Consider the following 67,387-nt stretch of genomic DNA (forward strand, 5'->3'; position numbering starts at 1 on the left):
GTACCGTGGGTGGAGGGCCTGAGCTGACCCCCTTCTCTCTTCCAAACATACTGGCCTTCTCTATTTCTGGTTTCCTAAAACTGTGAGGATGACCCATCTCAAACACGTCAAGAGTGGAATTTGTTGGTCTTCGAAGATGAACTGGAGCCATTCAAAAATGTTGGCCAACACAAAACCAACTTCAGGTACCGCTCCCCCTCGAAAAATCTCTAAAATCCTTCAAGGACCCAAGATCCGCCTCCATGCCTTAGGTGCCTTCAAGAGAAGGGGGGTTGAGGTTAGAGGCCTTTCTGCAAAGGAGACTGTGAAGAAGGACATTGAGCAGCCTGTGCCATGCCCAGGAATCCAGTATTAACACGGACAATATGGAGTAGCCCGATTTGGGTTTGGAGTTGACTTGCATAATCTGTAATGTGGTTCACTACAGATTTGTAAAGCTGTGAGAGGCTGATTGGCCCCACCACTAGCTGTCTTTTCCCTTAAAGGGACTGTCATGTAAATACTAACATCATCTCCCTGTGGATACCATTATTTAGCAAGTTTTCTATAAAAAGCACTTTGTAAAACAGACTGGAAAAAAAAATGTTTTTAACCCATTACCAGTTGGAGGTGCCTGTGAATGGGACCCCTTCACCACTGCAGGGTTTTTTTTTCAAGCCAGGCTAGCGCTGCCAGAAAAAAATAAAAAAAAATGGCCGACGGCTGAGCTGAGGACTTGGTAAATCAGTTCTGATCCCCATCCTCCCTCCTACCCTTCGAGCAGTCCAGCATTTCAAGTCACACCAAAGATCCGACACCAGAAAATGTTCACAGGAAAACCATTTGCAGCTCGATTTTTAACACCACTATACTCATGCGTTTAACTCTTTACCTTTCAGCCTTGTACCTGCATTTCAATTGGTTCTTTGCCACTCTGGCTGCAAGTTAGAAGGTTAAATAATTTTGCATAAAACTGTACAGCCGTTTCACTCTGTATATATATATATATATATATTCACTAACATTTTTTATTTTTCTGTCAGTACAAAAAATGTAATTTGGGGCCAAATGATATTTTTAAGCCTTTATTTTCTGGCAGTGGCTGTGAAGTTGGTCAGACGCGTGAAAAGGCATTTTTTTTGTAGTGTAAAACTTTTTTTTTTTTACATGTTTTCTTTATAAATATTTATTGGTTGTAAATAGATGCTAGACTTATATTACATTTATTACACTGTCATCAGCCTATGTATTTGTTTTGATGCTTTGTTGCCTTCTGATTACTGTATATAAAATGTAAAGAGAACCCCACCCTCCCCCTTTTTAAATGACACTTTAACCTGTTCGGTGCCAGTGGGACATGACATAAGACATTTCAAGCAGTTTGGGCATTGATTCTTCTTTTTTTTTTTTTGTGGAGAGGTTTGATAGGCTTTTAAAGAGGTTGTGGTTGATACGAAGTTCAGCAGGGGATGTCGTTGGGCCTGTGTTTCAAAATGGCCACCAGAAAAACAACAATTGTTTACAGACGAGGCTCATACCTTTCATTGACCAGCATAAGTGGTTTCTGTTGCTGTACAATGCAGGTGCTTTGTATTAAGAGATGAGCCCTCTAGTCGTGTTTTCCTGTTGGACTGGTTCCTTGCGCATACATTCCCAGTGGTTTGAGTGCTTTTTCTGGTCTATTTTATGCATTTAGGTCAGATTACAACTTTTGTTTAAAGTATGCAGGACCTTTCAGGAGCAGATAGCCTGAAATATGAAGAAGATGACTCTATATATACACACGTACATATGCCAGTTCAAAATGGCGCCCATAGTCCGTTTTGATACGACCTAATACTAGAGGGCTCTGTAAGACCCCATTCACACTAGCGCGACTTGTCAGGCGACTTGGTCGCCTGACAAGTCGCGGTGGGTCGCCTGCCATTGATTAGCACAGGAGCCGTTCTAATAGGAGCGACACAAGTCTCTCCGACTTAGAAAAAGGGTCCTGTACTACTTTGGGGCGACTTGCATTGACTAGTCGCGTCGCCCCTGTCTGAACGGGGTCTAAAAGGACGACACTCTTCAACCAGCTTGAGTTGTTTTTTTCTTTCTCTAATATAAAAAAAATATTTAGTTACCAAAATGTGAAGGAAAAAAGCTCATATCTAAATGCTATAAGACTCCATTACCTTAACAAACTTTAGAAGCCATCGGTGGAGTTTTATGGTTTCCGTATGCATGGTAATGATGGAGTTTGGAGGCTCTTGAACTGGCAGTGACTCTGAAACTTGGTGACTGTTGACCACGAAAGAAAATGTTTTTCTCAATTTTGGATTTTGCAGTCTTCAACATTGACCCCATTGCTTGCAAAGCCTTTGGGTTTCATAAACCTGTCTATTGTGTGTGAAGGCCATAGGTCCACATTTAGATCTTACTAGGGATGCCAAACTTCTGTCTTCTACTGTTACTTTCAATGACCCAACATTCTTGACATAAGGCCTAAGTAAGCTTGTTTGACCATTAGTATGATTAATTTTACACCATTTAGCATTTAGATGCTAATCGGGAATGGTTACCGTAATGGATGACCATGTTAAACTGGTTTTTCAGACTGTGGAATTTTTTGGTTTTGAGTGGAAATTCCTTAAAAAGTAAAGCAAATATGCACTACTCCCGTGAAGACACGTAGCAGGGGCCTCAGATTTGGTCATTGTGGAACCATTTTGTGGGCCCACCCAATATTCACCACAGTGGGCACCTAGACTCTTCTGTTATGACTGAGGCTTATCACAAAGATTCCTGGGAGAAGCCAGGAATTGTGACATAATAGCCCACCACTAATTTGGAGTTGCTTACCCGCCATTATAAAGTAAACTCTGTTTCTCTTACGTCCTCCGACAGTCGCCGCCCCTCACATAGTCATCACTAATGGGTATTGACTTCCGCTCCGCAGGAGTAGCTAGGACTCTGTATTTAGATTTGTCATGGAGGCTCCACCTCAGAGCTAACCCCTCTCGTTCTTGTCTCATCTTATTTTGAAACTGGAAACACTATATATTTGATTTCTCAGACGTGTATAGAAATTTGCATTTATCTCACTAAAATGGCTTGGCTGTCTCTTTCAAACGATTTTACTTTGGTATTATTTTAAAAGTGGGGCTGTTATGGAGCAAGATACCAATCCTAGAATGCAAACCTCTCTGCGCCTTAATGCCTAATGATCTGATCTTTGATCTGTATGCTAATTTGAAGGCAGGTAAGGTATATTGTTTACACAGTCAATTACCAACCATTACCCTGCCATAACTGGAGGCCAGCTCCGTTCTCACAAGTGCCAATCACTCTGGCAGTGATGGGTTAGAATATAGTTATTTAACCCTAGGACCTGCCCTAACCAGTGCATTCTGGGATTTGTCTTCTTTTTTTTAATAAGCTAGCCAATTTTTAGTTGATCAGTAATAGTCAATTTTTGACCACCTGATAAGGGAACGTAACCACGCAACCTATAGAATATACCAATTCTTTATCGTTAATGTCATTTTCACACCTAGGTGCTTTAAATGGCTAAATTGGTGAAATGTATTTTTCTCCACGTGTTCTATTGTAGAACTGTGACAGAACATTGTCAGAAATGAAAGATTTATTGCAAACAAAACACTTAAAAAATCTACTAGGATGCCATGTTGGCTTTTTTTATTCACCCCCACCTAGTGGTAGAGTTCAGTAATGCACCACAAAAATGATTGTACACTCACAATGGTGAATTCTGACAGCCAGTCATATGATCAAATCTGGATCTCCAAACACTAATGAAATTCATCTTTGACTCTCCTTGTTTTTTTTTTTTTTTCTCTTCTTTGAAGTGCAATCTTCTTTTGGCCTGTGTGTGTCTGTATGTATGTATGCGACTTTGTGTATGTCTGTGGAATTGTACCGGCAAGGTGCAAATGTTTACACTTGTTACCCTGTCTATGACTGTACTTCATGTATTTTGTAACGTGGATTAATGAAGGAGACTGTTCTAAGTGCTCAGTGTACACAAGCAATGTAAACTAGTCTTTGCAATAAATGCCAACACTCCAGAAACAACTTGGTGGATTTTATTTTTTATATATAATATACACTGTCAATGGTTTTAATTTCTGGTCATCTAAGCAACTCTGCAAATATAACTTCTTACCTCTTCCTTCTCTTTACCTGTGCTGTAAGATCTGTCATCACAGGCCCAAGCCTAACTGTAACTACAAGCAAAGGCATCTGCTTTTTACATACCCGATTTGGTTTAATGAAATTGATTTAAAGCTAGGCTTTCCCAGCAGCCCTACTGGATATTCCATACTGATCATTACAGGTTGCCAAGCTGGCAAAGTCTAAATTTTGAAAATCTATTTCTCCTGGAGCTCTACTTTATAGAAAAACAGCCATATTGGAGCGCCAGTACTAAGAATGGTCTTTTTTATTTCCTATACAACCTAAATCCAGATTTCAGCTGTCATTTTCCAGGGCAGATTCTGATTGGTGGCTCAAGGAAAGTAATTATGGCTCTTAGCAGGCACTTTGATGCAAAACACTTTGTAAGGTAAGCCAGTTTTTTGCTTAGGCCATTCTCTGAGCTCACTAGCATAGCAAAAGATTTTAGAGTCATTTTGTATTCCAAAAGTTGACAAAGGAAATTAGGACATTAAAATATAGCCCCCAGGTTGAAGAAAATGGACACATTCCTTATTCATGGTTGCTTTACCCAAAAAAAAAAATTTGATTACCCGTATTTTCCGGCGTATAAGACGACTGGGCGTATAAGACGACTGGGCGTATAAGACGACCCCCCTAATTTTCATCTACCGGTAATACTTATACTTAGGTTACCTTGGAGATATTATACTCGGCGTATAAGACGACCCCCCATTTTTGGGCAATTTTTTTGCGGTTCAAAAGTAGTCTTATACGCCAGAAAATACAGTAGTTTAAAACTTTTATATTGTTTGCAAGCTTGTTAAAATAGATCAAAACCCAATCATTAAATCCTATATATACAGTAGGTTCTAACATGCTAATGTATATTTTTTTATGATTCAACATTTTTTAAGTCTTCGTTAAAGAAATACCTGGTGATTCTGCCATATAGGGCCTTGTTCATGAATTTCCTATTGTGGGGGTGAAAGCTGCGCTACTGTGTTGTCACCCTGTCACTAATGCACCTGATAGGCCGCTCTGGCACACATTGTGCGGACATAGCCAGCCAGTGTTACCATCAGGAAGCTGGTCCAGATCAATGATGTACAGTCCACACGGGAGAGGCCCAAAGGAAAGAACTTGCATGTATTGTGGCTGGAGGTCCTACTCTATTCTAAACATTTTAGCCTTCTCTGTTTCGAAGGTTGTAAACCATGGGGATGACATGCACTCAAGCATGTCAAGAGTGGATTTTTTTGGAAGTGACTGAGGGCTTATTCACACCAAGTGCACTAGGACTGCACTGGGTGGCTATTCACTACAGGCCCACCACAAGACAAGGAAAAATTGCCTTGTCTGCTACCTGGCCAGTTTACACCACCACATTATTTTCAGCTGGTGATGGGCTGTACTGTACAATTGATATGAGAGGCTCTCTACAGCCACCCAATCACTTCTACAGAGAGCTGGAGGGGTCCACCCCCCCCCCCCCCCGTGTGATGTAAGAAACCTTAAGTGACAAAAATCCTTCTCTAATGTCTGGTACACACTATGAGCGCTGGGCTGAATGAAAAAAGGCATTTGGGAGGAGGTAACTGTACTAAGTAAATTGATCTCCCTGCTGAATTACTGTGCTCTGACAGAGGGACTGCACACTCCCCCCCCCCCCCCCCCCCCCATGCCAGAACACACCGGTCAGCCATTTGCTGTGAGCACTGATCAGATGCCGTTTCTGTTGAACCGGACAATATTCGGTCCATGTGTATCGGGCATAACACTACTGCAGTGAAAGGTATTTAAAGGCTGATAACCAAAAAAGTTAAATACTCAGATTTCCCGCACAGTGAGACCAACTGATTTCAGATTAAGTATAAAAATGTGATAGTAGCGGGCTGCCGCCTATTGATAGATATTAAGAAATTACAGGGTGCAGCTGCTGCAATCACCAAATGTGTTCCCACATCCACAATAAATCAATACTAAAATGTGTGATTGCGCTGCCTCTAAATCAAGGTAAAAATAATAATTTGAAAGTGACAAAAAATTACTAAATAGGTAAGTGTTAGATATATGATATATAGATATATAGATAGATAGATATAGATATATATATATCTATATCGATCACATATTTTAGTATTGATTTCAGATTAAGGCACCTTTTAACATGGGCGCCTCAATGAAGCGGGACCTGCTTGCTCAGCGGGGGATCTCTTCACTGATCCCTGATAAGCAGGTGGATGACAGGTCTGTGTCCACTCTGCTATGCAGAGTGGGCACGGACATAGCCCACTCTTGCCTATAGGGCAATCAGATGGAAAGGACCGCCAGACGGATGGGCAATAGATCCAGATCGGATGTCCGCTGACATCCTCCGCACCATAGAAGAGACTGGAGGGTCTGATCAGGTCCGCCTGAAAAACGGACTGGCGGACCTAATCAGGTCGTCTGTGTGAAAGGGGCCTGGCAATAGACATGTGCATGATGAAAACATTTGTTTCATTTAGATTAGTTAATCTAGTTATTTCGTTTTGTTCAATTCGTATTTGGGATTCATATTCAGAATTCGTTTTATGTCTTTTCTTAATTCTCTTCAAATTTACTTATTTTTTTTTTTTTTTTTTCCAATAAATGTTGAATCGAAAAAAATTTTTTTTCAATTTGAATGTGGCAAAGTGGACAAACAAAAGAAAAACCTTCATGAAATGATTACAATGACTCTTTAAATCATCTTTGGCTTAACCAAAACCGCATTCTTTCGAAATGGCACTATAATAACACACGCAGTCTTTGATTTCAGAAATATGTTTATAGTTCGAATTCGAATGGAATTTGATTCTAATATCGGACTAATTTTTTTATTCGGAGCATTAGGTAAACTTAGTTTATACTGTAATTTGGGTATTCGGACATCCAGTATCTCACACAAAAGTGAGTACACTCCTCACATTTTTGTAAATATTTTATTATATCTTTTCATGTGACAACACTGAAGAAATTACACTTTGCTACAATGTAAAGTTGTGAGTGTACAGCTTGTATAACAGTGTAAATTTGTTGTCCCCTCAAAATAACTCGACACACAGCCATTAACGTCTAAACCGCTGGCAACAAAAGTGAGTACACCCCTAAGTGAACATGTCCAAATTGGGCCCAAATTGTCAATATTTTGTGTGGCCATGAATATTTTCAAGCATTGCCTTGACCCTCTTGAGCATGGAGTTCACCAGAGCTTCACAGGTTGCCACTGGAGTCCTCTTCCACTCCTTCATGACGACATCACGGAGCTGATGGATGTAAGAGACCTTGCGCTCCTCCACCTTCCCTTTGAGGATGCCCCACAAATGCTCAATTGGTTTACGTCTGGAGACATGCTTGGCCAGTCCATCATCTTTAACCTCCGAGGCTTCTTTAGCAAGGCAGTGGTCGGTTTGGGGTCGTTATGTTGGAATGCGGCCCAGTCCTCGAAGGGAGGGGATCATGCTCTGCCTCAGTATGTCACAGTACATGTTGGTATTCATGGTTCCCTCAATGAACTGTAGCTTCCCAGTGCTGGCAGCACTCATGCAGCCCTAGATCATGACACTCCCACCACCAAGCTTGACTGTAGGCAAGACACACTTGTTCTTGTACTCCTCACTTGGTTTGCGCCACACACGCTTGACACCATCTGAACCAAATAAGTTTATATTGATCTCATCAGACCAAAGGACATGGCTCCAGTAATCCATGTCCCTAGTCTGCTTGTCTTCAGCAAACTGTTTGTGGGCTTTCTTGTGCATCATCTTTAGAAGAGGCTTCCTTCTAGGACAACAGCCATGCAGACCAATTTGATGCAGTGTGCAGTGTATGGCCTGAGCACTGACAGGCTGACCCCCCCCCCCCACCCCTTCAACCTCTGCAGCAATGCTGGCAGCACTCATACGTCTATTTCCCAAAGACAACCTCTGGATATGACGATGAGCATGTGCACTCCACTACTTTGGTCGACCATGGCGAGGCCTGTTCTGAGAAGAACCTGTCCTGTTAAACCGCTGTATGGTCTTGGCCACTCTGCTAGTGCTCAGTTTCAGGGTCTTGGCAATCTTCTTATAGCCTAGGCCCTCTTTTTATTTAGGGCAACAATTCTTTTTTTTCAGATCCTCAGAGAGTTCTTTGCTATGAGGTGCCATGTTGAACTTCCAGTCACCAGTATGAGAGAGTGCGAGCGATGACACCAAATTTAGCACACCTGCTCCCCCCTCATACCTTGTAACAATACCGAGTCACATGACACCATCTAAATGGCTCATTGGGCCCAATTTGCACATTTTCACTTAAGGGTGTACTCACTTTTGTTGCCAGAGGTTTAAACATTAATGGCTCTGTGTTGAGTTGTTTTGAGGGGACAGCAAATTTACACTGTTATACAAGCTGTACACTCACTACTTTACATTGTAGTAAAGTGTAATTTCTTCCATGTTGTCACATGAAAAGATATAATAAAATATTTACAAAAATGTGATGGGTGTACTCACCTTTGTGAAATACTGTATCCGAATCTCCCAATGACGAAAAATGTGTCCAAATATTTATCCAGAACGAAACGACCTGCATAGGTCTACTTGACACTACTACACAGCAGTGAGAGATACTTTTGAAACTGATACAAAGATGGAGGACACAGCTGCAGCGGAGGCAAAGGTTCCCTTTGGCACTCACAAGGAGCGGCAAAGGTGTTTCCTTTCCCCGCCTATTTTGACAGAATTGTTGCTAAAGAGTGGAGACGACCAAAGTGTCCCCATGGGCTCCCTATGCGCTTTATTAGGCATGACCCCTATGAGGAGTCCCTTCTTGAGAAGTTGACTGTTCCACCGGTGGTGGGCGCTCCCATTTCCAGATTGAACAAGGCAACCATGATTCCAGTCCTGTAGGTGCAGAAGTTCAGAATGGAGTGCATTCGCACGGTGGTGGCATCCCTGCATCAGGGGATTTCCTCCCTCTATCGACATAAAGGATGCTTAGTACCTTCACATTTCAATATGTGCCAGTCACCAGTACTTCCTCTGCTTTGCTGTTGGAGAGGAGCATTATCAGTTTGTGGTGTTACCCTGTGGTCTCGCCTCTGCTCCTCGGGTCTTCACAAAAGTGTTAGCCCCAGAGCTAGCTTTTCTACGCCAACAGGGGATCACTGTACTGGGCTACTTGGACGATCTCCTTCTGCAAGCGGAGTCTCCTTCTGCTCTGGTGGAAAACCTGGGGATCACAATATAAACTCTGCGGGAGTTTGGCGGAATTCTGAATTCTCAGAAGTCTGTCCAGGTTCCGGCCCACAAAGCTGGACTATCTGGGCCTGACTCTGGACTCAGCCTTAGCCAGAGTGCTCCTTCCTCTTGACAAACTCCAGAAATTGCAGGCTACAATTCGTCTCCTGCTGTCCAACAGATGGTCATCCCTCCAGACTTGCATGCATTTGCTGGGCCTGATGGTGTCTACCTTTTTGAGGCGGTTCCATTTGCACAGTTCCATTTAAGCTCCCTGCAAAGGGAGGTTCTGACCAAATGGTACAAGACTCCGCAGTTTTTGGACAATCAGATCCTGCTGAGTCGGGGATCAAAGGTTATGGTGGCTTCATGCTGCAGCGCTTCGGCAGGAAAAATCCTTCCTCCCCTTGTATTGGACAGTGGTCACCATGGATGCTAGCCTGTCCGGCTTGGGAGGCGTCCTCGGCAAGCATTCTGCTCAGGGGATCTGGACGCTGGAAGAGTCACGTCTATTGATCAATGTCTTGGAACTCCGAGCGATTTGACTGTGTCTGGACCATTAGACGGACCGTCTACAGTGTTGTCCAGTGCGCATTCAATCCGACAATGCCATGGCTGTGGCTTATGTCAAATCACCAAGGGGTCACAAGAAGTCTCCTGATGGCTCTGGAGGTAGCCAACATTCTAAGGTGGGCAGAACAGTTTGTTCCAGCCCTCTCTGGTGTGCACATTCCCGGGGTGGAAATGGCGTCTCGGCTCAACGGAAAGATGCTGAGGTTTGTGGCTCGGTCAAGGGACCCTCTGGCAGACGGCAGACGTGCCTGTGGCGCCATGGGGTCAGTATCATCTGATTTACGACTTCCCTCCTTTCAAGCTTCTGCCAAGACTTCTACGCAGGATTGAGGCAGAAGGAATTCCGGTCATCTTAGTGGCTCTGGACTGGCCTCACCAGGCTTGGTTTGCCAATCTGGTGTAGCTGATTGCCAACGTTCCTTGGAAGCTTCCTCTCAGGGAGGATCTGCTGTCCCAAGGACCAGTCTTCCATCCTGCTTTACAGTCGTTTGCTTTGACGGCTTGGCTGTTGAATGCCAGGTGCTGAAGGATAGAGGTTAGAGGTTAGAGGATAGAGTCGGTGATTCCTACATTGTTAAAAGCTAGGAAATGTACTTCTAGGAGGATCTACCATCGTACGTGGAAGACGTATATTGCGTGGTGTGAGTCTCTTGGGGTTCATCCGCACTCCTTCTCGTGGCTTGGATCTTGACCTTAAGTACCATCAAGGGCCAGGTGTCAGCTTTGGCGGTCTTATTCCAACAACCTTTGGCCACTCACTCCCTGGTGCGTTCCTTTCTTCATGGTGTCCGGCATTTGGTTCCTCCAGTGTGGGCTCCGTTGCCGCCTTGGGACCTCAATTTGGTGCTTTCGGTCTTTCAGAAGCCTCCCTTTGAGAATCTTTGGGAGATTCCCCTGCTTGCGCGGTCCCACAAGGTGGCCTTTTTGGTTTGGCTATCACCTCTGCACACAGGGTGTCGGAACTGATGGCGTTATCCTGTCGTTCGCCTTATCTGGTGATTCACAGAGATAAGGTGGTTCTTCACCCATGTTTGTCGTTCCTTCCAAAGGTTGTCTCTGATTTTCATTTGAATGAAGACATTGTGCTGCCTTCCCTGTGTCCCAGGCCTAAACATCCGAAGGAATTTGCCTTGCATGCCGTGGATGTGGTCCGGGAAATAAGGGTGTACCTGGCAGCTATGAAGTCTTTTAAGAAGTCAGAAAGGGTTGCCTGCTTCCTCTGTGACCATTTCCAGATGGATCAGACAGTAATTCAGGCCTATTCCATCAAGGGTCAGGTTCCTCCTTTCCCTGTTAAGGCGCACTCTACTTGGGCACTTAGTGCCTCCTGGGCTTTCCCCCATCAGGCATCAGTGACGCAGGTTTGCAATTGTAATTACTGTATGTGCACCCACGGTAGTGTATAATAAACCTGAATTATACACTGCCGTGGGTGCACATACAGCAGTTACAATTGGTCCCGCCCCCTGCCACCTTCCTCCCCTGCCAGCAATGTATAAGCACCAATGCCAGCTGGAACACAGGGGCCCCGCATATCGGCCTGGCCGGTGCCCGACATCACTGCTTCAATTTGACAGCTCTAATCACTCTCATTGTGGCCGCCCCCGGCTTGCCCACCAATCCCTGGCTGTCTTGAATAGATGTTACACTGCTGCATGTCCTGCTCGGCTCCACTCATTTATGTTCCATCTGATGCCGCCATTCGTCCTTAGGCTCCTGAATGCTGCTAATCAAGATTTTAAGAGAATTGTGCAATGTTTAACTGTTTGGTGTCTTTGCAGTTTAACCAATTCCTGAACCTTGCACACCGTGCGACGCACTCCTGAACCTAGCATGCCGTGCGACGCACTCCTGGACCTTGCACCCCATACAATGCACTCCTGAATCCCATTGATGTACGTAACAATTAAATTTTTTCGAAATTTTTGGTTGGTGTGCCTCGAGATTCTGACAGATTTTAAAGGGTTGAAAAACATTGCTCTACAGGTTCAAGGCCGTGGCCCCTCTAAAACCAGTGTACCCAGTTCTTGAAGGTTGCCAAGACGGGCGAAGATTTGATTCCTGTTCCAAACAGAATCCTGCGGCAGGACTGGTAAGTCCAATTTAAAATATTTACGTATACAGCAAGCCTTTAGGCCCCATGCACACAGGATGTTTTTGCAGCTGCTGTTAGCAGCGTCAGACTTTTTTTTTTTTTTGCAGCTGCAGAACGCCCATCCATGTTATTCTATAGCCTCATGCACACATAGAGCTTTTAGGAGCTCCAAGTGGCATAGGCGTTTAATAGCTGCAAAAAAAAACCAGGACCAGTGCGTTCTGGAGCTGCAGCGTCAAGCTGTAAAAACGTCTGACGCTGCTAAAGGCTGAAAAACGTTGCGTAACATGCGTTAAGCCACGTTATACATTTTTTTTCTTCCATTCAAAATCAATGGTTCCCTATGGGAGCCTATTGATTTGAATGGAAGGCTCACCGCAAGTTGCATCAGGATGATCCGACTTGCAGTGGGACTTGCGCTGTGATAATCTTGAGGGGGAACTTCACGCCAAAATGGGAAACAAACGGCGTGGGGGTCCCCCCCCCAGGTTCCAAACCAGGCCCTTTGGGTCTGGTATGGAATTTTAGGGTAGCCTCACGCCGAAAAAACAGCATGGGGTCCCCCCCAAAATCCATACCAAACCCTTATCCGAGCATGCAGCCCGGCAGGCCAGGAAAGGGGAGGGGACGAGCGAGCGGCACCACCCCCCCTGGACCATACCAGGCCACACGCCCTCAACATGGGGGTGTGGGTGCTTTGGGGCATGGGGGGCTCTGCACCCCCCCCCACCCCAAAGCACCTTGCCCCCATGTTGATGAGGACAAGGGCCTCTTCCCAACAACCCTGGCCAGTGGTTGTGGGGGTCTGCGGGCAGGGGGCTCATCGTAATCTGGAAGGCCCCCCAGATCCCGGACCCCCTCCCTATGTGAATGTGTATGGGGTACATTGTACCCCTACCCATTCACCCCATAAAAGGCAGTGTATGTAAATAATGACAGGAGATGTTTTGAAAAGTTTATTAAAAATTTTCATCCGGTCTTCTTCTCCCCTCTGCTCTTCTGCCTCTTCTGGTCTTCTTCTTCCTCCGGTCCTCCTCCGACGCTGTTCCCGGTGATTATGCCGGTCTCCGGAGCTTATTATATATCCATTAGGGGCGTGGCCTCCCAATGACGTCATCAGGAGGCCACACCCCCTTATGTCACAGACTACGTCTGTGCCGTTTTTTCGGCGTGGGGCAACCCTCAAATTCCATACCAGACCCGGAGGGCCTGGTTTGGAACCTGGGGGGGACCCCCACGCCGTTTGTTTCCCATTTTGGCGTGGAGTTCCCCCTCAAGATTCTCACAGCGCAAGTCGGATCATCCTGATCCGCCTTGCGGTGCGCCTTCCATTCAAATCAATAGGCTCCCTTAGGGAACCATTGATTTTGAATGGAGGCAGAAAAAATTCTGCTAAAAGCGACGTGGCCAAACGTGCAATAACGCCAATGGAAAAAGCTACTAAATGCACGTTTTTACAGCTGCTTTTTCCTGGCGTTAGAAGTGGCTCTGCAGCTCGTTTTTTCTGACGCCCTGTGTGCATGAGGCCTTAAACTGCTGGCATGATTGCAGATTGTAAATATTTTATGCACTGTTCCTCTTAAAAGATAACCGAGACCGAGTGCCATGTGGGTCTCTGCATGGGACTATGGATGTTAAGCCTAGGCAAAATACAGCCTGTTAAGCATTATTTATTTGCTTGTTTTTCTGACACACTGTTTTCACCCTGTGCTGATCACCTGAGTGGTTTCAGCTGTGACAAACCAATGTGTGCATGAGACAACGGATGTTAACCACTTTAAGACCGGAAGGATTTGCTCTCTTAATGACCAGGCCCTATTTTGCGATTCGGCACTGCGTAAATTTAACGGACAATTGCGCGGTCATGCGACGCTGTACCTAAATAAAATTGATGTCCTTTTTGTTCCCCACAAATAGAGCTTTCTTTTGGTGGTATTTGATCACCTGTGCGATTTTTATTTTTTGCGCTATAAACAAATTTAAAAAAAGAGCGACAATTTTGAAAAAAAAAAAATAAATTTTTCACATTATGCTATATGACATTCTCAAAAAAAAAAATAAAAATAAAATGTTTTAACATTGTAGGCCAATTTGTTTGCTGCTACATATTTTTGGTTAAAAAAAAAAAATCACAATAAGCATGTTTTGATTGGTTTGCGCAAAAATTATCGCGTCTACTAACTACGGGAAAGATTTGTCTTTTTTTTTTTACTAGTTTGGGGGTACCAGTGACATTACTACAGTGATCGGTGCTAAAAAATATGCACTGTTACTGTAATAATGACACTGGCAGGGAAGGGGTTAACCCTATTGGTGATCAATGGGTTAAATGTGAGCCTAGGGGAGTGATTCTAACTGTGGGGGGGCGTGGCTTGTGAAATGACCATAGAGACATGTGATCCTATATAGAAGATCACATGAACTCTGTGATCATTTCAGGGAGAAGTGCGGTTGGCTGTGTTTACAACAGCTGACCGTCCTTCTCCCTTAACGGGGAGCGATCGCGGGTGTCAGGAGACAATTGGAGCCTCCTGACCCGTGCATCGGCTTCCCCGCTGCCGGGTGGGGGCGGGAGCGTGGCGGCTGCGCGCGCTCGCCCCCTAGCTTCCCGCGCCCAACCGACATAGACCTACGTCAGTTTGCGCAGGAGAGCCACCCTGCCGCAGTAAATAGGCGGCGGGTGGTCAGGAAGTGGTTAAGCTATGCAAAATACATCTTGTTGAAAGCTCTGGCCTTTCCTCAGGGATTAAATGTGCCAATTATATCAATTGTGATTGCAGTTGTGGGATTGATGCAAAGTTTGCTTAAACATTATTTCTTTGCCTATTATTATCACACAGCTTTTTTTTTTTTTTTCTTTTGCCCTGGGCTGATCACCTGAAAGGTATCCGCTGTGACAAACAAAATTCAGCCTAAGCTGCTCTCACCCCACGTAGTTGCTGTTTTCACCTTGGCGCATAAGTGCCCGCATGTTCGTCTCCTTCCTTGATAGCGTGTCTGTGGTGAAGGCCTATTCACGCATGCAAGAGTCTTCGCCTTTTAATACAGGCGTATGCCGCATGGAGGGCGCGTTTGAACGCATTTGGCGTGCATGTGGACGCCACGTACCACGCCACGGATGCGCAATACAGCATAAATAGGCGCGATTTAGAAGGAACTGTTTACACAGGAGAGACAGAGCCGCAGCAGTTGAGTTGCGTGAGTCACTGTGGGTGTACGTTACTGGCACAAACAGGTCCTGTATCTTGGGATAATCAGTGCTGTGTGCAATAAGCCTGGCACAAGCCTTGGGTACACTGAAGTTAGTATCTCAAGTTTGTCTTGCTATAAAGCAATGTCTGCCCTAAAGAGGGCTGGGGGGGGGGGGGGGGGCACATTTGGAAGGGGCACTGTGATGCTACCGTCAGGCCATTAAGGTCCTAGCCGTGCTTTCTTTGTGTCTACTCCCCCTGAAGAGCCAGAGGCGACTAGACAATCTAAACTAATTACGGTTGTCAGGCATAATAGCTACCTCAGGTGCTTCTGCCACAACAACCTACGTCACTAAGGGCGATTCGGCATTAGCCAGCCTTGAGGATAAGATTACAGCATCACAAGGAGAGGGGAAACGTGATAGATCCCCCCCTTACCTGAGCCACCCCCTGAATTCTGTTCAGAATTGGGCAGAGGATGTGAAACAGGTATCTGATGATGACCCTATAGAAGGTCAAGCTGAGGTTTCCACTTCTGGGGATTCAGGGTCAGAGAAATCTCTGTCAGCCTCTCTAACCCATGGGTTATTAGATCAATCCCTTACTGAAATAGTCCAATCTGGACACAGATTTCTTCCCTTCCCTTAGCTGGAGTCTCTTTTTCCTCTCTAGGCTCATTGCACCCTCCCCATAGTCCTCAAACGTTTCCCATACATCCGCTCTTGGAGCAAGAAATGTATGATGATTGGGACCATCCTGATTTTTGTTCCTCAAAGGTTTTCACTATTGTATCCTATGGAGGAAAAGTTTACTAAGAAATGAAAGATACCCACTGTGGATGCTGCCATTTCTTCAGTTAACAAGATTTTAACCTGCCCTGTGGATAATGCCCAGGTTTTTAAAGATCCAGCAGATAAGAGATTGGAATCTTTATTGAAAGCCTCCTTTGCGGTTGCAGAATCTGTGATACAACCAGCAGTAGCGGCCATAGGAGTGTGTCAGCCTTTAAAAGACCACATGAAGCGAGTGTCCAAGACAGTTCCTTCTCAAGGAGTCTGTGGAAGATCTGTCAGATCTACCTCGCACTTTTTTTCGCATTGGATGCTCTTACGGACTCCATAAGGCAAATGTCACGAGTTGCTCTGACAGTGCATACATGCAGAATCCTTTGGTTAAAGAGCTGGTCTGTGGAATTACCATGTAAAAAGATTACTGGCTAGCTTCCCTTTTTAGGGAGAATGCCTTTTGGTGAAGACCTGGATAGGTAGATCTAAAAGATCTTGAGGGGGAGGGGGAGAGTACTTTGCTACCTGTAAAAAGGAAGAGCAAACATCCTTTTTTTAGGATCCCTAGCACTCTTATTACCAGTGCTTCTAACTCCAGATGGTGGCGACATACTCAACCATCTGGGTCTGGAACCAAGCCTTCAGGCCCTGGGCCCAAAGATCAGCCAAGTCTTCCTCTAAGCCTACTCTGTGAAAGGGCGCCCCCCACTCACTTGGGTGGGGGGAAGGGTGCTTTGGTTCTTGAAGGTTTGGTTGGAAACGATCCTAGATTCCTAAACAACTGGATTATCTCCATTTCACAGGGGTACAAACTGGAATTTCAGATATTCCCGCATCCTCGGTTTATAAGTCAAGTATACTGACAGATCCCCTAAAAAGAAGGTCTCTCTTTCTGGTGTTAGACCAGTTGAGGGCCCAAAGAGTGATAACAGAGGTTCCGGAGAACGTAAGGTTCAGGCGTTTTTACTCAAACCTGTTCATAATCCCAAAACCAAGCAGGGATGTGAGACCTATTCTGGATCTCACAGCTCTAAACCAGTTTCTGAACATTCATACTTTCCGTATGGAGTCTAGCATCCATAGACATCAAGGATGCGTATCTTCATGTGCCTATATTCCAGGCTCATCAAAGGTTTCTATGTTTTGCAATAGAAAACCAACATTTTCAGTTTGTGGCCCTGCCCTTCGGTTGGCCACAACTCCAAGGGTATTCACAAATATCCTAGCTCCAGTATTGGCTGTTCTAAGGTCCAGAGGGATATCTGAACAATATATTACTTATAGATTGATTGGCTTCGGCTCTAAGCCGAAATGTCCTACAGACAGTACAATTCTTGGAAAGTCTGGGTTGGATACTGAACTTGGCAAAGCCAGCAATACAGCTGGTCCAGCATCTGGAATATCTGGGTCTTCTGGTGGACACAGTACAGGCAAAGATTTTCTTGCCAACAAGAAAGGCCACAGACCTGAAGAATCTGGTTTGGTCCGTAGTAAGGCTGAGATATCCTTCTATGCGTCTTTGCATGAAGTTGTTGGCGCAGATGGTGTCCGCATGCGAGGCAATTCCCTATGCTCAGATCCATGCCAGACCCTTACAGAACAACATTCTGTCTACATGGACCGGAAGGGTTCAGTCTCTGGACTGGTCCATGTCTCTGGTACCAAAAGTACGTCAGAGTCTGATTTGGTGGTTGATGACCATAAATCTGGGGAAGGGGAAATCCTTCCTTCCAGTAACCTGGAAAGTAGTGACTGCAGATGCCAGTCTCTCTTTCTGGGGAGCGGTTCTGGAGGAAGTCACTGTCCAGGGGAAATGGTCTTGGGTAGAGAGCAGTCTCCCCATCAACATTCTGGAAATCCGAGCAGTCAGTCGAGCTTTGAAATACTGGACGCCTAGACTTTGGAGTCACCCTGTCAGGGTGCAATCCGACAATGCCATGGCCATGGCTTATATCAACCATCAAGGAGGCACAAAGAGTCAGTCAGCCCAGAAAGAGGTGGATATGGAGTCTATGCTGGGGGGTTTCAGACGTAGATCTGTTGGGATCCAGGTTCAACTACAAGTTGAAGAGATGTGTGTCCAGGACCAGGGATCCACTCACAGTTTGGAGTGGATGCTTTAGTAACTCCTTGGGTGGAGTATTCCCTGATTTAGGCCTTTCCTCCAGTGCAGCTGATACTGGATCTGTTGCGCAGGATCCAGCTGGAGGGGTAACCAGTAATCCTGGTAGCTCCGGCATGGCCGAGGAGGATTTGGTATGCACTAATCCAAAGGTTGGCATTAACAAGGCCTTGAGCCCTTCCACTGCGTCCGGACCTACTCTTTCAAGGTCCGATATTCCACCCTGCTGTACAGTCTCTAAATTTGTTTGCTTGGCTACTGAAGCCTGAATCTTGAAGGAGCCTCTAGAAACCTTTATTACAGGGTATGAAAATCCAACATTACCTGGGGTGAAGCCAGGAAATGACATCCCTGCAAATATATAATCAGGAGAATTCTAGCTTTCCTTCAAGCAAGGGTGGATATGAAATTAGCCTTGAGCACTATTTAAGGGCAAATTTCAGCCTTCTTCCAAGAACCAATCGCTTCCCATTCGTTCGTTCAGACCTTCGTCCAGGGAATGTTAAGTTTGCTTCCACCTGTGAAGCCACCATTATGTCCTTAGGATTTAAATTTGGGGCTGGGGAAGGTTTCCCTGGCTCTTTTGTCCAAGAAACTGGTATTTTTGATTGCGATAACTTCAGCTAGAAGGGTATCGGAACTAGCAGCTCTTTCTTGTAGGGTATCGGAACTAGCAGCTCTTTCTTGTAAAGAGCCATTCTTGATTTTTCATCAAGATAGGGTGATTCTACGTCCACACCCAGGTTTTTTTGCCCAAGGCTGTCTCCCCCTTTCCTTTTAATCAGAACAATATACTACCTTCCTTTTATCCAGATCCTCACTCAGAGGAGGAAAAGTTATTGCATTCTCTTGATGTAATGCATGCACTTAAGTTTTACTTAGAGAGATCAACTCGGATGCGTGAGACCGAGAACTTGTTTGTGCTGCTAGAAGGGCCCAGGAAGGGGTTGGCAGCATCTAAGTCTACAATTTCTCATTGGATTCGCCAGCTTATTACCCTGGCTTATGATTTAGAAGGGAAGGTTCTACCTTTTCCTGTAAAGGCACATTCTACCAGAGGAGAAGGTGCCTCTTGGGCATATCGCCATCAAGCCTCTATGGCTCAGATTTGCAAGGCTGTGACCTGGTCGTCGGTGCATACGTTCACTCGTTTCGATCAAGTTGATGTTGGGACCCAGGAGGAATCTGCATTTGGCCAGAGTGTTAAGCAGGCAGCGGTGTAATCCTTTTTGTGGTCGGATGGCGGTATTTTTATGGTGTCCCCCTCCCCTCAGATGCATTGCTTTGGGACATCCCATATGTTATGAGTTATGGCTCTGGGTCCCGTGATGTACAAAGAGAAAAATTGAGTTTTTTAATACAGACTTACCTGTAAAATCAATTTCTTGAGGTACATCATGGGACACAGAGGTCCCTCCCCTCTTCTATGGGGTCTTTATTGCTTGCTACAATACTGAGGTACTTCCTGCGTAGAAGGGGTTATATAGGGGGGCATCCTTTCTGATTGGTTGCCAGTGTCTTTCACCTGTAGGTGGCTATTTAACCCATATGTTATGATTTATGGCTGTGTCATGTGATGTACTGCAAGAAATGGATTTTACAGGTAAGTCTGTATTAAAATATAATTTTTTTTACGGTAAGTCAAAAGTCCCATTTTTTTCCCCCCCCTGAAAACATGCATTTTAAAAATGGCTGCACAAATATTGTGCAACTTAAAAATTTTTAATGGCCAACATTTTTATTCTCCAGGGTCTCTGCTTTCAAAAAATATATAATGTCTGGGGGGTTCTAATTCATTTTCTAGCAAAAAATAAAAAAATGTATGGCAGAATTTTTGAAGTGGCTAAAAAAAAAAAAAAAAAAAAAGTGTGATGCACTATGATTGGCTGCATTGGCACTGCTGTCCTCCAACTTCACAACAGCTGCTGTGATGTAACCCAGCCCTAAAAGAGGCTGGAGCAGATTAGCTCCATTTAAATGCAATTTAAAAAATGAAAAAAGGAGTTATTTTTGATATAATAAAAAAACAGTACTTTATGAAACATGTCATTAAATTAGGTTTTAGATCTAATGTAGGCCTACATAACATCTGTTCCATCTCTATAGTCATAAAAGCATGAAATAAAAAGTCATAGCCATTGCTGGGTTATCTGATTTTATTGATCAGTGAACAAGTTATTTAAACAGTAGGTAGGCTGCGGTAGGTCTGGACCCAGAAGCGGACATAAGGTGATCTTAGTCCTTGTTTCATGGAATTGTTGGTGATGTCATTGTTAATTTCAAGATATTGACCGTAATCAGTTTCGTAAGGAAGCCAAGAAGTAGGGACCTGGGATGGACCTTGACTGGGGTCGCTATTTGACAAAACAGAAAGACAATTAAAAGATCTACCATAGGCACGAAATATCAAACCACCGACCGACATAGGAGCGAGTTTATGAAGACATAAACATCTATACATATTTTTTTCCCCCACTGAAACCCCCAGTTAAATGCCCATTTCCCATTAATGTACTCTAATTTCCCAACAAGACCTACTGCTTTTACTGGCTGAGAACTAAAAATAATTGAATATTTCACTACCTACTACAGTACCTCACGAAAGTGAGTACACCGCTTTTACATTTTTGTGAATATTTTATTATATCTTTTAATGTGACAACACTGAAGAAATTACACTAAGGTTCCCCCACACAAAAGTTCCTACCCTCAGCCAGGGCAGTATTCTCAGCTCTGTTCCCCTTTTTCTAGGGAACTGTCCCTCTTTTTCTAGGGAACTGTTCCTCTTTTTCTAGGGAACTGTCCCTCTTTTGGAGCTGTGCCTTCCTGTCACTCCTCTATAAACTTGCTTTTTGAAAATTTTTAAATTATATCTTTTAAATGATACTTTATTTGAGAAAACAGCAATGTGCTCTTTGATTGCTGCCTATTCTGTCTGATGTAAAAGGCTGGGTTCACATACAGTATCTCACAAAAGTGAGTACACCCCTTACATTTTTGTAAATATTTTATTATATCTTTTCATGTGACAACACTGAAGAAATGATACTTTGCTACAATGTAAAGTAGTGAGTGTACAGCTTATATAACAGTGTAAATTTGCTGTCCCCCTCAAAATAACTCAACACACAGCCAATTAATGTCTAAACCACTGGCAACAAAAGCAAGTAGGGCTGCATGAGTTCTGCCGGCACTGGGGAGCTACAGTTCATTGAGGGAACCATGAATGCCAACATGTACTGTGACATACTGAAGCAGAGCATGATCCCCTCCCTTCAGAGACTGGGCTGCAGGGCAGTATACATGATAAAGACCACTGCCTTGCTAAAGAACTTGAGGGTAAAGGTGATGGACTGGCCAAGCATGTCTCCAGACCTAAACCCTTTTGAGCATCTGTGAGGCATCCTCAAATGGAATGTGGAGGAGCGCAAGGTCTCTAACATCCACTAGCTCCATGATGTCATCATGGAGGAGTGAAAAAAGCACTCCAGTGGCAACCTGTGAAGCTCTGGTGAACTCCATGCCCAGTTTAAGGCAGTGCTGGAAAATATTAGTGGCTACACAAGATATTGACACTTTAGGCCCAACTTTGACATTTTCACTTAGGGGTGTACTCACTTTTGTTGCCAGCAGTTTAGACATTAATGGCTTAGTGTTGAGATATTTTGAGGGACAGAAAATTTACACTGTCATACAAGCTGTACACTCACTACTTTATATTGTAGCAAAGTGTCATTTCTTCAGTGATGTCATATGAAAAGGTATAATAAAATATTTTCAAAAATGTGGGGGGTGTACTCACTTTTGTGAGATACTGTATATGGATTCTCATGCATTTCACTGCACCAATGTCTGGGGATGAGTGTGGTAGAATTCTTCCTTACTTCAAAGAATGGATACAATTTTCCTATGCAATCTATGCCATTATTTGGCCTTCCCTTTTTTTTTTTTTTTTTCAAAAAATGAAATGGCCATGTTAAGAAGGAGACTGAGCATTGGCATATTCTGCCAAGGGGTGTATCACAAATAAACATTCCCCAATCTGAACTTAGGAGGCTTCAAAAGACTAAGACTATATGCACATAAAAGTCATGGTTGGGAATGAGTGGATTTTTATAATAGGCACTTTTTATATCACTGACAATTTACCCAGCGCTTTACTTATATTGTACATTCACATCAGTCCCTGGTCTTGAGGAGCTTACAAACCAAGATCCCAATCCCACATACATACACCAGAACCAATTAACCTTCCACCGTGTAGGAGAAAACCCACGCAAGTACAGGGAGAACATGTAAACTCCATGCAGGTAGAGTCCTGGTTGGGGTGGTTCGATGACCCTAGTGCAGTGATGGCAAACTTTGGCACCCCAGATGTTTTACAACTACATTTCCCATGATGCTAAACTACACTGTAGAGTTCATGAGCATCATGGGAAGATTCACTATCACTGCCCTAGTGCTACAAATCAGAAGTGCTAATCATTAAATCACTGTGCTGCCCATGCAATATCTACCATGATGGCAAAATATCTCCCTGACAGTCCACATCTTAGGGGTGTCAATCACAACAGCTGGATGAAATCAGTAAAGCTTCCTGCTTACCCAGTTGCAGCAAAGTTGGTCCAGTAAGCAATCATGGCCCCTGACACATTTCTGTCCTGGGTTCTGTAAGCCAGTGGGGTGGCGAAGGGCTTTCCAAAAATAAACTGCAAATCATCAGCGTGATCAGCTCCCACCCAGCTGGGGTAAAGAGGCATACGTGAAGGATGAGAAAACAGGTAGCTGTAGGTCTTTCCAGTCCTATAAGAAGAAGATGATTATTAACATCATATGTGAATTTAAAACATGTTCCAATATTTATATGTAGAGATGTGCACAATGGAAATTCGTTTTTTTCTGGTACAATATTTTTATTGGTATATTGACAATTACAACCACAAAATCCCCACGCAGGGGATATAAACAGTAAGCACGATATAGAATCACAAAACTACAATGACCTTCCGAGCAGGGCCAGGGTTCAAGACAGGGTGCCTGGGCCTTTGGGTCTAGGGGCTGAGATGAATATAAGGAGTGGACGAGTCCACTAAAAAAAGAGACAACCCAAACGAAAACAGCACAAAATAAAAAAGTGGGGAAAAAAAGAAGTAAGGGAGCATGATCACAGATGATTAGAGAGTAGAAAAGAAGGGAAAGTGTTCCCCCAGGCTGGGGAGTGGAAGACATTAGGTGGGAAGGCCCAAACTGGTCAGGTGCAAGGTTGGAAGGGCATAGGACCATCATGGGGTCCACAACATAAAAAATTTGGCATGGGAGACGTGGAGGATACTGGTCATCTTTTCATTGATCATGAGGGTTGTCAGGATGGTCTTTACCTCTGCAAACGAAACAGCAGGCTTTTTCCACACCCTGGCAATTGCCGGCTTGGCAGCAATAAATAAGGAGGTGGCCAATTTCTGCAGGTAAGAAAAAAGGCTTGGGATCGGGCAGTGAAGCAGTGCTAATTTGGCATCCATTTGGATAGGTATATGGAAGAGAGTGTACCCTCGACCAGAATCCCACCAGGCAGGGGTGGGACCACCAAATATGGATTTTGTCTCCTCGCTGGATGCATACCCAGAAACATCTGTCATTGTGTGATGGATTTGATTTGGCAATACAGGCTAGGACCCAGTGGAAATTTTTTTTTTTTTTTCGTTTTCATTAGGCAATACATTTTATTTCTTCATATTCATTATGTTAAAACAAATTTTTTTTTTCAGGAGGGTATATATTCATTGTTCCAAATTGATTTGTATTTTCGGAAGTTCTGTTATTCATTTGTTATTTTGGAAGATAAGATATATTCATTTGAACGTGGTAATAATAATAAGTAGGAAATTGATTTTCTTATTTCACTTTTATACCTTATTGTATTTATTGCAATATGTAGTGCATTTTTTATAATAGTTAAAAATGTTAGGGCAAAAGAATCGGCTGATTGTGCAAGAGTCAAAGTCTACTGTGCTGCTCTCCTCTGAATGAATGAATTAGGCATTCATTCATTATGTTGAATTGTTTTTCCCATTCCTAACTGACCTGTTTGTTGGGCTGCGCACATACAGTGCATCCAGAAAGTACGCTTCACTTTTTCCACATTTTATGTTACAGCCTTATTCCAAAATGGTTTAAATTCATTATTTCTCTTTCATTCATTGACAGAAACAGCTCTTGATCTTCTTAACCATTGGGTTATACTGCCCCCTGCAGGAGTAGGACACTAGGCAGAAGAAAAGTCTGGATATGCCTATGGGCAGTCCCAGGGGGTATACTCCTTCTGTCTGCAGTCCCAGGGGGTATACTCCTTCTGTCTGCTATAGGTACTCAGTTTTTTTCTGCCTAGTCAGGAGAAAAGACTTAGTTCCTTGCTGGGATCTCTGGTCCTGGCAATTTTTTATTTTTAGATAGAAATTTTTCTCCTGGTTTTTTCCTGTGAGATCTACAATAAACTGCTGGACTGGACGACAAGCTGGATAATCTAGATTCAGTGGTTACCCCAGTCTGGCCAGCGAGCGAGCAGACCTCAGCTCTACACTAGGTCGGCCGCGACATAACCCCACCGGACGGGGGCTGGCCTGCGAGTTAAACACCTCATGAGGTCGCATATGACTGGGTCTCGGCCCGAATCGCAGTGTTCCTCCTGGCTGACAGCCCCCCCCATTTATATGGCGAGGGGTTTTGTCTGAAGCAGTGCCCACCTGGTTCCTGGTATGGTGAGTAGCTGTCCCCCTCTCCCCCTGGAGGGTTTTGGGGTGGACGTGGGCCCTTGGGACAGTCAGACCCCTGGGTTCCCCTCCTTCCCATTAGGCACCCCCCTTCATCTGTCCCCCCATCCCCCCCTCCACTTATGCTGGGGTTGTGTGGGTAGCCTGGTCCACCACCTGGGGTGGGGGCAGGGCACTATGCTGGCGATGGGAGCAGTGGGGTGCGCCGCCGGCGACCAGATGATTGGCTGCGGGAGAGGGGGGTTGTACCTGATGGGAGCTCCTGCCGAGGCCCCCCATCCTGCCCAGGCCTGTCCTTGAGGCCTAGGGATCCCTCCTGGGTCCCTGGAAGCCTCGTGGTGCCGCAATTTTGTTGTAGCCTGTGTGCTCAATGCATGGCTGCTATTTTGCAGTGGTTTTCCATTGAAAACAGCGGTAACCATCCCCTGGTGCTGACTCCTGCATCTTTTCACTTCCTGGTCGCCGCACATGGAGGGCAGTCCATCCTGGTGGCTCTCTCTGGTACCCTCTCTGCTGAGGATGGCTTTGTGCCTGGTGACCAGGTGGTGCTGCCAGCGCGGTGGGGGTTGTCCTTTTGCAGTGTTTTACACTTTTTTTGGGGTCTCCCTGATGACTCATGGAGTCTTTGGAGCACATCTCCCCACCTGATCCCCTCTCTGAGGCTGACGGGCCCTCCACCTTTGTGTCCTGAGTGGAGGTGGTTTTCAGGCAATGGGCAAGCAAAAAGCGCCCCCCGCCCTCATCTGTCTCCTCACATTCTGAATCTGATTCGGCGAGCTGCGGATGTGGGTCTTCCCTTCCTGCTGGGTCTGCGACCACGTGCCCGGTATCCCCAGATAGTGTGGATGATTCCTCCACATCTGCAACTGCGCATGAAAAGGCGCTGGTGGAAGCACTGATTGTATCTGTGCATGAGACCTTAAAGATGAAGGATGAAGCTGCGACGGAGGCACAGGTTCCCTTTGACATTCACAAGCCATCCAGAGTAGCAAAGGTGTTGCCTTTCCCCGCCTATTTTGACAGAATTGTCGCTTAAGTGTGGGGACGACCAAAGCATCCCCTTGGGGTCCCTAAGTGATTTGCTAGGCGATACCCCTATGAGGAGTCCCTTCTTAAGAAGTAGACTGTTCCACCGGCGGTGGACCCTCCGGTTTCCAGATTGAACAAGGCAACCATGATTCCGGTTAAAGAGTCCCCGACCTTTAAGGATCCAGCTGACAGAAAGGCGGAGGCTGTGGCCCGCAATATGTAAACTCTGGCTGGTTCACCATTGCCCTGGTGTCGCAAAATCTGACTATGTGGGCTAAGCTTTTACGCCATGACCTGGAGGGAGAACAGCTTCCCCCTGCCTTTGCTGAGCTAGCGGACCGGCTAGTCCAGGGGCTTTAGTTTATCTGTGATGCCTCTTTGGATGCAGGCTCCCCTAGTGGCAGTGGTCTCTCATTGTGTCTTTTGGCTCAAATGCTGGTCTGCGGACCAAGCTTCAAAAAAGACCTTGACCTTGACTGATCTCCCCTTTCAAGGAGATTTGTTTGGAGCTACCCCCTGGATGACATTATTAAAGGCCCCACAGGGGGTAAGAGTACCTTTCATCTGCACCTTACTAAGGGCAAGGACCCTCGTCGTAGACGTTGGCCCTCCTTCTCGGCTCATAAGAAGTTTTTTCTTCCCTCGGGGTCAACTGACAAGGGCTTGAAACCTTTCAGGGCCTTCTCTGAAGGATCCAAACGAACCTGGTCTGGCAAGCCGAGAGCGGGCTTCCCCAGACCCGTGAACAAGGCTCCTTCAGCATGAAGGTGCGCCTTTACCTGTATCGGGGGTGGGGGGGGACGTCTTTGCTGGTTTCCGGACCCATGGACTTCCCTGGTAGAAGACAAGTGGGTCCACAAAGTCATTCGGTCTGGCTTCGATATCGAGTTTTGCTCTTGTCCCCCAGCAAAGTTCTTTCCTTCCAACTTGCACCTGTCCCCAGACCGCTTACAGGGCCTGTTACTTCAAGGGGTGATTGTCCCGGTTCCGAACTTCGGAATGTTTTTACTCAAACCGGTTTATAGTTCCCAGGAAGGAATGCATTGTGCGTCTTATCCTGGACCTCAAGGCGCTGAACTACTTTGTACGGGTGCAGAAGTTCAGGATGGAGTCCATTCGCACAGTGGTGGCATCCCTGCATCAGGGGGATTTTCTTGCTTCTATCGACATCAAGGATGCTTACCTTTACATTCCAATATGTGACGGTCACAAACACTTCCTCCGCTTTGCCGTGGGAGAGGAGCATTATCAATTTGCGGCATTGCCCTTTGGTCTCGCCTCTGCTCCTTAGGTCTTCACAAAAGTGTTAGCTCCAGTGCTAGCATTGTTACACCAATGAGGAATCGCGGTACAGGACTACTTGGATGACCTCCTTCTGCGAGCGGAGTCTCCTACTACTCAATGTCTTGGAACTGCAAGTAATCAAACTGTGCCTGGACCATTGGATCGTCTTCAGGGATGTCCAGTGCACATTCAATCAGACAATGCCACGGCCGTGGCTTATGTCAATCACCAGGGGGGCACAAGAAGTTTTCTGGCAGGTCTGGAGGTAACTGGAATTCTAAGGTGGGCAAAAGGACCAAGGGAAGTGGTCCCTTCACTGCTTCATCAATTGTGTCTTCAGTGGGGTATCCCTGAGGTGGATCTGTTGGCGTCTCCGCTCAACAGAAAGGTGCAGAGGTTTGTGGCTTGGTCACGGGATCCTCTAGCGGATGCCACAGACACGCTGGTGGCCCCGTGGGATCAGTATAATCTGATTTACGCCTTCCCTCCTCTCAAGCTTTTGCCAAGACTTCTACGCAGGATCGAGGCAGAAGGGATTCTTAGTGGCGCGGGCTTGGTGCGCCAATCTGGTGCGGCTGGTCACCGACGTTCGTTGGAAGCTTCCTCTCAGGGAGTATCTGCTGTCCCAAGGACCGATCTTCTGTCCTGCTTTACAGTCACTGGCTTTGACAGCTGGGCTGTTGAATGCCAGGTGCTGATGGATAGAGGTTTGTCTGCGTCGGTAATTCCAACGCTGTTAAAAGCTAGGAAATATACCATCATACCTGGAAGTCGTACATTGCGTGATGTGAGTCTCTTGGGGTTCATCCTCGCTCTCTGCTTGGTGGCTCGGATCTTGACCTTCCTTCAATGGGGGGTTGAGCAGAAACTGGTCTTGAGTACTATCAAGCATCAGGTGTCAGCCTTAGTGATCTTCTATCAACAGGCCCTTGGCCACATACTCCCTTGTGCATACTATCTTCAGGGAGTTATGTACTTGGCTCCTCCAGTGCGGTCTACGTTGCCGCCTTGGGACCTCAATTTGGTGCTCTCAGTTCTTCAGAAGCCTCCTTTTGAGAATCTTCGGGAGATTCCCCTGCTTACGCTGTCCCAGTAGGTGGCCTTCTTGGTGGCTATCACTTCTGCGCGCAGGGTGTCGGAATTAGCAGCATTAGCATGTCGTTCAACTTACTTGGTTCACAGAGATAAGGTGGTTCTTTGTCCCTGTCCGTCATTCCTTCCAAAGGTTTTCTCAGATTTTTATTTGAATGAAGACATTGTGTTGCCTTCCCTGTGCCCCAGGCCAAAACATCCAAAGGAAATTGCTTTGTATGCCTTGGATGTGGTCCAGGCAATTGGGGTGTACCTGCCAGCTATGGAGTCTCTTAGGAAGTCGGACTCACTATTTGTGCTTACGGATGGGCCTCAGAAAGGGTTGTCCTCTGCCTCTGGGACCATTTCCAGATAGATCAAACAGGCGGTGATTCAGGCCTATTCTATCAAGGGTCAGGTTCCTCCTTTCCCTGTCAAGGCGCACTCTACTCGGGCGCTCAGGGCCTCCTGTCATCAGGCGTCAGTGACGCAGCTTTGCAAGGTGGCTACCTGGTCGTCCGTGCACACTTTCACAAAGTTCTATAAAGTGGATGTGTTGGCATCTGCGGATGCTTCCTTTGGCCGCAAGGTTTTGCAGGCTGCTGTTTAGAGGACCTGGTGCTCTTTGAGGGTATATTGTATTTTTCAGGTTAGCTCCAGTTGTTTTGGTTGAGCTCCTGTTTACCTGGTTGGCTAAAGTAGCCTTGGGAATTTATTTTTCGCTGTTCCCATCCCTCATGTTTAACACTGTTTTGGGACGTCCCAATGGTTAAGAAGATCAGGAGCTGTGTCTGTCAATGAACGAAAGAGAAAATGGGATTTTTGAATTACCGTAAAATCTCTCATTTCTCTGGTGTTCATGGACGGACACAGCCCTCCCCCTCTGTGGAGTAGTAATTCTTCTGACATTGCTTGTAACAAAACTTGAGTACCTATAGCAGAGAGAGGGAGTATATCCCCTGGGACTGCCCATAGGCGTAGCCAGACTTTTTTTCTGCCTAGTGTCCTACTCCTGTAGGGGTCAGTATAACCCAATGGTTAAGAAGATGAGGAGCTGTGTCCGTCAATGAACATTAGAGAAATGTATTTTACGGTAAGTCAAAAATCTAATTTTTCCTCAAAATTCTACAAACATTACCCCATAATGACAACGTGAAAGGAGTTTGTTTGAAATCTTTGCAAATTTATTAAAAATATCACGTTTATAAGTTTTCACAGCCTTTGCTCAAGACTTTGTTGAAACACTTTTGGCACCAATTACAGCCTCAAGTCTTTTTGAGTATAATGCTACAAGCTTGGGACATCTATTTCTCTTTCGTTCATCGAAGGACACAGCGCTCCATAAATCATGACTACTAGGTTATATTGCCTCCCCCAGGAGTAGGACTAGGCAGAACAAAAAACACCTGGCTACGCCCTCAGCTTGTTATATAACCCCTCTCTCTGCTCTAGGTAATCAGTTTTAATCTGTCTAGTCAGGAGCAAGGACCTAGCTGGGATCTCTGGTTCTAGCAATTTTTTCTGCCTTCACCCATTATTGGGGTAGGGGACATCTTCGCTGGTTTCCGGCCCAGTGGACCTCGTTTGTGAGCGTCAAGGAGGTCCGCAAAATGTTTCTTTTGGGGATACCCAGAAAGGGTATGTCACTTTTTAAAAAAGTGACAGTATTCAAAAAATGCAGATTTTGGCATTTTGAATACTTTTAAGTGCAGTGGAGGGGTTTGAGGTCTTTTAGACCCCAGATCACTCCATAAAGAGTACCTGTCACTGCCTATTACTGTCACAAGGGACAGTTTGCTTGGGCAGCAAAGAAAACGCATACGTAAGTAACGCCCGCAAATGTAAACGGTGTTCAATTCACACATGTGAGGTATCGCCGCGATCGTTAGAGCAAGAGCAATAATTCTAGCAAAAGATCTCCTCTGTAACTCTAAACTGATAGCCGTTAAAACATTAAATGTCCGCGAACCATTTAAAATGCTGCCAATGGAGAAAATTGAATTACTGTAGTTTGTCACCATTCCAGGAGTGTGCGCAATTTTAAACCGTAACATGTTAGACATCATCTTTCACAATATACAAAAAATTGGGCTAACTTTACTGTTTAGTTTTTTTTTTAAATTCAGAGGAGTGTATTTTTTTTTGCGTTTTGAAAGACCACTGCGTGAATACTGAGTGACAAAAATATTGCAACGACCACCATTTTATTCTCCAGAGTCTTTGCTAAAAAAATTGTATATAATGTTTGGGGGTTCTAAGTAATTTTCCAGCACAAAATACTGATTTTAACTTGTAAACAACAAGTGTCAGAAATAGGCCTGGTCCTTAAAGGAGTTGTAAAGTCAGGAAGGTTTTTTATCTTCATGCATTCTTTGCATGAAGATAAAAACCTTCTGTGTGTAGCAGCCCCCCTCAGTCCCTCTAATACTTACCTGAGGTCCTTCTCTGTCCAGCGATGTCTACGAGTCCTTCGGCCGTCCGGGATTCTCCCTCCTGTTTGGCTGGGACACTGCCGCAGCACCATTGGCTCCCGCAGCTCCCGTTAGCCAATCAGGAGAGAGAGAGAGCATGGCTAAACTGCACCTTTGTGTCTGAATGGATACATGGAGCTGAAGCTCGGCTCAGGTGCCCCCATAGCAAGCTGCTTGCTGTGGGGGCACTCGATTGGAGGGAGGGGCCAGGAGCAGCAACGAGGGACCCCGGGAAGAGGAGGATCCAGGCTGCCCTGTGCAAAACCAACTGCACAAAGGAGGTAAGTATAACATGTTTGTTATTATTTAAAAAAAAATACAAGACTTTACAATCACTTAAAGTGGTTAAAGTCGATTTAGCGTCATTGTATTCAAGCATGGGAAACAGCTAATATTTTTCTTTTTCATTGCACTAGAGAATTCTAGAAGACTGCCCCACCACCAGTTATGAAGATCTATAGAGAGGGGAGGCCGGGTGCTCAGGATCAATCAGAGCACGAGGATTCCAATTACTGTGGGAATCGGTTGTGTTCCTGGTGCCTATTCAATTTGCAAATTGTCATTTCAAAAAGCAGTGTCCCTTTAATTATAGTGAAACTGACTTTTATGCTTTTGTGCCACTTACCTGGCGGTCATGGCATGATAGGCTAAAGACTCCTGGGTGGGTACAAGGAAGATGTAATCAGTCTCTGCATCAATAACGGTTTTCTTCATAAGATCCTGTGCAGGGTTGGGTCCCCAGTTTGCTGTGTAAAGGTTATAAGCCTCATCTGCTCCAGCCGATCCCTTGGGAAGTGTAAGATCTGAGATCAGCTTCTGTACCTCAGCCCTGAAGGAAATGACAAAACCCAAATGCAGAGTGGTTAAATGAGAAAATGGATATATTCCAATCTGTAACAGAAGAACAGTTAAATCTACAATGGTCTAATGCAGGGGTGTCAAACTCGATTTCATCATGGGCCGCATCAACATTATGGTCACCCTTAAAGCGCTGGTTATATCTGTAAGACTAGATGTCCAGAGCACCCTCCCCCCTTACATCAGATGCCAAGAGCCCCACCCATATGAAGACAATGGTTCCCCACTTACATCACAGTGAGGGCAGAGCTGGGAAGCAGAAAGTGCAGGGTCTGGAGGAGGACCAAATGAGAGCTGGAATCTTCTGAATGCTGAGACCAGGGGAGGTAAAAACGAGGGGTTGCTGCAGCTGAACACAGAGGACAAAGGATCTGAAGGAGAAGTTCTGTCCTCCTCTCTGCTGCCGACTGCTAATAAAGGGGATGGTGGATATGAGGGGAGTGCTGCAGCTCCAGGAGACTTGTGAGGGCCACAAGAAAAGACCTGGGGGGCCGTATTCAGCCTGCAGGCCTTGTGGTCTAATGGATATGTTGGAAATTACTGTATTCTGATTATTGTTTGAATTTAAGATAGGTAAAGCTAGTATTTAGTATATGAATTTTATTTTGCATAGCTTTTTATTTTTGTGCACTTTTACAGAGCCAAGTTGTCCAGCAAAAGTAGCAGTGACAGTGGGACAAACTATAACACATAAGCCAATTCCTTGCTGTATTGCAAACTGGGAGCATTGTATGCACCCTCTGAGGTCAGAATGGCCCCAGAAGTGTAATCAGCTTCAAGTCAAATTAGAGGCATGCCCTGCAACATTTTGATTTTTGTTAAGATTATTTTTTAAAATGACCACACACGTAGCTATTTGTGATTGATCTATGAACAAGCAACTATAAACAAGTGATTGTCATTGATTTAAAATTTTGAAATCAAAATAATTTTATTATAAAACAAAGATTTTAAACTATTTTTATAATGTAGTTTTTTTAAATTTGACCATTTGTTTAATAATTGTAAATTTAATAGAATTATAATACATTTTAATGAGCAAACAAGATATTAAAATATAGAAAAAAATTACATTTAAATCTCCATAGATCTCTAAAAGCACTTAAGCTGAACTTATACTATTCATTATACAATAAAACAATGTACTTGTTCTTTTATGTTTTTAAAAAAATAAAATAAAATGTAATGTATTAAAAAAAAAAGAGGACTTTTTTTATATACATTACATTATCAATTGTTTTTTATTTTCAATCTATTACAAATGATCATATAATCGATCTGCATTGTCTGGCAAACATGCAGATATTCATTTACCAAATCAGAAACAGCTGATAAAATTCCACCATTCCGTCAATCAACTTTACAGTATTATAATCAATCGAAAGCTCACTAAATCGACTGAAAGGAAGGTTTGTGGTTTACAAGTGTTATTCAGTTTAATCATTTTAGTTGCATTAACCACTTGCCTACCGGGCACTTTTACCCCCCTTCCTGCCCAGGCCAATATTCAGCTTTTAGCGCTGTCACTTTTTGAATGACAATTGCGCAGTCATGCAACACTGTACCCATATGAAATTTTTATCGATTTCTTTCACACAAATAGAGATTTATTTTGGTGGTATTCAATCACCACTAGGTTTTTTATTTTTTGCCAAACAAACGGAAAAAGACCAAAATGTTTTTCTTAGTTTCTGTTATAAAACTTTGCAAACAGGTAATTTTTCTCCACTGATGTGCGCTAATGAGGCTGCACTGATGTGCACTGATGAGGTGGCACTGATGGGCACCAATTGGCACTGTTGGGGCTGCACTGATAATCAGGATAGTGATGATCAGTGCCCTGATTATCAGCGCAGATCTCCCCTTTCACACTAGTCAGTTACCGGCTCTCTCCTCTGCTTACGTTGCTCGGCACTAATAGGCAGCACTGATGGACACTGTTGGGGCTGCACGAATAATCAGGACACTGATTATCAGCGCACATCTTTTTCACACTAGCCGGTGTTTCCCCTGTGTGCTCCCCTGGTCCCCCCCACACTGTGCTCCCTCCCCTCTCCTGCTAGGGGATGTGTCACAATAGAGAACGAGGAAGGGGGTCGGTAAATATGTAATTTACCAGCTCCTTCTTTTTCTGAATGGACAGACACATAATCAGTGACACTGTAAAAAAATAAAATGATAAAAAAAATAATACAATTAAAATACCAAAAAATAAAAACTACTGACACCAGTGGGTGAACTTCCAGGATCGCAAAAGTCACACTTGCGACCGAGCCCTGGCATTCCACCACCGTGGGGAGGCCCCAAGATGGCAGGAAGGGGGGCCACTGCAGAACTTGTGAAAGGGTCCCGCTGCAGGACCGTAATAAAGGGCCCCACAACGAGAGTAAAAGGGCCCCAGGATCAGTGGGAAGAGCCCCAGGCTTGAAGAGAAGGGCCCCAGCCAGTGGCCGGGGGGCCTTCATGGTACCTTGCACCGGGGCCCTGAAGGTTCTAGTTACGCCTCTGGCTCACGCTATGACAGCATGAGGAAAGGAACGCTGATACCCGGCAAGTGTGTTTACATCATGATCAGCTGTGATTGGACACAGCTGATCACGTGTTAAAGAGCCGCTGTGATTTGCTTTTTACCCCAATCTGTGATCAGCTGTGTCAGAAGGACACAGGGCTCACAGAGCGCAATCACAGGAGAATGTCATATGACACCCTCCCAGAATTGGCAGACCGTGCTGTAGCCGTCATTTTGCTATATTGCGGTCAGCAAGTGGTTAAATGATCAGATTGATACATGTGTGGCCACCATAAGACCTGATGCACAATTTTCTTTTTTTATAACTCTCCTAGAAGCCTCCTCCTAGAAGCAGCATTTTGGCTAAAAAGTGCCTGACACTTGTGTAGCACTGTCCCCGTAGGGCTTGCTGTGTGAATTTGGATGGGAGAAGGGAGTAGTGGGATACTCCAACTTAAACTAATAACAGTAGATAAGAACAACTCTCACTTGGCCTTGCCAGGTTACTTGTGGAAGCAGTCACACTGCTTTAACCATTCTGCCATTTGTATGGAAGGGATTAGGTCTTCTTGCTCTCTCCAGCAGTAGACTTGATGCAACTACATTATCTTCAGCACACTCTATAGCATCCCCTTGACTGACACCCATCCACTGACTCTTCTAGCTGAAGGGATGGCCCCCTCAGGACAGGCCCCATGACACAGATCCGTACTCACTGTATGCAGAATCAGATCCTTTCCAGTGCCTCCCTTTCAGCTCTGCAGGACCTCTGGGTTTAGTTCCTCTCTAACTCTCAGGCCCTTATATTGACCACCTGAGGTCACATGGCAACTTCTACAGAGGAGGGGCAGCTGCCCCCTCCCTCCGGGACTCTGCTCTCCAGCTGAAAGACCCCAAACACATGTGCCCTTGGCATTTATACAGTATCCCAGCATGAGCACAATGAGCAGACCTCACTAGCAGATCCTGCTCTTTGGTAGGCAGAGAACAATATAGATTTACCTGGCAATCTCTCGGGTAAGCAGAAACGTTTCAAAGCTTTACTCTCTCTCCAGCACCTACCTAGGAGGGTGCTACACTTGTAAAATATGATACGTACTGGGAGATGTCTTGGTTTGGTTTGTTTACGACAGATAGATCCATGCCAGCAAACAAATGTCCATCCATGTTGTTGGCTCCAGCCATATAGTCCACATCAGCAGCATTGGCGAACAGGTTAGCTGGCTCATCGGGGATGAAATCTCCATCGATAACTGGTGAGAAGGCCAAGTAGTGTACAACAGGGTCTAGTATGTAGGGGAAAAAGGAAGATTATTTTACAGAGCGCTCCAGGCAAACTAAAGCATGTGTGTATAGATAAACTTTTTTTTGTATAGAAGCATACACACATACATACACTGCTCAAAAAACAACAAAGGAACACTTTTTAATCAGAGTATAGCATCAAGTCAAACTCCTGGGGATATTGATCTGGTCGATTAAGTAGCAGACTGGGTTTGTAATCAGTTTTAGCTGCTTTGGTGGTAATGAAATTAACAACAAGTGCAATAGATGGCCAACAATGAGATGACCTCCAAAACAGGAATGGTTTTACAGGTGGAGGCCACTGACATTTTTTCCCCTACTTTGTATACTGTTTTTCACTAGTTTTGCATTTGAAGGGTCAGTGTCACTACTGGTAGCATGAGGTGATACCTGGACCCTATAGAGGTTGCACAGGCAGCCCAATTCTTCCAGGATGGCACATCAATACATGCCATTGCCAGAAAGTTTGCTTTGTCTTCCAGCACTGTCTCAAGAGGATGGAGGAAATTTCAGGAGAAAGGCAGTTACTCTAGGAGAGTTGGACAGGGCCGTAGAAGGTCCTTAACCCATTAGTAGGACCAGTATCTACCCCTTTGTGCAAGGAGAAACAGGATGAGCACTGCCAAAGCCCTACAAAATGACCTCCAGCAGAGCTGAGGCCACTGTGTATGTCTCTGACCAGGGGCGTAACTATAGGGGTTGCAATCGCTACCGGGCCCCATGCTCCAGGGGGCCCGGTAGCAAACCAGTGGGTGAACTTCCAGGATCGCAAGGGTCACACTTGCGACCGGACCCTGGCATTGCACCACTGTGGGGAGGCCCCAAGATTGCAGGAAGGGGGCCCACTGCAGAACTTGTGAAAGAATCCTGCTGCGGGACCGTAATAAAAGGCCATGCAACGAGTGCAAAGAGCCCCAGGATTAGTGGGAAGAGCCCTGGGCTTGAAGGTAAGGGCCCTGGCCAGGGGTCTGAGGGGCCCTTCATGGTTTCTTGCATCAGGGCCCTGAAGGTTCTAGTTACGCCTCTGTCTCTGACCAAACAATCAGAAACAGACTTCATGAGGGTAGCCTGAGGGCCCGATGCCCTCTATCTAGTGAGCCCTGTCCTCACTGCCCGGCACTGTGGAGCTCGATTGACATTTGCCATTGAACACCAGAATTGGCAGGTTCGTCACTGGCGCCCTGTGCTTTTCACAGATGAGGGTAGGTTCATCCTGAGCACATGTGACAGATGTGAAAGGGTCTTTAGAAGCTGCGGAGAACGTTATGCTGCCTGTAGGTGGTGGTTCAGTGATGGTCTAGGGAGGCATATCCATGGAGGGACACACAGACCTCTACAGGCTAGACAATGGCACCCTGACTGCCCTTAGGTATTGGAATAATATCCTTGGACCCATTATCAGACCCTACGCTGGTGCAGTGGGTCCTGGGTTGCTCCTGATGCATGAGTATGCCCCACCTCATATGGAGAGAGTATGCAGCCAGTTCCTGGTGGATGAAGGAATTGGTACCATTGAATGGCCCCCACACTCTTCTAACCTAAATCCAATAGAACACATCTGGGACATTATGTTTCAGTCTATCCGACACCGCCAGGTTGCACCTCAGTTTGTTCAGTAGCTCAGTGATGCTCTGGTCCTGATCTGGGAGGAAATACCCCAGGACACCATCCTTTGTCTCAGGAGCATGCCCCGATGTTGTCAGGCATGCATACAAGCACGCAGGGGCCATATAAACTACTATTTTCATTTCCATCAAATGATGTGGTATCCTTTCGTTCCTAACACATTACCCAGTCCATATCAATATAAATATATATATATTTCCCCATTGAGATCTGATGTGTTTTCAAAGTGTTTCTTTAATTTTTTTGAGCAGTGTATATCTATATAAAGAAGTTGTAAAGGCTTCCTTTTTCGGAAAAAAAAATGATGTCATATGTAGCAGTATTTCCAGCATCAGTGCTGGATATGGGTCTGCCATGGTTACCGTTAACACCAACAGCACATTTAAGCTTGTTGCCCAAGTGTAAATACTGAGACAATAACCAGTCTGGCATCTTTGGTTTTTAGTTTTATTTTAGGAACTTGGATCGGAGAAGGGAATGAGTGGGATACTCCTCTGGCTCAACTAGTTACAAGAATGGGACACTTGAGAGAAAAATGCCTTCTAGTGCTGACTTGACGCCGGCTGAATGCCGACCAACGCTTACTGGCGCTTGTGAACACTGACTTGCTGTCACTGAACTGAAACTGACTTCTGACACTCCGGTTAGCTCAAAGGTCCTTTTTCACTGCTTCCTCCAGTCCTCCCTGACTGAGGTAGTCACTTGCAAATACTGCTGCAACACTTAACACTTTACACTTCAGGGCCCAACCACTGGCACCCCCTTTACTCTTCAGGGTTAACTCTGCAACCTCCTGGATCCCTCTGACCTTCTCCGGAGTGGTCCCCTCTCCCAGGCAAACCCCAGGGGCAGTTTGCAGTACTCAAGACTCAGAATGCTTTCCTGAAACTCTTCCCTAACAGCTCTGCTGGTCCTCAGCAAACCTGGATCCTTCTCTGCAGCTCAGCTCAGCCCTGTGTCCACTCAGGCAAGCTGCCTGGGACACCTGATTTCAGAGATGTATAGTAACTAAGTAGAACTACTTCACTACTGTACTTAAGTACCGAAAGGCAGTATCTGTACTTCCCTTGAGTAGAATTTTTTTCTCCTACTTCCACTTTTACTTCACTACATTTTTTCGATGATTTCAATACTTCTACTCCGATATTTTTTTTTTTTTGTGCCGCATAGTTACTCGTTAAAAATTACCACTGCCAGAACAGTAGATGGCAGGTTTCATGAAGCTCAAAACATGTGTATTATCAGCGCATACGAAAATAAATGCTACTGTATGTATAAATAAAAGCTGCATTTGAAACATATATGATGTTCAAACTTTTGACTTCTTTCTTTAATAATTACATAACCCAGTACTTGTACTTTTACTTTCAGTACTTGTAGCAATTTTTTTTTTTCAAAACTACTGGTACTTTTACTTTCAGTACTTGAGTAGCAAAATTTAAAAAAAAACTATTTGCAATACTTAAGTACAAAAAATGTTGAATACTTTAGTACTTCTACTCAAGCCACTTTTTGATAGAGCACTTCCACTTCTACTCAAGTCACTTTTTGATCGAGCACTTGTACTTTTACTCAAGTATGGGTTTTGAGTACTTTATACAACTCTGCCTGATTCTTGCTGTCAGGAGGAGAGACAGCCGTCACCTCCCTCCTGGGACAATATGACATGCGCGCCCCAGAGACTTATACCCCCTCCCAGAAAACTGTGCGGCAGAATCTGCCCTTCCAGGATGGATACAAGCCCTGGTGTGCTATTGGCCAGGTTTCCTCTACTGCTGAATGAGAGCCCTCATTGGGATACAGTGGGGAGACTTCCCAGCACAACAGGCACACCTGGGAGCACATGTCAGCCTAACTGAACAATATGGCCCTGCTGTTAAGCAGACAAGGCCCCACTATAATTTACCTAGCACCTACCTTGGAGGGTGCTACACATACATTCCACGAGCGCAATTTTTATGCATGCCATGTTGGGTATCTATTTACTCAGCGTAACATTATCTTTCACATTATAGAAAAAAAATTTGGCTAACTTTACTGCTTTATTTTTTTATTCAAGAAAATGTATTTTTTCCAAAAAAATTGCGTTTGAAAGACCGCTGCGCAAATACCATGTGACAAAAAATATTGCAACGACCGCTAAAATAATATATATAATGTTTAGGAGTTCTAAGTAATTTTCTAGCAAAAAATACTGATTTTAACTTGTAAACAACAAGTTTACTTCCTACCTATCCATCCAACTGATCGGATCGCCTCCCGGGTTTATCGATGGCTCCGGTAAACCCGGAAACGACCGGAAAGTGGCGGGAGGGGAAGGGACCTCTCCCGCAGCGAATCCGCAGCCGGGATAATTTTTATATGATGTCGATTTGCCCACAGAAGTAAATGATACCGGGTTTATGTCAGCTAGCTGCTGCTATAACTCCGGTATTAAGGGTCAAAGTAATTACGTAATGCAACAGGGTTAGTGGAAGCATTCAAAATTTCAAGGTGGCTGCCATTTCAAAAAGCCAGCAGGTGACTCAATTTTTCGGGTAAACTAATAATTTAAAAAAAAAAAACAGCTTCAGACTGTGGAAATCAGTAAAACCCCCCTCAGTAAAAACTCACAGGCAAGGTTTCCTAGATCCAGTTTGTAAGCCAGGGTAAGGGCTCTAGGGTCTGTAACCCTCAAGCAGTTGGCCAGGGCAGCAGTGTCATCGATAGGACAGCCTACATTTTTGGCTACCTGGGGAAAAAAATAAATGCATTAAAAACTGAAAAAGGTATTATAACTTGCTACATACTCTAAACATTCATACCAGTCATATATTTAAGAAGCAGGGCTGCGGAATTGACCTTATGTATTTTATGCAGCCTATAAAGCCCCGCAGTTGTGCATATATCACACTGTATATGTATTTCCTTTTCTTTGGCTTGTGTTTTAAAGAGAACCTGTCAGGATAGCTGACACATGGAAAGTCCAAGGTTTCAGCATGTCCCTCTCATGACAGGTTTACTTTAGTGTGATATATGCACAACCCCGCAGTTGTGCATATATCACACTGTATATGTATTTCCTTTTCTTTGACTTGTGTTTTAAAGAGAACCTGTTAGGATAGCTGACACATGGAAAGTCCAAGGTTTCAGCATTGGAGGCTACCATGAATCTACTTTGAAAGGCAGTGCCAAGTCTATGGCAGTCAAATCAGTGAGTGTGCTTTGCCCCCACTGCTGTAACACCACTAGATCAGTGGAAGTCACAGGGATAATCGTACCCAGCACTTAGTCGGTGACCACTCACAGTAGTTACAGATCAAAGCTTCAAGGCCTCACGCAGTCTGAAGTTCCTCCTGGAGAAGACTGCTTTATAGTAGGGGGTCTTGGAAGGTATCAAAACCACAGGGTCAGATTGAAAACCAGGCAACTAGCATTTTTAGATGTAGCAATGGTAGCCTCCATGTCCCTCTCATGACAGGTTTACTTTAAGAGCTGTTCCAAATCTGTAAACTTCTGACTTAGCAGTTAATAGATTGGCTAAAAATAATAGAAAAAAGATAACACTATACTAGTGTATCTCCCCGCGCCTCGGAAAAGGTTTTGATTAAATATAAGATAAAAATATAAAAATATGTGTGTAATTAGTGAGATATAAATATAAAAATATATATTGTGTGGTAGCAGCTGAAGACCTTTTGAAAACGTCACAGGAAGTGACGAAACGCGTCAAGGTTGTGGAACGCACGTCAGCACGCTACGCACCACGTGGAACGCAAGCCGGAACACTCCGCTTGCCACTCTGCTAGGAGGTGTTTGTTAGAGGTTTCTTTGCCTGCAAACTTGGAGTTTCAGTCTTTCTTCACTCCGATTTTTATGAATATTTGATGAATAAACTTTTAAAACGATAATGCACTATCTGGAGCCTTTCTTTTAACCCCATATCCTGAGGATTGAGATCGGGTAAGGAGGAACCTAACCTGTATCCCACCAGGATCATCCACAAAGGGGATCCCCAATCTGGCCTGAACGGCCTCCAAGCGCTGTAGGTCCTAGTGCTATACAGCACATAGGACCCAACAATTCTGGTAAGTCATTTATTTCTACCACAAGCCACAGGAAAAGAGGAATCCACGTCACGAAAGTCACAAACTTTTATTTATTGAGCACGAAGCACTTTGCACCTGATCACTACTTGAAAAGACTTTATTTATTGAATGTTACATTTATTTTATTCACATATATTGATCACCACCGGAAAAGACTTATTTATCTATTTATCAATTCCTTGGAACTTTTTATTAATTTTCATGTGTTTAATTGATTTGTATTTTCACTTATACTGTAAAGATAAGTTTTCAACATTGTTCACATACATTAAGTTAATTGTTTTTCTGCGGCAAGCGCTGTATAGGCTATTTTTCTATCATGGCTAAAAATAATGCCCATTTTATGCAATATCACAAATCCACTCAGGTTTTAATACATTACATGGATACATGGATAGAAAATGTAATCTTCATACACCTACACTCATTCAACTTACCAGCTCCCAAACAGTTCCAATATGTACTCACTCTCCTATATTCTTATATATTGTGCCAAGCCCAGCCAAGGAGTGAAATTAGTTGTCACACTGTTACTGTATATGTTTAGTTGAATATAAACTACATCTGAACTTCGTAAACACTTCTTACCTCTTGAGCCCAGAAGAGAGGGTCGCGTTGAATAGCCCATGAGCTCAGACCTGTGCCACTTTGACTGATGGCTCGCTTGATGAGTCCGACATTGTAAGGAGTCAGGGTCTACAAACAGCAGCAAGGGACAGAGCAGTTAAAATAAATGGATATTACAAAATATCCACAAACATAAGATGATCATCTAACAAAATAGCTTTCAACACAGCCAACCAAATATTCTGGGTGAAAGAATCCTTCTTTCAGGTTGGATGTTCCCAGTCAGTTGCTATTGTTTTCCTCTAGAATAGGCTGGTGCTGGAGCATTTCAGTACAGTGTAAAAACCTATATGCTCAGGGGATACAAGCATGCATGTTTATGCACATACCTGACCTTGTTTGCTATTGAAAAACATTCTAGCATTCTTACAGACTCAACAGCTGAGATTTCTGAAAGTTTGGGAACCTTGGCTTCAAAATGTACTCCCAACCCTGGATCAATTTTCTCAAAGCTTTTCATGAACACCTAATTTTCATATCTGGTTCTGAGCTCCAAGGAGTAAACTACTCCCCTGCCTCTGCATGTTCTCCCCCCTTCTCTACTACTTATTTCCCTTTCCCCCTCTTTCCGTCCATCTTATGCCTCCTTTCCCAGATTCCTTCCCTTTCCCCGTTTTCTGTCCATCTTCTGCCTACTTTCCCTTAGTTTTCGTCCATCTTCTCTTGCCTCCCAGATTCCTTCCCTTTCCCCTTGTTTCCATCCATCTTCTGCCTCCTTTCCCCGTTTCCATCCATCTTCTGCCTCCTTTCCTAGATTCCCTCCTTTTCCCTGTTTCCATTCATCTTCTGCCTCCTTTCCCAGATTCCCTCCTTTTCCCCGTTTCCATTAATCTTCTGCCTCCTTTCCTAGATTCCCTCCTTTTCCCTGTTTCCATCCATCTTCTGCCTCCTTTCCCCGTTTCCATCCATCTTCTGCCTCCTTTCCTAGATTCCCTCCTTTTCCCTGTTTCCATCCATCTTCTGCCTCCTTTCCTAGATTCCCTCCTTTTCCCGTTTCCATCCATCTTCTGCCTCCTTTCCTGGATTCCTTGCCTTTCCCCCTTGTTTCCATTCATCTTCTCGTGCCTCCTTTCCCAGATTCTTTTCCTCCATCCCTAATATCTACCTACAGCTGAAAGTCCACATTTCTTGCTACCCTCGTAGGAGGGAACCTTATCATGGGAAGCTTAATCACCCAGTGCAGGTTGCTGATGTGACTGCCCTCTTTGTTTGGCTCTCCTATTTACAATTAGTGAATCACATTGCTGTGATTGTGCAGTCCCTGCATGGGCAACTGTCTGGTCATCCCCTGGTCTGAAAAACAATAAAAATATTGTATAAAAAAAAAGAAAAACCCCAACCTAAGCAGTAGAATTTAAACCTTTTTGTTCACCAAAAAAAATTAGCTTGAAGGACCTTAATCAGCACAAAAGAACAATATAGAAAAGAAATAGTATTTATTTTATGCTACTCAACAATATGAAATTATTCAAAAAATGTAAAACATCTTAACAAACCTTTACTTACTTAAGGAAAACAGGATAAACATGTGGAAACTTAGAGGAAACTGTACAGACCTTATATGGCTGTCAGAATTCCCTGGGTTCCCTTTTGGTATGCATACATTATACTGACTCCAGTTCCTAAGTGTCAAGCCCGTTCCTCTCACCTCACTATCGGCCCAAAACTATGAAAAAGGAGGTGTCTGTGGTTACTGAAGAACTTACTAGCAAAATGTGACTGTTTTCCAGTGGGCGCCTGAAGAGCCTGTAGAACCATGATGGAACATGACAGGCAATACTGCAATTATTGTGTTGCAAAAACTAATTTGTCTGAAACTGGAGATGGGTTTAAAGCCCAATTCCATTGGCAAAACTAAACAACCTCGGTTTCCACTAGTGCGGCTACGAAGTCGTGCTACTTCTAGCACGACTTCGTAGCAAAAGTAAACCGCAGCTTCAGTTAGACTTGTCCCTCATATATAGAGGGAAGTCGCGCTCAAAAGTAGTACACGATTTACTTTTGAGGTCGCGGCAACTGAAGCCGCGGCAGTGGAAACGGGCCCCATTGAAAACAATGGGTTTTGACTTGCTGCGCGACTTGACATGTGTCAAGTCGCACCGCAAGTCGCACTAGTGGAAACCGAGCCTAAGAAACAGCTCTGGCTGCTATATTCACCTCCACTCTGGTCCTCTTCTTGGTTAGGGGAATGATGCCAGCATCATTCAACCTTCTTCTTGAGATCCCAGGGCATCAAGGCTAAACTCTCTGCCCTGGACTCACAGGAGAATGCTGCAGGGAGCAATTCCATGTCATTACTCTGCACGGTTCTCTGCAGAATTTAGGATTTGTACGTGAGTGTAAAGAAGACCTGGGACATCACAGGACCAGATCAAAGGCAACTTTGCAAAAAGCTATAGAGAGATGTGGGGGTGCTCCAAAGGAGGGGGCGCTGATGAGGAAAAAGGTTGACTTTAGCATTTATCAGCTTTATTGGTCTCTTCAGCCAAAAGATCTTCAGCCAAAAGTTTTTGATTTTGTTTTGAAGAGACTGGGACCATAACACCTTTTCCATGTGGCCTCAGAATCTTCAAGGTGCATTTAAGGTGGTCAGAAGTGACTAAAATTGAATTTTTTGGCCTCAACATTAAATGATATGTCTGGCGGAAATCCAATACAGCTCACCATCCAAATAATACTATTCCTACAGTAAAGCATGTAGGTGGTAATATCCTGTTATGGGGTTGTTTCTCTACAGCACTTGTCAGAATAGAAGGAAAAATGGATGGGGAAAAATACCATCCAATTGTTGAGGAAAATCTGCTTCCCTCTGCCAGAAAGTTGTCAATAGGAAGAAGGTTTACCTTCCAACATGACAATGACCCAAAGCACACAGCAAAATGACCACACAGTGGCTGAAGGAGAAAAAGGTGAATGTCCTTGCATGGCCTAGTCAGAGCTCAGACTTAAACCCCATTGAAAATCTGTGGAATGACTTGAAGATTGCAATCCACAAACAGTCACCATCAAATGTAACTGATTTTTGAGCAGTTCTGCAAAGAAAAGTGGGCAAATATTGCAAAGTTAGTAGAGACATATCCAAACAGACTAAAGGGCTGTAATTAAAGCAAAAGGTGGTTCAACAAAATACTGACATTTTGGGGGGGGGGGGGGGGTGATCCTATTTCCAACTCAGTAATTCTGTTTTTTTACTTTTTTTAAAAAAATTCTGACATGTTGGTTTTTATATCTTTCACCTGGATGTTACAGTATATGTTGCAAGTACAGCTGGATAAAGCTAAAACTGTGTCTGTCTTCATTTCAGGCTGCAAAAAAAACTGAATCTGATACATTTAAATGGGGGGGGGGGATTATTTTTCTAAACCCACTATAATTAGGATCATAGCATTAAGGGTGTGTCCGCTGAATATATCATCATAATGTCCCCTTTACCATACCCCTCAGGTTCTTTGATTGGGTAAAGTTATTTCTTCGACACCCTCTTCATGGACAACAAAAAACTGTTCCATCTGGCATCTGCATCTCTCATTTGACATTCAATCTACCCAAGATACTGCAACTCACTTTTCTGAGGGGTAGTGGCATTTGTACGTAGCTGGCAAGGGAAAAGGGATCCGGCATGGAACAAAGACCAGCTGATTTCTACTTTTTTTTTCTTTCTTTTTCTGTTTTACTGTCGCTATTGTCTGTTTAGTAATAACATTCCTATAAAAGTTTCCTGTACCATTTTTTTTTCCATCACAATTATATTTAAAAATTGTTATTCAGAATCTCTGAATGCTATTAGAAATTAGAAAACCCAGTTACATTCCTGCCTGGGATTGGCAGCGAGTGATACAAAGATATTCTTTCTTAAGCCTGGGTTCACACTATTGCTAATGCAGACATCGCATGTGAGTCACACCGCACTGCTGTGCAGATCACATGCAATGTCTGTGCGATGCAAATTCAGCCATACAGTTTGTCATTATATTTGTATCGACACCGCAGCGGTTTGCAGAGGGCAGTGTGAACTCCCTGCGAGGGAGATGCGATGCGGGAACCTGGACTAGAATCGCGCTGGCTCCAGCATCACAATAGTGTGAACCCATGCTTAACCACTTGCCGACCGCTCACATTGAGCGTACTGCGGCAAAGTGGCTCGATTCCGTCCAGCGATGTAGACCTACGTCGCTGGACTCCTCCCCCTGTGGGCGGCACGCGTGCGCCGCCGGAGGCTCGCTCCCGCTGTATTCAGACACAGCGGGAGTCCAGCCAGGGGAGGAGAGGCGGTGATCACCGCCGCTCTTCCCCGATCGTCGGGGATCGAGTGAGGAAATCCGCCCGCTTGTGTAAACAAAGCGGGCGGATCTCCTAAGTGACAGGCAGGGACAGATTACAGGATTCAGCATAGCTGAACATGCGATCTGTGCCTGTGTCACACAGTCCCCTCCCCCCACACATGTCAGTAAGCACCAGGCATATATTTAACCCCTTGATCACCGATAAAGTTAACCCCTTCCCTGCCAGTGTCATTATTACAGTAACAGTGCATATTTATAGCACTGATTACTGTAGTAAGGTCACTGGTCCCCCCAAAAGTGTCAAAATGTCAGTCAAGGGTCCAATCTGTCCGCCGCAATGTCGCAGTCCCGCAAAAAAAAAAATCGCAGATCGCCGCCATTACGCTTTAAAAAAAAAAAAAAAAACAATAAAAATGACATAAATGACATACATCTTTCTCGTAGTTAGTAGCTGCGATAACTTTTGCGCAAACCAATCAAAATACGCTTATTGCGATTTTTTTTTTACCAGAAATATGTAGCAGAAAACAAATCGGCCTAAAATGTTAAACAATTTTGATTTTTACATTTTTTGGGGGGGAATTTCATATCAAAAAATTTAAAAAATATTGTTATTTTTTCAAAATTGCCGCTCATTTTTTGTTTATAGCGCAAAAAGTAAAAATAGCACAGATGATCAAATACCACCAAAAGAAAGCTCTGTTTGTGGGGAAAAAAAGAACATACATTTAATTTGGATACAGCGCCGCACGACCGCGCAATTGTCCATTAAAGTAACGCAGTGCCGAATCGCAAAATATGGCTTGGTCAGGAATGGGGTAAAATCTTCTGGTCTTAAAGCAGTTAAAAATACGCTCATTGAGAATTTTTTTTGTCAAAGACATGTAGCTAAATACATTTTGGCCTAAATATATGACAAAAATTGAATATATTGGATATTTTTTAACTGTCAAAGTAGAAAAATATTGTTATTTTTTTAAAATTGTCGCTCTTTTTTTATGATTATCGCAAAAAATGAAAAGCGCAGAGGTGATCAAATACCACCAAAAGAAAGCTCTGTTTGTAGTAAAAAAAAGGACGTAAATTTCATTTGGGTCCGGCGTTGCATGACCGTGCAATTGTCAGTTAAAGTTGCACAGTGCAGAGTTGCAAAAAGTGGCCTGGACGTAAAGCAGGAAAATCCTCCGGTCCTAAAGTGGTTAAAGTTGTTTCAGTTAAAACATGTTGTAGCGGCTACTGGGCACATGCAAAATGGTTAACTACTCACACTGCCTCAGTGACCATCAGTCTCAGTCTCCTGGGGGTGTAAATAATTGTATCAGAGCTAGAAGATTTTTGTGCAGGCCGTATGTGTAATATATCACATTCTGGTCACAGCTACTAGTGGCTTGGTGCCAGATACCACAGCATACCTTTAGATGTCTAGTGGCCTCCATGCCTTGACAGATCAAGGGTGTTTTGATGGCAAAAGGAGGACCTACTCAGTATTAGGTGGGTGGGTGGGTGCCGGTCATAAAGTTATGGCTGATCAGTGTATATGAAAGCAACAGCAAGACCTAAAGAGCATTACACCTTTACTTTTCAGAGTCATGTGATGTGCAGCGCCATGGTTTGGCTCGTCCTACCTGCAGAGAGACGCTGGCAGCTCCTGCGGACTCTCCGAAGATAGTGATGTTATCGGGGTTTCCTCCAAAGGCAGCAATGTTCCTCTTCACCCAGGCAATGGCCATATGTTGATCCCACATACCATAGTTTCCTAAATGACATGTACATGATCATTCCTTGACATCTCTTGTCCTTCATAGAACACAAGGAGAAAAGTATTTGGGAACTCTAAAGCTCCAATCACATCCGAGCGCTTCAAATTGCCGTGATTCTGTCCGCGATTTGAAATCGCGGGACGCTTGTGCGATGCCATTACTTCTCAATGGCACCCCAATCGCAGCACAAAGTTCTTCTTCTGGACGACAGGCGTCCCCCGATTTTGTTTGCGCAATTTTACCACGATATGTCGGGTGACAATCACGGCAACATCACGCCGTGATTGGGGTGTAATGGTATGGCACAAGCGTCCCGCGATTCCACCCATGATTTAGATCGCTCAGATGTGAATGGAACCTAAGTAGAGCCAAGGAAGACAATGAATCCTGGACATACAGACAGATGGGGAGAGATTTGACTGACTTCAAGGGTCTTGGGATTATAAAACGTGACCATAGAAGTTTACAGGTTCCATGTGATACACATGCAGTTAAGGCCCCTTTGACTCTTATGCAACCTAAAAGTCGTGCGATTTTACTGCAATTTTTCCTGGACTTGAAGCAATGCCTATGTCTTTGGACCTCAAAATGCATTCAAATCATCCCAAAGTAGTGCAGGGACTACTCTGAAGTCATTCTGACTTTAAGTCGTACAGATATGAACGGTAATCATTGGAAATCATGGAGTACGACTTGTCATGCCACTTTGCAGTCCCAAATCGCAGGACAAGTCGCACATGTGTGAAAGGGGCCCAAAGTGTAAGCAGAGCTAAAACCTTTTATTTTTAGGCCTCATGCACACTGGACGTTTTTACAGTTATTTTTGGCGTCAGACCTTTTTTTCTGCAGCCAGTAAACTCCCCAGCATGTTATCCTATGTGTTCATGCACACATAGGCGGCTGTTAGTGTTTTTTGGCATGGGCATTTTGTGGCTGAAAAAAAATCCCAGAACTAGTGGGTTCTGAGAGGAGTTTTTCAGCTGTAAAAACGCTCTAACTCTGATACAAGCTTAAGAACGCTGAAAAATGTCAAAAATCACTGAAAAACGCAGCTATTTGGCATTTATCTACGTTTTTGAGCCATATAGTTTTGCTAAAAATAAAAAAAGCTAAAAACCGCTACAGCTGAAAAAAGCTAAAAAATGCTACTGCAAAAAAGCTGAAAAACGCCTTCTACAGCCACAGCTTTCTACTGACGTTTTGATAATGTCCAGTGTGCATGAGACCTCAGTTTCACATGCATAGGATTGAGCAAATTCTTTTTGTGTTCAGTTGGAGAGATTTCCCTTCACTTCCTATCTCAGAGATGCAACAGGAAGTCAGAGGAAGTTCCTATAAAGTGAGGAAAATTCCCCATTTAAATAGTTGTCACTGGAACAGATGTCCACATTGGAAGATTTTCCCTCAACCCTTGTTCTGGGGACATTTTGGATCTCCCCTCCCTTTTGTCTTAGTGACAATGGTCAGCAGGAAAAATGGAGAAAGTGGATCTACCTAGCTGGAACACACGCAGAAAAACTCTTGACAGGGGTTGTACAATAAGTCCCCTACATACAAACCTTAGGGTTACGAAAATATATTCACAGTTTTTTTTTTTTTCGTTCAACCCAGCGGGCTGAATGAAAAAAAAAACAGACAGATCGCCGTACTAACAAAAGCAATGTTGGTGCAGCGATCTCCCCAGCCTTTCTCTGATCTTTGTTGGACTTAAAGCGGAGTTCCACTCAAAAGTGGAACTTCCGCTTATCTGTCTCCTCCCCCCCCCTCCAATGGCACCTTTCGGGGGGTAGAGGGTACCTGTTTTTGACAGGTAACCTGTCCCCACTTCCGTCGGACCTCGCCGTGGCGCGTCCTCCTTCCTCTGCTTCCAGGCCAGTAACCGAGCGCAGCGCGCTTCGCGCATGTGCGGTACGGACCCGGCCGTGAAGCCGCAAGGCTTCACTGCCAGGTTCCCTTACCAGCAATGGCGGCGGCAGCATCCGACAGCTGATGAAAACATTGGCTGTGGTGCCGACATTGCTGGATTCCATGACAGGTAAGTGTCCTAAAATTAAAAGTCAGCATCTACAGTATGTGTAGCTGCTGACTTTTCATTTTTGGAGGGGGGAGGCCCGAACACCGCTTTAAGAACAAGTTGGGCTTACGATTGATGTAATCCATTCCTACTCTAAGCCCTGGTTCACACCAGTGAGGCTTTGAAATCGTGCTACTTCAGTGCGATTTCTAAGCTGCAGATCACAGCGTTTTTCACCTCTGATTTCATTGCATTTGTTTAACAGAAGGCTATGCAAGTCACAATGAAAAAAGTAGCCCAGGAACGTTTTTCTGAGTCGCAGCAATTTAAAGGGTTCCATTGCCGGCAATGTGGGTGGAACAGTCAAATCGCATGACAAATCGCACCGGTGTGAACGAGAGCTAATACTACAAGAAAATGTTTTGGCTGGACATACAATTTAGGAGACTGGTTTCATTTTCTTCAGAGAAAACGTTGTCACAAGATTTCAGCCATTTTCCATCATGTTGGAAATGTTTTTGTATGCAATAATAAGCGCTTCTCACACTCAAAAGTACTCATGGTAGTTAAAAAATGATGGAAAAATCTTTCCTTTTTAGCTTTGGATAGACTGGGGACATATAAAACCCTGTCAAGTTTTTAAAAGAGAAGTATGGAAATTTTGTATTTTTTTTTTTAAAAATCATACTTCTACATCGTTCCGATGCTGCATCTGTCCCCCACCGGCTCTAACACTGGGAACGGAGCGATCAAACACCGCAGATCACTCGGTTCTCAGAGCTCCATGAGCAGAGAGCTGATGACTGTCAGTCACTGGCTCTCTGCTCTGCCTCCCCCTTCCCCTGTGATCACTGGAGCACTGGGCTGTGGAGGGGGCGGGAGCGGCTGGCTCAGGCTCTCAGAGGGTTGCTGAGAGGCTGAGCTGGGTGCCGGTCCAGGCATGTGGGCGGATCCAGACCATATGGTTACAATCTTTCCCGAGCCTGGACTGGCTCTGTGACCTCAGCCAACAGCGGGCATCAGCCCTCTGTCTGCTGTAAACGGGTCACAGGATTGCAGAACAAATTGCTCTGGCTGTACTTCTTAAAGCTGTGTCCTCACTGGGGTGGTTTGTCTTCTCTATTTGTCCTGGTGACCTTTGCCATTGGGAAAGAAACACTTGCAGTTGCCACCAGAACAAGGGGTTAGGTGAAATCTTCCAACAGGGACAACTGTTTAAAGCTCTATTCACACTTGTACGAGTCCAAGGTTGCGCCCACTTTGGAGTGCAACTTTGGATGGGTGCAACTTGGCTACGACTTTGGCATTGACCAGTAATAATGGACAACCGTTGCACACAAGTTGCATTGTACAACATTCAGGTAGGACCTTCATGCAACTTCTGAGGGTTAACAATGAAGTCTATGGCCCTCAAGTTGCATGAAAGTCGGACCAATGTAGTGCATGAACTACTTTGAAGTGGCTGCAACTTTAAGAAATGCATGTATAAATGGTTAACATGGGGAACTACTTGTCATGCAACTTTGATGTCCAGTCGCACAAGTATGAATGGAATCTAAGTGACAAATGTCTAAGAAGAGATTTCCTCTCACTTCCTGTTGCGTCTCTGAGACAGAAAGTGAAGGGACATTTCCTCAATGGAACAAAAAAAAAAAAAAGACAGGATTTACCATCTCTACTCCATTAATAGTTTTAACTTTGGTTATGCTTTAAGTGCAGTTGTAATGTTTCTTAAGAGTTTAAAGATGAATTTCCTTGTTAGGTGGAGTTGGTGTTTTACTTAACAGCAGTCTTTCTTTTTTATATCTGGACTGGCAGGCATGTCTTCATTACATTCACAGTATTGTTAACTCATAGGCCTTACCAGGGGCGTTTTCATCTCCAGTGCTCAAGAATCCGAGTGGTCCCAGGCGGTAATTGAAGGTAACAACAATGACATTGCCACGGAGAGCAAGTTCCTCACCATCGTACAGGTAGTTGCTCAAAAAATTGGCTCCTTCAGCTGAACCAAAGAGATAGGCTCCGCCATAGATCCATACCATAACTGGCAAGTTGGTGGACACTGAAACAAAAGTTGAGAATAGTTAGAATAGATGGGATGCTCTATTCAAGCTTCTCCTTAGGAGGAAACCTAAGAATCTATGTTTTGGCCTGCATCTGGCTACAGAAGATTTCTTCCAGCAGGTAGATCTCATCTGACACTTGAGGCCTTCTATTGGCTTAAATGCATAATTCTGATAAAAACTATTTTTATACAGTATACGCTTTCCATGATGAGCGTAGAATCTCATGCAGAACCAAATGTGCTGAAGGGAAGGAGATAAGAGACAGAAAAACATTTTTTGAACTTGAATGAAAGAAGGCATTCCCCATATACTTTATTTAACCACCTAAATATCGCCCCAAAGCAGTTTTACTGCTACAGGGTGGCTCTCTTGTGAAGAATATATATACGTGATTCTGCACTTTCGCCTGCAGGGGGCATGTGCGCACCACCAGTGGGCTGCTTCTGCTGTAAATACTTACAGCAGAAGCCGATCTGCAGGTGACGGTCACTGGATGTCCTCTGGCACCCACCAATCGTTGGTAAAAACACACAGAATGGGGATCTGCCTATGTAAACAAAGCAGATCTCCTTTCTGTAAGGGGGAATGGATGGATTTTGTGTTACTGCAATGCAGAGAACAAAATCCATTGCTTCCCTTAGTGAAAGCACCTAACACAGTACACAAAAACACTGGCTCGGCACACTGTTAACCCTTTGATCGCCCTAGATGTTTAACCCCTTCCCAGTACACAAATAGAAATAGGCAACCGCACTTCAGCTTGAAGGTATGAAATGATAAAATCCTTTTATTGAAGATCCAAATAATCCAAACAATCCATGGTGACAAAATCAGAGACAGGGGACAAACACGGTTGACGCGTTTCACGAAATTACTTTAGTTTAATCATAACCATAACCAGAGGTCCAGTGGATGCTGACAAGTGGAGTTTGGAGGTAACAGTGACTCCTGGAAAAACAGTGTCCGTGAGTACACAGGAACTTGCCCAGGAGTCTGCCAGGAAGGGGACCACTCCAGAAGCTAGGGTCAGCGGACGGGTGTCAGCCCACATGAATTGAGAGTAAAGGGGTGCCAGTTTCAGGACCCTGAAGAGAATATTTACACAGGAACATTTAAAGCATCTTCACTTAGTGGCAAGGTGAAGCAGCGACCTTGCCGCATTCTATAGTAAGCTGTCCTTCAGAATGTGAATAGGTAATAGTTGGAGTATCCCACTCATCCCTTCTCCTATCCAAGTTCCAATTGACTGAGCCAAGAACTTTCAATGCTGTTTATCCGCTGTCAGTTGCTAAGGGTAACCCAGGGGAATCCAGAAAGTGTAATTCTCAGCAGCCCTCTAGGGGGCAGTGCTACATGCACTTAAGAAGTTGTTCATTTTGGATTTCACTTTAAGTCATATTGTGACTTTTTTTGCACTGCACTTCTTTATTGTTCTTTATTGCAAGCACCTTATGTTTTTTCTGCACATAAGGAGTTGTTCATTTTGGATTGGATTAAGTCGTTCAATGACGTTTTTGGATCTGCACTTTCTTTATTACAAGCACTTTATGTTTTATTACTATTGCTATATATATATATATATATATATATATATATATATATATATATATATGATTATATGTTTATATTCATTATGTGTATTTATAATAGCAGCGCTAGCACATATTTAAAGGCTGTTATTCATTGATGTGGGAACACATTTGGTGATAGCAGCAGCTTTATTAATTTATAGCCCTATTATATAGGAAAGGTTGTTAAGCAGTGGTAGCGCACAATTATTTCCATTTTTTTTTTCATTCAAGTGATGCACAATCCTACTAAAGGAAATGACCCCCCCCCCCCCCGTATCTCCTCCGACTGAGTCAAATCCTACCTTATTTATTACTATCATTTAATTGGAGGTCATATACAGTTGATATAGAAAAGAATCATCTCCTTTTAAAAAAATTACATTTAGTTGCTTTGCAGCCTAAAATGAAGACAGACACAATTTTTGTTTTATCCTGCTGTATTTACATCTAAGTGAAAGGTATAGCACCAACATGTAAAAAAAAAGAAAAAAATCATAAAAATAGAAAACAGTATTACTGAGTTGGAAAAAGGATTACCCCCTTGTGTCAATATTTTGTTGAACCACCTTTTGCTTTAATTACAGCCTTTAGTCTGTTGGGATATCTCTCTACTAACTTTGCACCTCTAGACTTTGCAATATTTGCCCACTCTTCTTTGCAGGACTGCTCAAGTTCAGTTAAATTTAATGGTGGCCATTTCTGGACTACAGTCTTTTAGTCATTCCACAGATTTTCAATGGGGTTTAGGTCTGGCCTCTGACTAGGCCATGCAAGAACATTCACCTTTTTATCCTTTAACCACTTTAGCCCCAGCCCTATTTCGGACACTTTTTGTTCACAAGTTAAAACCAGTATTTTTTCCTAGAAAACTACTTAGAACCCCCAAACATTATATATATTTTTTTAGCAAAGACTCTGGAGAATAAAATGTCGGTCATTGCAAAATTTTTTGTCACGCGGTATTTGCGCAGCGGTCTTTAAAACGCCATTTTTTTGGAAAAAATTTGAAAAATCACATTTCACTGCATTTAAAAAATACTAAACAGTAAAGTTAGCCCATTTTTTTTGTATATTGTGAAAGATGATGTCACGCCGAGTAAATAGATACCAAACATGTTACGGTTTAAAATTGCGCCCCCCCGTGGGATGGCGACAAACTACGGTCAATAGAGATCTCAATCTGCGACGCTTTAAATTTATTTAACGGTTACCAGTTTAGAGTTAGAGTGTAGCTCTTTTTTTTTAATTATTGCCCACGCTCTGGCGATCGCGGCGATACCTCACATGTGTGGTTTGAACAGCGATTTCATTTGCGGCTCGACTTGCGTATACGTTTTTTTTTGTGCGCGAGCTAACGGTGACGGGGACGGCTACATTTTTTTTTTTTTTTTTTTTCCTATTTATTTTTTCTTTTTTTTAAACTTTATTACAGGTTTTTAAAAAAAAAAAAAAATCTGATCACTTTTATTGCTGTCACAAGCAATGTAAACATCCCTGGTGACAGCAATATGTCGTGACAGGTACACTTTATGGAGGGATCGAGGGTCTAAAAGACCCTAGACCCCTCCACTACACTTCCCTGTATGCAAAACGCCGAAAACGGCATTTTTGCATACAGCCGTTTTTCAAATCTGCCGCCTTTTGCAGCACAGTAACCCGGACGTGACGTCATGGACGCCGCCTCCGGGTTACGTCATCGGAGACCCGATCGATGCCGTTTCCGGCATTCATCGGGACTCCATCCAGCCGGCGGACGTGCCGGCTGGGTGCTCGGGGCTCCCGGTGGGACGGTAGCCCCGAGCAAAGCCGCGGAAGGCGGCGGGAGGGGGGGGACGTCCCCTCCCGCCCCCCCGGGTTACCGACGGAAAGCCGACCGTCGGCTTCAAACAACGGTACCGGGATGATGCCTCTAGCTAGAGGCATCATCCCGGTATAACCACTCAAAGTCAGCCGACGTAGAGGTTACGTGACTGGTAGTAAAGTGGTTAACCACTATGTGGTCAATTTTACTGTGTGCTTTGGATCATTATCATCTTGGAAGGTAAACCTTCTTCCCATTGAGAACTTTCTGGCAGAGGGCAGCAGATTTTCCTCAAGAATTTGATGGTATTTTGCCCCATCCATTTTTCCTATCCTGACAAGTGCTCCAGTCCCTGCTGCAGAGAAACATCACCATAACAGCATATTACCACCTCCATGAATGGTGTTATTTGGATGGTGAGCTGTATTGCATTTTGGCCAGACACGTCATTTGGTGTTGAGGCCAAATAATTTAATTTTAGTCTCATCTGCCCACAACGCGTTTTTGCATGTGGCCTCAGAATTTTCAAGGTGCATTTTGGCAAAGCTCAATTGTGACTGCATGTGGCCTTTCTTGAAGAGTGGCTTTTTACTTGAAACCCTCTCATACAAGCCACATTTGTGGAGAATTTGTGATACTGTTGTCACATCCACACAATGACCACACTTTGGCATAAATTCCTGCAACTGCTTCAGAGTTGCTGTAGGCCTCTTTGTAGCCTCTTTGACCAGTTTTCTTCTGGTTCTTTCATCTAGTTTGGAGTGATGTTCTGATCCAGGGGGGTCTGTGTTGTAGCAAATACCTCCCACTTCTTATTAATAGACTTCACGGTGCTTCTAGGCATTGATAAAGCCCTTGAATTATTTTTGTATCCATCTCCTGACTTGTGCCTTTCCACCTCTTTATCCTGAAGATCTTTTGACAGTGCCTTGCCACCCATAGTTGATTGTTTGCTTCATTTGCACTACCAGGGCTAGGGTTAGGGTTATTGTTGGTACAGACTAAGGGTTAGGGTTGTGTGGTGTCAAAGGTCATGACATTTGGGTTTCAAGCTCCACACTTTTTTCCAGGCCCACCCCCTCCACCTACGTGTTTGGAGAAGTGAACCCATGCTGCGCATCCTTGGCATTTTTGCTAGGATCACCCTAAGTGAACCCGCATTTTTGCTTGGATCCGTCCAATCTAAGAAAGTCGGGGGCCTAGCATTTTTGCTAGGATCACCCTGAGTGAACCCATGACTCAGGATGCACAGCGCGCTGCGCATCCTTTGCAAGTTTTGCTAGGATCATGACAAATGCTCCAGGAAAGCTCTTTTCATGCTGAGCTAATCAAAATGACAACAGCTGATCACAGTTGAAAGTCAAATGGCTTTGTGTGCCATTAAAAAGGTGATTAGCTACACTGGATTGAGTTTACAAGTAATTTTTAGAAGGGGGGGGGGGGTGATCCTTTTCCCTACTTAGTGATTCCGTTTTTGATTTATTTCTGATATGTTGGTGTTATATCTTTCACTTGGATTTTATAAGTTGCACTGAGAAAATACAGCTGGATAAAACATAACTGTCTGTCTTCATTTCAGGCTGCAAAACAACAAAATGTGATTATTTTAAAGGGGGTTGATTCTTCTCTATACCTATTGTATATACTTTAACTGGATGTATTAACTGCTTCCCAACCGCCCGCAGCAGTTTGACTGTGGCAGGCTGGCTCTCCTGCGAGAACCGACGTAGCTCTACATCCGTCGCGCGCGGGGTCGGGGGGGCGAGCGCGCGCCGCCGATGCGCTACCGCCTCCACTAGACAGCAGGGATGCCGATTCATGATACGAGCGGCCGCGATTGCTGCCTGGGCACCCGCGATCACCCGCTGAGAGAGAAGGACGGTCAACTGTTGTAAACACAGCTGACCGTTCTTCTCTCTGAAATGATCACAGAGTGCCTGTGATCCTTATATATAGGATCACAGGTCTCTATGATCATTTCAAAAGCCCCTCTCCTATACAGTTAGTAAACACTTCCCTAGGCTCACAAAACCCTTTGATCACCCCTAGGTTAACCCCCTTCCCTGCCAATGTCATTATTACAGTAACAGTGCATATTTTTAGCACTGATTACTGTAGTAATGTCAGTGGTCCCCCCAAAAGTGTCAAAAATGTCAGTTAGGGGTCCGATCTGTCCACCGCAATGTCGCAGTCCTGCTATAAATCGCAGATCGCTGCCATTACTAGTAAAAAAAAAAAAAAAAAAGACATAAATCTTTCCCCTAGTTTGTAGACGTGATAACTTTTGCGCAAACCAATCAAAATACGCTTATTGTGTTTTTTTTTTGTTGTTTTTTTTAGCAGAATACAAATTGGCCTAAAAGGATGAAAAAATTTGATTTTTAAAGTTTTTTGGGGGGAATGTTATATAGCAGAATGTGAAAAATATTGTTTTTTTGTTTATAGCGCAAAACAAAAAAATCGCACAGGTGATCAAATACCACCAAAAGAAAGCTCTATTTGTGGGGAAAAAAGGACATCAATTTTATTTAGGTACAGCGTCGCACAACCGCGCAATTGTCCGTTAAAAGTAACGCAGCGCCGAATCACAAAATATAGCCTGGTCTTTAAGGGGCCAAATCCTTCCGGTCCAGAAGTGGTTAAATAAACTAAGGTGTAATAAAGTATACATATCCTTTGGAGAAAAAAAGTTTACCTAGAATATCAACAACCATGATTGTGAAATTCCCATATAGAATCTAATGCTAAAATATTGGGTTACATAGGGATTTCAGGTTGGTAAAGACAAGGTTATGAGGCGACACAATTTAATGTAAAGTAAAAAGGCCTGCAAGTAAGGGACACTTAAAAGCCTCAATAGTTCCCTACTCCTGTCTGGTTGCAGCCATTTTAGATAGATATAACCAATCCTACCTGCTCACCTGATTTACCAGTTTGGGGGACCCAGATATTAAGGTACAGGCAGTCCAGGCTTCCACGGGTATCAGTTTGGCTCAATGTGGCTTGGAGACAGCGTGGCTTGAAGTCTGTGGCTTTCAGAGTTCCTATTGTAAAAATGGAGAGCAATCAAACTCAAAATCTAAGCTTCATACATAAGAGCTGCTAAAAAAAAGGCCTTTTTTTTTTTTTAATTTATTAAAGTCTACTACATCTTTACTGCATTTCAAATCAAGCTTAAAATGTATTTTGACCTTTTCAGCCAAAATGTGATAACTTCTTTATATTTGTTACAGGTTCCCATTCACATAGAATAACTTCCCTTACAGAGTTTCTAAAGCTGTCCGCCATACATTAATAGACTTTTTTGTTCAACCTGCAGACAGAATTAAAAAAAAACCCTAATCCATTCCATACAGGCCCAGTTGGACAAATCCCCATGCTGGGGTATCGAATTCTAATTCAAAAAGTTTTTTTTACCTTAATGCATTCTCTCATCCTTTCAAAAGTTGCTCCCTCCAGCCCCCCAAACACTTACCTGAGCCCGATCCCAACACAGTGCTGTGCTCTGCTGCAGCAGCTCTTCTACTCACAAGAAACACAGAAGCAGCGGGAGCCATTGGCACCTGCTGCTGTCAATCAAATCCTGTGAAGAGGGAGCAGGAGGTGGGGCTGAGCTGCGATGTGTGTGTCTACGGATGCACACAGCCCAGCTAAGGATTGAGCCTGCGCCCTTGCACAGAGCAGGTAAGTATACTATATTTTGATACATTTTTAGAAAAAAAAGCTTTACATCACTTTAGCCTCCTCGGCGCCACCCCGCTTAACAAAAGTGGATTTAAAAATCCGTTGTCATCCTAAAAACTGAGTATCAAAATGGAACTTTTGAGGCACAACATTTGTTATACTTAAAAAAACACGGTTTTATTAATTTATATAAAAAAATAGTCATTACATAAAAATATTCTCATATAACAGTATATAACCATAGGCATGGGAGGGCACCCCCTTAGCCTCGCCGGTTGAGCTTTGTCTCCTCCTGTATATTGGGGGTACATCTTGGGTGATTCTGTTGGTACATTGGGTAATGGTGTAAATATGTAATTCTTATGAAGAAGTAATGATGACATCAGTTATTATTCTATGTAGATTGTATGCTGTACAAATGATGTATCAATGGTTTCTGAGGAAGTGGACTAGGTCCAGGAAACACGTTGAGCCTTAAGATCATCACATGTGGACAAGATACATCACACAGTCAATATTGTTTTTTTTATGGTTATATACTCTAATATGAGAATATTTTTATGTAATGAAAATATATTTTAATATGAATTAACAAAACAGTGTTTTTTAAGTAGAACAAATGTTATGCCTCAAAAGTCCCATTTTGATACTGAAACAGTTTTTAGGATGACATATGGTATAGAAATATCATATTCCCTGTAAATTTTATTTGAATATAAAAATCAATTGTCAGGTCAGGTAGAAATTTATTAGCTAAACATAATATCCTTATAGGCTGCAGTCACTGTTCGGATATTAAGGCAGCTGCAGGTACTGTGGCTGCGTGAATACAATAGCCAGAATAGGAGATTCTCCCATCCATGCTGTTTTTTTTTTTTTCTTGCTTAGAGAAAGAAAAATGTAAGTGTATTGCTAGCTTAGAATTGAACTCTAATCTGACATACTATTTTACTAGCATACTAAGTCGTATTTTTGTTATAGATTTAAAAAAAAAAAGTAAATTTTATTCCAGTGGTTATTTGCATGTCAGACTGTATAGTCCGCACCAGTTCTGAACAACTGTTGTACAGAATAAGCCTTCACAGAGATAAAAAAAAAAATCTGCTCACTGACACTTCCCACTTTAGATAATTTACCCTTGAAATGCTCAAAGTCATTCCTCTGATGTGCTGAAAAGTAATATAAAGGTGCAAGGGGATTGAACAAATTCCAAAAGACGTACCGGACCATCCTGGATGTTTCTCAGCTTTTTGAAGGATTCCTGGAGGAGCAGCAAAGGGGATTCCCTTGAAAATGTCAATGTAACTTGGATTAAAAATTCCAATTTGCTTATTCTTTCCTTCCACAAATCCTCCTTCTGTGTTGACAACTCCAAGCTGAAATAGAAAAAAAAAAAAAAAAAATAGATGTACATGATTTCCCAAAAGTCTGGATCCATAGGCAAGGAATTATTAGAAATCATCATTTCCATCCCTATAAAGTGCAGCTGATCCAGGAACTGTATAGTGATGACACAGACAGGTGTATGGAATATTGGGTATTGGGAGTTGTTCCTACAACAGTGAGAGATAATGGTATTTTACAGTGACGGAGCCTCATGGTAGTGTCAGCCAACACAGTGCATGTTACTGGGCTGAAAACAGCCCAAACTGGACACCTGAAGGCCATGCTCAATCCCATCTTTGAATTATGGTGTGGGTGGGGTATTTAGTGACAGATTCATTGCGCCATAATTTTTGGTAGTCATTTTAAAAGAGGAAACCTACTTCTTTATGTTACAGTCTTTTCTGGTCTCTCGATTAAATGACATTCCTTTGTTGGAACAACATAAAATATGGTTTCAGCAAGACAGCATCCAACCACTCTTTTATAATCGAAATCAAACTCTTTCGAACAGTTTGATCGGAGGTTAAGGTCAAGTTGAAAGGCCTCCAAAGTCTAACACCACTCAACTTTTTTTTTTTTTTCTGGGGTCATCAGAAGTCAGTAATATGTCAAAATTTATCCAGAACACTCGTTACACTTAAGCCCCGTACACACGTACCGATTGTCGGCCGAACGATCGTCCGTCTTTTGTCCGGTGCTGTCCTGTCGGTTGAAAAGTGCTAAAGACTGCACACAAATTTTGACGGCCAACAACAGCCGACTGCAGAAGTGATGTCATGTGATGGTTAACTTTCCGTGTGTTTTTTCTTCTCTGAGCATGCCCAGTCTTGCTCATCTGCTGTTTTTCGGCCGAATTCTGTACTGACTGAGGAACAATCGGCCGTTCTGGTGTTGGCCAACAAAAATTTTATAGCCTGCACACCAGATTCTGTTCGGCCGAAAAGTCGCAGTCAGTTGTCGGAAGCATCATACTAACAAGCCGACAATCGGCCGATCGGTCGGTGGCCGAATATTTACGGCCGACAATCGCTACGTGTGTACGGGCCTTAAGGGAGGAAATAATCTCTTACACAAAGGAATGTTCAACATTCGTATATTAAATGTATACACAAGAGTTACATAGTCCAAGGCTGTTATTTGAGCACTTACATAAAACTTTTTAATACATTTTTGGAATTCCAAACTTTTGGGATACTCTGTATGTGTATATTCTCATAATTATGTAAAGCGTAGGCTCTTCCAGCTACCAAGATGGCTTTCATTTGGTGGCCCAAGTATAGCATGTGACCAGTGATGGAGAGGAGAAGAGGCTGGTGTAGAAAATTGGACTATAAATACATCCATGACCATAACAATTATTGTAATTGTATATTCAACAGACTAAAGGGAGCCAATAGGAGAAGTATTTTTTTTTAGGATCTACATACCTATTAATAACCTAATAAATAATTCCAATAAATTGACTAACAGGACGTGTTGTGAGGAGGAGGGAATGTTGTTTTATTTTAAACAAGAGGATATTTTTTTTAGAGAAGAGGCCATTCAGTTGCTCCTGATCCTCTGCTGCAGGTTTGAGCTCTGCTTGTCCCCTTAGTCCTTCTTTATTTTGTACCCCAATGGTTATGACTTCTCTTGGATTCCTTTTGAATGCACAATTCTGCAACACAACTAGGCACCATGGGGTTTATTTTCTAAATCTAGAGAGTGCAAAATCAGGCTAAAGTGTTAGTTCACCTTTACAGAAAATCTGTTAGGTGACCTCACACTGGACCCCCTCCCCATTCCTGCTGTACCAGTGTCCTGCGATCCCCCGATTCACCAGTCCGGGGATTTGAAACCCCCACAGCTTAGTCACCTATTCATACCTCTCAGTATACACGGACAAAATGCATTCTAATTGGTCAGCACTGTCACATAGACAGCGCTGACCAATCAGAATCTGTCTAGCCCTTCCTGTCAGCGCTGCAAGGAAAAGAGAGCAAGCCACAGGGATTTCAAATCCCTGGACCAGTGAAGCTGCATCCCGGTGTCTGACAGTGGGGGATTGCGGGACTCTGGTACTGCGGGACAGTGAGGATGGGGAGGGGGTCCAATGTAAGGTCATTCACCTTATAGATTTTCTGTAAAGGTGAACTTACACGTTAGGCTTTAGCAATAAAACCTAGAAGCTGATTGGTTTCTAGGCAAAAGTGAGCCTGATTTTGCACTTTCCAGCTTTAGAAAATAAACTCCAGTGTGTCATCATACATAAATGTGAACTAGCCACTAAATTGAATACATAGATGTGAACTAGCTAAACAGGATTTCATAGGACCCACTGAGACCTATGTGGTCAGTTGCAGTGCATATAAGGCATGCGTGTAATCATTTATTGTGATAATGCAGCTCACACATTTGAATAGATTGCCAATGCACTAAAATTATTAACAAATTAACCACATGCACCATTGTTTCTAACACAGCGCACTACAAATGGCAGTAGGGCATTGTGGTGTGATGCAAAACATTTTATTGGAACACATGGTGGATTTCCATAATGCATATGCTGCCACAACCCACAACGACTGATAGGTCTGCATGGACCTTTAGGGTACCAATACATACATGTGCACGAATGATCTTTTGTTAACTTTTTGCCTTTTCACCTTGCATTACCCTAAAAAGTGAGAGTCTGCCATTTTTACTGTCAGTCAGACATATAAACTGCTAGAATATTATTATTCATCTCTTACAATGTCCTCCTATAGTCCAGCTGAACAAGTTAATGTAGAATCCAGCGCTGTCAGTACACATCTCTGCTATAATTGTATGACCCAGCTTGCCCAATTTTCCTTTTCTCCAATTTTAACCCTCTATATTAACTTTTGCACACACATTTATGTTTGAATAAGAAACAAAATGGTCCCTGCCCCCACCTATAACTGGCCTTCATAGCAAAGAGCACGTGGAAGGGCAAGGCATGTGAAAAAAACAAAAACAAATTCCCAGCTCAATTTACCAACCAGTTTGCTAACCAATCGAATTAACCTGTCCAACAGGGGTTTAGTTAGCACACATTTGCAAATGCATGTGTAAGCTGCAGGGCCACTTCATTGCAAGCCAAAACTCCTACAACTAGGATCGTTCCTGGTTCTGTATACTCATTTCCACCATGGTCATTCTACAGAATTAACGTACGGTAGCCACGTTTTAAACCACCATCCCATGTGTATCATTAGCCATATTGGGCTTTCGGAAGCCAAATAGTTTTGGTATCCTTGAACAATGGCAAATGGGAATCCTAATAAAAATTAGGGAAAGATGACATGCGTCTGCCAGCTATGATGAATTGCTCTTTATAAATCCATAAATAAAAAAAATTAAAAAAAATCTACCAATGCTTTACCTTTGCTGCCTGGACGGCAGCCAGAAGGCTGGAGAATGCCAATGTGAGCGCTATCCAACGAGCCATTTCTGGATGCAGTCCCAAAGGGTGGGCTTACTGCTACCTTTATATACCAATTAGCAGGTGATATGAAACCACAAGAGATCACCTGACATAGGAGGCTTCAGTCCTTGTCCTAAATGCCTCAAGGGAGGCTCTGTGAGCCTCCACAGCTGCGCACACACACAGCTTATCGGATTCAGGGCCGAAGCTGTATATAAACACTACCAACATGTAACCCTTTACATGCAAAGTTAATATCTTCAACATTTATGCAGAATCCTTTCCCTTTAGATACAGTTATGCACAAATTTAGTATGGCTACTACAACTAGTCCATACCTCCCAACTTTGTAATTTGAGAAAGAGAAAGATTTTGGTGTGGAAAAGACAAAGATATACCTGTGCTAAAATCCCAAAATTTGGAAAAGACGTGGAACTTGCAGAGAAAAATTGACGTGACTACATTATGCTCAATATAAGGCCTCACTGCAGGAGACACGTTGAAAGAGATTCTGAGAGTACCAAAAAATCCTTCCTAATTACTATGCTATGAGCAAGTGTCTCAGAGACACAAAAACCTTAAACGGAATATAGACAGGGAGCGAACACTATCGGGTTTATTTACTAAAGCTGGAAAATGCAAAATCAGTCTAACTTTTGCATAGAAACCAACCAGCTTCCAGGTTTTATTGCCAACGCTTAATTTAACAAGCTGAGGTTAGTAGCTGATTGGTTTCTCTGCAGAAGTGAGGCTGATTTTTGCACCATATTTAGTAAATTAACCCCTTTGTCTGACCTTACCTAAAGAAGAATTGCATTAGCATGGTTCCTTTTTAGGAACAAATCTTCAAAAAAGTATAACAAAATTAAAATAAGTAAGATATCAAACACTTCCAAAACAACCTTAAAGTTAATTGCCCCTAAAACTATCTTCAGAGCTAAAAAAAAAAAAAGTAGTTTAGGTATGTACAGTATATTTTTGCATAGTTACATCAAGGTTCAGCTTGGACCAATGTAAGTATGCATGTGCTGTATCTGGACGATCCTGATGGAAGCTAGAAATCACTGTAGAGTAGTAAGTACCACTTCTACAGTGATCACTGCTAGCTCCCGAATCTCACACTGATCGGCTGCCCTGCTGCTTTGTGGACAAATGAGGTCGGCCACTTGGCATGCAAGTTGTTGTTGTTCAGTCGTGTCTGACTTTTTGTGACCTCATGAACCATAGCGCGCCAGGCTTTTCTTTCCTCCACTGCCTCCCGGAGCTTGCTTAACTTCATGTTCATTTTTTCGATAATGCTATCTATCCATCTTGTTTTCGGTTGTCCTCTTTACTTTTTTCCTTCCGTGTTTCCCAGCATCAGGGTCTTTTCCAATGAGTCCTCTCTTCGCATTCGGTGGCCAAAGTATTAGAGTTTCAGTTTCAGGATCTGTCCTTCCAGTGAATAATCAAGGTTGATTAACATCAGGTTTGACTGGTTTGATCTTCTTGCTGACTTAAGAATCTTCTCCAACACCATAGTTCAAAAGCATCAATTCTTTGGCGTTCAGCCTTATAAGTCCAACTTCCACAGCCATAGGAAATACCTGGGAATACCATAGCTTTGACGGTAGGGTGATGTATTTTTATAATGTTGTCTAGGTTTGCCTTTGCTATTTTGAAGCCATGGGGAAAAAAACAAATTTTTCCTGAAAAAAAATTAACTATTCAGAAAAAAAAAAATCATTGTTGAATAGTTTTGCAAACTGAAAGTAATTTTGTTACCCTGGAAAAGTGAGTATATACAAGTATTATGCTTCAAATAAAAGTACAGCTTAGTCAGTAAACTAAACTTGCTTTTTTTAAAGTTTATTTTATATTCTAATTGGAATAACAAAGTCTGTCTATAAGAATATTTCACTTATACATGAGAACAGGTAATCCCCCCCCCCCCCACTTCCCTCAAAACAATTTAGCTTCCTGACAATATGTATTTTCAATTATTGACAATGCTGATCCAGAAGCATATACGTACAGTTGCGCTCATAAGTTTACATACTCTGGCAGAATTGATGATTTCTTGGCCATTTGTCTGAGAATATGAATGATAAAAAACTTTTCTTTTGCTCATGGTTAGTGTTTGGCTGAAGCCATTTATTATCAATCAACTGTGTTTATTCTATTTAAATCATAATGACAACAGAAACTATCCAAATGACCCTGATCAAAAGTTTACATACCCCAGTTCTTAATACCGTGTATTACCCCCTTTAACATCAATGACAGCTTGAAGTATTTTTGGATGAGGCTCTTTATCTTCTCAGATGGTAAAGCTGCCCATTCTTCCTGGCAAAAAGCCTCCAGTTCCTGTAAATTCTTGGGTTGTCTTGCATGAACTGCACGTTTGAGATCTCCCCAGAGTGGCTCAATGATATTGAGGTCAGGAGACTGAGATGGCCACTCCAGAACCTTCACTTTATTGATGCTGAATGCAAATTTTCCTCCAGTATTTTTTTTTATAACATACTGCATTCATCTTGCCATTAATTCTGACTAAATTTCCTGTGCCTTTGTAGCTCACACATCCCCAAAACATCAGCGATCCACCTCCGTGTTTCACAGTAGGAATGGTGTACCTTTCATCATAGGCCTTGTTGACTCCTCTCCAAATGTAGCATTTATGGTTGTGGCCAAAGAGCTAAATTTTTGTCTTTGGACCAGAAGGTTTGAGGCTGGTCTCTGAGCTGTTTGACGTATTGTAAGCGGGATACTTTGGGGCATTTGCGTAGAAATGGCTTTCTTCTGGTGACTCGACCATGCAGCCCATCTTTCTTCAAGTGCCTCCATATTGTGGATCTTGAAACAGCCACACCACATGTTTTCAGAGAGTTCTGTATTTCACCTGAAGTTATTTGTGGGTTTTTCTTTGCATCCCGAACAATTTTCCTGACAGTTGTGGCTGAAATTTTAGTTGGTCTACCTGACCGTGGTTTGGTTTTAACAGAACCCCTCTTTTTCTACTACTCAATTGGAGTTTGAACACTGCTGATTGGCATTCTCAATTCCTTGGATATCTTTTTATATCCCTTTCCTGTTTTATACAGTTCAACTACATTTTCCCACAGATCCTTTGACAATTCTTTTGCTTTCCCCATGACTCAGAATCCAGAAATGTCAGTGCAGCACTGGATGAAAGATGCAAGGGTCTGTCAGGAGTCCACAAACTCATTGACCTTTTATACACACACACTAATTACAAGCAAACAGATCACAGGTGAGGATGGTTACCTTTAATATCCGTTCAAACCCATCTGTGTCGACTTGTGTGCATGTTATCAGGCCAAAATCACCAGGGTTTGTAAACTTTTGATCAGGATCATTTGGGTAGTTTCTGCTGTTATAATGATTTAAAAAGTGTAAACACAGTTGATTGATAATAAATGGCTTCAGCCAAACACTAACCATGAGTGAAAAACGTTTTTGTGTTACTATTCATATTCTTGGAAAAATGGCCAAGAAATCGTAAATTCTGCCAGTGTATCTAAACTTATAAGCACAACTGTATTGCTCTATGAAGAGCTTGATGAATGTCCTCCTGATTTCAGGTGTAATTTTCTCTATAAATAAAGGGATTG

The 67,387-nt window shown here is 43.5% G+C and overlaps 2 protein-coding genes across 9 annotated transcripts in view; one reads left to right on the forward strand and one right to left on the reverse strand.

The window, feature by feature from the left end:
- The window catches only part of RALGDS (ral guanine nucleotide dissociation stimulator), a 239,030-nt gene extending 238,417 nt beyond the window's left edge, over positions 1-613 (forward strand). For all 8 annotated transcript variants that reach the window (XM_082262835.1, XM_082262837.1, XM_082262833.1 and 5 more), the window contains exon 18: positions 1-613. This exon is cut by the window's left edge and continues 242 nt beyond it. The gene's annotated coding sequence lies outside the window, so the exon portion shown is untranslated.
- A 19,712-nt stretch (positions 614-20,325) lies between these two features.
- On the reverse strand, positions 20,326-58,309 carry LOC309559542 (bile salt-activated lipase-like; the record flags this gene model as incomplete). The annotated part of the gene is made up of 9 exons (XM_082262842.1): positions 58,198-58,309; positions 51,703-51,900; positions 47,690-47,820; positions 41,743-41,850; positions 39,680-39,797; positions 35,235-35,421; positions 31,394-31,597; positions 22,752-22,949; positions 20,326-20,500 (listed from the first exon to the last, which is right to left on the reverse strand). Exons 2-9 carry the CDS (start codon positions 51,878-51,880, stop codon positions 20,326-20,328), a joined length of 1,299 nt encoding a protein of 432 aa, XP_082118968.1. The 5' UTR covers positions 51,881-51,900; positions 58,198-58,309.
- Positions 58,310-67,387: the final 9,078 nt, after the last annotated feature.

This window comes from Pelophylax lessonae (genome assembly GCF_965119305.1).
Source record: "Pelophylax lessonae genome assembly, chromosome: 7".
Classification (NCBI taxonomy): Eukaryota; Metazoa; Chordata; class Amphibia; order Anura; family Ranidae; genus Pelophylax; species Pelophylax lessonae.